This window comes from Hetaerina americana, unplaced genomic scaffold (genome assembly GCF_022747635.1).
Source record: "Hetaerina americana unplaced genomic scaffold, ioHetAmer1.1.p SCAF_69, whole genome shotgun sequence".
NCBI lineage: Eukaryota > Metazoa > Arthropoda > Insecta > Odonata > Calopterygidae > Hetaerina > Hetaerina americana.
This window is the reverse complement of record NW_027287305.1, coordinates 262,460-334,548: the sequence shown is the minus strand read 5'-3', so window position 1 is coordinate 334,548 and position 72,089 is coordinate 262,460. Positions and strand designations below refer to the sequence as shown.

Here is a 72,089-nt window from a genome sequence, read left to right as displayed (position 1 = left end):
TCGCTGGAAGCTCCAGCCTAGCAGAATGTACTCAAACAACGAGTATTAGTCCACTTATTACTACAGAATATGTTAAGCAGGCAGCACCCCAAGCCACGAATAACTACGAACACTTGACCCACGCCCTGGAGGTATGTCCCTTCCGAATTGAATCCGGCCGACCGTCCTTCTCGGACCGTCCTACCTCCCTATGCCCGCTCGGCCTCGGATTCGGGGTCCGGGTGGATATATAGGTGGGATGAAGCCTGAGTAGGACAGTTGATCGAGATTCATAAACCGGAAGGGAGGTGCCTCCGGATCTCTCGACCTAGATGACTGGTTGCTGTTGTTTGATGGGGAAACTGAACATTTGATACCAGAGGTAGTAAATTTCCTACGCGACACCCTGCAAATAACATTAAATTTAAAGAAAAGCCGTTTAATCCCAGCAACCAAGCTCAAGTATTTGGGAGTATATATTAACACCGTCGACATGACCCTTAAACTAACGCGGTATTCATTAAGACGGATTTGTTATATTAAAAACGTGATTAAACGCATCCGCGCGCGAGATATCCCTAAAGCAGCGGGATTTATTTCATGGTGTGTCTACGTACTTCGTCTACCGTTGTTCCTGATCACTCAGACAGCGCAACGCGATACAACATGGTTGTCCCGTCTATGGGAGGACGGAGTCTGGCACCAGCCTAGGGAATTCCTTAACTACAAGTACATTCTGGATGTTTATAGCGACGCAACGCCCTGGCAAGTGGCCTGGACAATTCCACTCCTGCAAACAACAGAGATATGGGCACTAGAGAATGAAACCCCCATTGTGATAGCAGAGGCCTTGGCGGCCATCATGGCCGCTCACCATGCGGTGAGCATAGTAGAGCCGGACACGGCAATAAACATTTATACTGATAACATGGCCGTTTTGTATAGTTTCTCCCGAGGTAGGGGGATGGTGTTCAATGATGATAATGTAATCAAATTGTATATGGCTTTAATAAAAGAATTGTCACGAAATGTGACCTGGAGGTATGTCCCTTCCGAATTGAATCCGGCCGACCGTCCTACCTCCCTATGCCCGCTCGGCCTCGGATTCGGGGTCCGGGTGGATATATAGGTGGGATGAAGTCTGAGTAGGACAGTTGATCGAGATTCATAAACCGGAAGGGAGGGATACCGGACATCAGTTGCCGCCATCGTCGTGGGAAGCCTGGGGAAGTGGGACTCGCAGAACGACGATGGCCTCACCTACGGCGACCTGAGGGCGGTCGATAGACATGCACTTATTCTTTCCACCATCTTTGACAGGTGCCTGAAGGAGGCCAGAACACCGGCCTCGTGGAAGACCTCTCGAACCGTCCTTCTGCACAAAGGGGGGGACCGCCGGGACATCGCCAACTGGAGGCCCATAGCGCTTGGCAATACCTTCGCGAAGCTATACGCCGGGGTGCTGGCTGACCGCATACTATCCTGAAGGGTCTGGAGGCCGCCAACCACCGGTGATCTCGCAGAGTACCTTAGTGGTAGTCTGCGGGATGACTTTGGAAGGGAAAGCGGCGACTTCAGTTCCCTCTTCACGCAGGTTCGTTCCGCGTAACTCCGCATCGAAGCGCGCATTGGGTTGAGTTGGAGATGGTCGGACGAGCTAAAGGAGATGCAGATTTCGTTTCGCGACATGAATGACGGTTCAGAAGATCGACCACCTTTTATCAGGGTTCCTACGAAGGCCGTGAGGACTCTGACGGGTGCCCTGAAGATCGCGGTGCGGCGCTACTACCTGAACAAGGTAAGCGCCAAGCCCGATCAAGGGAAAGTTATTCGTGCCTCGGCGAAATCTGAAGCCTCCAATCACTTCCTGGCAGGAGGGAGGTACACCAGTTTTTGTGATAGGAAGTTCATCTTTAGGGCTCGGCTCGATCTACTCCCGCTCAATGCCTGTCGCCGTTGGGAAACCAACGGGGACAAACGGTGTCGGCGATGTGGCCACGCGGAGGAGACCCTGCCTCATGTCGTAAATCACTGCACGATGCACTCGAGGACGTGGCAGCATAGACATAATTGGACGCCGGGGAAAAGGTGACGATGAAATCCGAGTCAACAGACAAGTACCTGGCACCGACTCGACTCAGACCAGACCTGGTTATAACTAACCAGGCCGACAAGACTGTGCCATTGACAGACGTAGCAGTTCCATTTGAAAACACGGACGACGCAATGCTGGCAGCCAGGACCGCAAAGGAGAAGTATGCCGCCCTGGCAGAGACCATCCGCCAGCAGGGAAGCCGAGCATCAGTCGCCGCCGTCGTCGTGGGAAGCCTGGGGACGTGGGACCCGAAGAACGATCCCGTCCTGAAGTCCCTGGGTCTACCTCGACGATATTGGACCACCATGCGGCGGCTAATGGTGAGCGACGTCATCCAATGGTCGCGTGACTGCTACGTCGAGCGCATCACGGGTCACCGACAATACGAGGACGGCTCCGGAGGCTGATATAAATACAAAAACGAAGTCGTGTTAAATCATTTCCCCTCTTCCCTTTTTCCATTCTTCTTCTCTGTAAAACCTTTTTCTGTCCCCTTTCTTATGAGCCATGGTGTATAAATGGACAAAAGCCGTAGTTTATAAACGGCCTCCCAAGTGTAAACCCCCCCGTGTGAAAACCCCCCCACTGTGAAAAACAATATAAACTTTACTTAAAGACAAATGTGCGAGAAGGATAAAATAAATATAAAAATTCCCCGAGAAAAGGGCAAAGACTTGTTTCCCGGCTCCCTCATTTGGAGGGAGCCGGACTTATATCAACCAACCACATGTAAATTTGAAAATGAATGCCTAAACTCTGTATTGCTAAGAATTTAAAGAAACAAATTTCATCTGTATCTGTTCTTATCAGCTTAATCCCCTTAATTTCTCCTTGTTTTCCGCCCGCCAAATTTAAATCGTAAATCAACAGATCTACCGCTTTTGGACCTCCATTCCCGTGACCCTAACGTGAGTGCTCTTCTGGGGCTGCCTGGCTGCGGAGGAAGCCGCCAACCACTGGTGATCTCGCAGAGTACCTGAGCGGCAGTCTGCGGAATGACTTTGGAAGGGAAAGCGGCGATTTCAGCTTCCTCATCACGCAGGTTCGCTCTGCGTCACACTGTTTCACCGCGCGCATCGGCTTGAGTTGGAGGTGGTCAGACTAAAAGAGATGCAGATTTCGTTCCGAGACACGAATGACGAGGCTGAAGACCATTCCCCCTTCATCACGGTTTCTCCGAAGGCCGAAAGGCAACTAACGGGTGCCCTGAAGATCGCGGTGCGGTGCTACTACCTGAATATGGTAAGCGCCAAGCCCGATCAAGGGAAAGTCATTCGTGCCTCGGCGAAATCTGAAGCCTCAAATCACTTCCTGGCAGGAGGGAGGTACACCAGGTTCTGTGATTTAGGTTCATCTTCAGGACTCGGCTCGATCTACTCCCGCTCATTGCGTCACCATTGGGAAACCAACGGGGACCAGCGCGGTCAACGATGTGTCTACGCGGAGGAGACCCTGCCTCACGTCGTAAATCACTGCACGATGCACTCAAGGACGTGGCAGCATAGACATAATGCTGCCCAAGACCGACTCAACAAAGCTCAGATTGGACGCCGGGGAAAAGGTGACGATAAAATCAGAGTTAACAAACAGGTACCCGGCTACGACTCGATTCTCCGATCAGACCTTGTTATCACTAACCAGGTTGACAAAACCGTGACTCTGCTCGACGTTGCTGTCCCGTTCGAGAACAGCGAGGGAGCACTGCTGGCAACCAGGACCGCGAAGAAGTACCCCGCCCTAGCGAGTCCATCCGCCAGCAAGGGTTCCGGACAGCAGTCGCCGCCATCGCCGTGGGAAGCCTGGGGACTTGGGACTCGCAGAAAGGCCCCGTCCTGAAGTCCCTGGGCTTACCTCGACGATTCTGCACCACCATGCGGCAGCTGATGGTGAGCGACGTCATCCGCTGGACCCGGGACTGCTATGTCGAACACAGCATGGGACATAGTATGAAGACGGCTCCGGAGGCTGAAGGAGAAAGAGAGTGAAGCCGTGTAAAAACATTTCCCTCCCCCTTTTCCGTATTTCTTTGTAAAATCTTTCTGTCCCCTCTTTTGTTTTTCTTGAGCCATAGTGTATGAATGGCATAGCCGTGGTGTATAAATGGCCCTCTCCAAACGTGTAAACCATCCCCGTGAAAAAATTGAAATAGAACAGTATATGACTTTGACAAGGACAAAATGTGCAGAAGCATACAAAATAAAAATTCCCCGAAAAGGGACAAATGATGTGCTCCGGATCCCTCACTTGAAGGGAGCCAGGTAATGTATCAAATATATAACTATGTATGCTAGTTTCAATTGCACTACACTGTACCTTTAAGAATATAAATAAAAAATTTTATATAAACACGAATAGTGCAGTAAACATAAGTATTTTAATTATAAGGTGACAAAAATGTACATCAAGAACTTTTAAATAAACGATTTATCTGTTCTCCGGGTGCCAAAACCTGCGCCCCCCCCATCCTCTCGCACTTTGCGAAGGAGGAAACCCGAGGCATCAGAGCCTGGCTCGCCCTCCACCCCCCCTACATCACCCGGCGGCGCGTCCGGATGCGATTCGTCGCAAAGGACACCGTCCTCGTCCATTTATACGCTATGGCTCTCCCGTTTCTTCTAAGGTATCTTTCTCCTTCACCTCGCGTCCAATAGATCCCCTAAGAGACCTTTTCTCCCTTTCGGGCGTCACCTATTCCCCCCCTCATTCCCGCTCTTCCTCTCCTCCCTACTTGACTTCATGACGCCGAAGCAAAATTATGCTGCCAATATCTTCAATTACCTGCTCGGTTCTCTTGCCGGCTCAAGACAGTATGCATATGGAAAAAAGTAGTTTTAGGGGTTTGTAGGGTGCGTCGACAGCTATGGTCATTTTGCACCACTGTCATTACGTAAAACTTATGTTCCTTTTAAACTAGGAATAAGTAAACAAATAAATACGAATAAATATATAAATAAATAAAATAAACAAAAAAAAACAGATAAAAAAGGAAAATGCTAAAATCAAAAGCATTAAAATTATGAGCTCCAAAGCTAAAGCTGCCCCATTAAACCGGTTGACCTTAAAAAACTTAAGACTCGGTTTATAGACCCAGAGTCATCCCCTAAAATATTTCTTAAGTCTCCCCTTATCTTCAACATGTCTCTGGCCCTTTGGTATGTTGTACATTCCGTCAGGATATGGTTTATCGTCAGGGGTTGGAGGCACTCATTGCAGCGGGGCTGTTCTTTTACCTCCGCAAAGAGGTACGAATGAGTGAGGGCAGAGTGTCCTATTCTCAGGCGCGTAATCATGACCTCTTCCTCCGAATGCTCCGGATGGAAGAGGACCATGGGGAAACGACCGGTTTTATTGCCCTGAGTTTATTATTTTGCAGAGACTGCCAAGTCTCCTTCCACTGATGCAGGACCGAGTTCCGCAAGGCGGCCTTTACGTCCTCCATTGGAACCAAGGTGGAGCCGGTCTCGGGTTGTCGAAGGGCATCCTTCGCTGCCTGGTCAGCTTTTTCGTTGCCTCTTATGCCGACGTGACCAGGAGTCCATATAAAGGAGACCCTGTTCCCCTTTCTCTGAAGGGACAACAGGGTATAATGGATCTCCTGGACTATCGGGTGCACAGGTGCAAAGACCGATAGAGATTTTAGGGCGCTCAACGAGTCGGTGCAGATGAGGAAAGAGCCATTACTTTCTTTTATTTCTCCTAGGGCCGTCCTTATGGCTGACAGCTCGGCTGTGAAAATGCTGCAAGAAGTGTGCAGTTTTTTTCCTCACGACTCCATGGTAGTGGGACACGACCGCATAGGCACATGCAGATTCTGACTTTGACCCGTCGGTGTAGACTGGGACGAAGTCAGAAAGTGAGCTGAGGACGGCACTAAAGAGCTGCTGGTATTCGGAATCGGTCGTTTTGGCTTTGCGGCGTGCACAGGCAATGAGTTTAATATCCGGCATTGGTGTTAACCAAGGCGGATACTTAGCATAGGAGACGGGGCATATTTGAGGAAATGTAAAATTTACCACATTAATAAAATCATTAAAACGAACGGCAAAGGGCCTAGTTGCCCTTCTCCGCCTGTTAAATAAGTCTAAAAACCGTTGGTTAAAAACTATGTTAAAACAAGGGTGGATTGTCTCTGACAAAATTTTACAGGCATAGTTGCCCATTAAAATCATCCTGCCGGTTTCCAACGGAGGCTCCCCTGCGTCTGCAAGTAAGCTTGGGACTGGGCTTGTTCTAAATGCCCCGGTGGCCAACCGTATCCCAGCATTGTGGACACATGTGAGTGGTCTCAAGTAAGACTCTCGTGCTGAGGAATACACTATGGAACCATAGTCCAGTTTGGATCGCACCAAGCCTCTGTACAATAAAAGCATGGTGGTGCGGTCTGCTCCCCAAGTGGAGTGAGTTAAAAACTTTAAAACGTTGAGGGTTTGGCGACACCTCTCGCGTAACACGCGGATATGCTCCCGCCAGTTCAGCTTTTGGTCCAGGATCATGCCGAGAAAGCGGACGGACTCCACAAATGGAAGAATCCTACCCAACAGGGTTAGGGTCGGGGTAACGTGGTAACCGCGAAGACGGTGAAAGTGCACGCATTTCGTTTTCTCCATGGAGAAACGAAATCCGTTCTTTCGCGACCACTCTCCCAGTTTGTTTAGAGTCACCTGGGCTTGCCTGGAAGCGTTTGGCAGTCGTGTCGACCGGCAAAATATGGCTAAGTCGTCCACATAGAGCGATGCCATCACCGGGGCATTGATGCATTCCACCACGTCGTTGATGGCGATGGCAAATAACGTCACGCTCAGTACTGAGCCCTGGGGTACCCCGTTCTCCTGTGTAAAAGATCGGGATAAGTGCTTCCCAGTCCTTACTTTAAAAAGGCGGTTAGTTAAAAAATTTCTGATAAATAGGGCCATGTTGCCTCTAAATCCCCACTTGTGGAGCGTGTTGAGGATTCTCCATCGCCACACACTATCATAGGCCTTCTCCAGGTCGAAAAAGACTGCTATGACGTGTTGACGGTGGAGAAAGGCTTCCTGGATTAAGTTCTCAGTGCGCACCAGATGGTCTGTCGTGGACCTGCCACGCCGAAAGCCGCACTGAGCGTCGGAGAGCAGGTGACGACTCTCCAAGCACCACATGAGACGTCGGTTTACCATCCGTTCCATCACCTTGCACAGGCAGCTGGTGAGAGATATGGGACGGTAGTTGTTCGGGTCATTTTTGTCCTTGCCCTGTTTTGGGATTGGTATCACGATGGACTCTCGCCAGGCATTTGGAAAACTGCCCTCGTTCCAAAGTTGGTTGAGGGTATTTAGGACCTCCCCAATCGCGGTTTCCGGAATGTTCCGGAGAAATGCGTTGTGGATTTCGTCCGCCCCTGGCGAGGTGTAATGGGAGTCTTCGATGGCGGATTTAAGCTCCCAGGACGTGAAAGGCTCATTGTAATATTCGCTTGTAGGACCTGCACCGAAATTGAGAGGGACACTCTCTCATCGCCTCTTCAGGTTCGCAAAGTCCGCGGCATAGCCCTCGTCACTGCTATTGGCCGCGAACTGACTGGCAAATATGTTGCTTATTTCGGCAGGTGAATTAACCACCCGGCCAGCAACAAGCAATGGCGAGATGACAAATGAGCCCTTGGACCCGGAGATTTTCTTCACTTTGTCCCATACCTGACCAAGCGGCGTGCGATGGTTGATGGTAGAGACGTATTCTATCCAGGAAGCCCTCTTGGCCTCCTTCACGGCCCTTCGAGCTCGCGCTCTCAGGCGGCGGTACGATGCCAGATTAGTTGCCGTGGGATATTTTCTAAAAATATTCAATGCTTTTTTCCTCGCCCGAATCGCCCGGTCGCATTCCCCGTTCCACCAAGGGACAGGAGCTCGATTAATATTCCCGGACGTACGAGGGATACTTTTGGTAGCTGCCGCCAACAGCGTTGAACTTAGTTTATCGACGTTGTGCAACGCGTCGAAACTTGCGTCGTGTTTATATGTAAACGTACGCTTGAAAAGTGGCCAGTCCGCACGGTTAATACGCCACTTTTCCGGAGGTTTTGAAATGGTGGGCGAAGAGTCTTCTTTAACGAGTAGAAGAGGAAAATGGTCACTCCCACAGAGATCGTTGTGGGTGGACATTTTCAGCTTTGGGGCTAGACTTCTCGAGCATAGACAAAGATCTATTGCTGAGAATTCCCCATTGAAGCTGTTAAACCGGGTTTTTTCGCCGCTATTTAATAAAAACAGGTTAAAATCCTCAATAAAGTTGGATAAAATTCGACCTCTCCTATTGCTTTGGGTTTCTGGCCCTCCCCAGAGAGGATCATGGGCATTAAAATCTCCCATCAAAATGAACGGCTGAGGAAGCTGGTGGACAAGGGCTTCAAGGTTCAGGCGGGTCACCGGTGCACCCTCTGGCAGATACACGTTGCATAACGTCATCCTCTCAGGGGTGTGCACCGTGACAGCGACGGCCTGGAATGGAGAGTTCAGTTGGACTCGCGAGGTGTAAAGGGCCTCACGGGCCGCAACTGCTACTCCCCCTTGGGCTCGTTGGCCACTTAGGTCATCCATTCTAAAAACAGTGAACCCCTTCAGAATACCCTTATCTTCAGCCTTAAAATGGGTCTCTTGGAGACAAATACAAGAGGGTGTAAAATCTTGGATTAAAATGGCCAGCTCCTCCTTGTGCCGATAAAAGCCATTGCAGTTCCACTGCAGAATGGAACACATTTAAAGTGTTAAATTAGAATAAATAAATAAATATATAAATAAAAGAGATGACTAAAAAGGGAGATGACCAACTCTATTGAGGTTATCGCTTGAAGCGATGTTTCCTCTTCCACTCGTTTGCGAAGACCTCAGTATCAGAGATACTCTGGTCCTCTTCAATTACCTCCGGCTTCTTTGGCTTGACTGGAGGCGGCGGGGAAGGTGTATTCTCACGCCCTTTTGGCGTGTTCCCCTTGGTGGTTTTTAGTGGGCTCTTCTTTGAAGGGCCCACAGGAGTAGGTGGCTCCTTGTCCACCTTACTCTTTCCATCCTTCACCCTTTTTGGTTTAGGCACTTGCGTGGTTTCTATTGGGGATTCCTTCGGGATCTCTGTCTGCGTGGCGATGGTACACTTTACACATTGCGTGGTTGCAACGGAAGCAAAGGACCGGGAGAAAGTTGGAGCGATTAGCGCCCTGTATTTTCTCCTCGCTTCCGCATATGGGATTTTTTCAAGGGTTTTTATCTCCATGACTTTCCTCTCTTCTTTCATCTTCGGGCAATCACGAGAGTACACTGGGTGTGTACCCTCGCAATTCACACAAAGAGGTTCCGAAGAGCACTCTTTATCCTCGTGCGCGTCTTTGCCACAGCGCGGGCAGGTGGCCTTGCCCTCGCAGCGCGACGCGACATGGCCGAACCGTTGGCATTTGAAACAACGCACGGGATTTGGGATGAATGGCCTCACTGGTACCGATTCATAGCCCACAAACACCTTGTCGGGTAGTCTATCACGCGCAAACGTCAAGATCACGGAGGTGCTGTTTACGTTTTCTCCGTTGCGCCTTGTGGTGAGTCGACGACAATCAGTCACTCCCTGAGAGAACATTTCTCTCTTGATTTCTTCGATGTCCACGTATAGAAGGTCGTAGTGACTGATAACTCCCCGACAGGTGTTAAGAGTGCGGTGCACCTCCACCTTAATCGGAATGTCATGGAGCGTTCCCATAGCAAGTAGTTTTTCGCTCTGTGTGTCGTTCAGGGTCTCTATAAGTAGTGTACCATCCCTGAGCTTCTTCACGTTCTTTGGGTCCCCAGGCACAATCTGTGATAACACTCTGCGAATTAAGAAGGGAGAAACCTTTTTCAAGGTCTCACCTTCCTTTGCACAAGACATAATTAAATAGCGCTTACATGCGCCGTTACACTTTTCTCCCCCGCCGGTGTCCGGACGGGATCTTTTTAGTGGTGGAAAGGGTTTTTCCTCCATAATAAGATATGATTCGTAGTAGTAGTAGTAGTAGTAGTTTTAGGGGTTTGTAGGGTGCGTCGACAGCTATGGTCATTTTGCACCACTGTCATAACGTAAAACTTATGTTCCTTTTAAACTAGGAATAAGTAAACAAATAAATACGAATAAATATATAAATAAATAAAATAAAAAAAAAAAAGGAAAATGCTAAAATCAAAAGCATTAAAATTATGAGCTCCAAAGCTAAAGCTGCCCCATTAAACCGGTTGACCTTAAAAAACTTAAGACTCGGTTAATAGACCCAGAGTCATCCCCTAAAATATTTTTTAAGTCTCCCCTTATCTTCAACATGTCTCTGGCCCTTTGGTATGTTGTGCATTCCGTCAGGATATGTTTTATCGTCAGGGGTTGGAAACACTCATTGCAACGGGGCTGTTCTTTTACCTCCGCAAAGAGGTACGAATGAGTGAGGGCAGAGTGTCCTATTCTCAGGCGCGTAATCATGACCTCTTCCCTCCGAATTTTCCGGATGGAAGAGGACCATGGTGAAACGACCGGTTTTATTGCCCTGAGTTTATTATTTTGCAGAGACTGCCAAGCCTCCTTCCACTGATGCAGGACCGAGTTCCGCAAGGCAGCCTTTACGTCCTCCATTGGAACCAAGGTGGAGTCGGTCTCGGGTTTTCGAAGGGCATCCTTCGCTGCCTGGTCAGCTTTTTCGTTACCTCTTATGCCGACGTGACCAGGAGTCCATATAAAGGAGACCCTGTTCCCCTTTCTCTGAAGGGACAACAGGGTATAATGGATCTCCTGGACTATCGGGTGCACAGGTGCAAAGACCGATATAGATTTTAGGGCGCTCAAAGAGTCTGTGCAGATGAGGAAAGAGCCATCGCTTTCTTTTATTTCTCCTAGGGCCGTCCTTATGGCTGACAGCTCGGCTGTGAAAATGCTGCAAGAAGTGTGCAGTTTTTTCCTCACGACTCCATGGTAGTGGGACACGACCGCATAGGCACATGCAGATTCTGACTTTGACCCGTCGGTGTAGACTGGGACAAAGTCAGAAAGTGAGCTGAGGACGGCACTGAAGAGCTGCTGGTATTCGGAATCGGTCGTTTTGGCTTTGCGGCGTGCACTGGCAATGAGTTTAATATCCGGCATTGGTGTTAACCAAGGCGGATACTTAGCATAGGAGACGGGGCATATTTGAGGAAATGTAAAATTTACCTCATTAATAAAATCATTAAAACGAACGGCAAAGGGCCTAGTTGCCCTTCTCCGCCTGTTAAATAAGTCTAAAAACCGTTGGTTAAAAACTATGTTAAAACAAGGGTGGATTGTCTCTGATAAAATTTTACAGGCATAGTTGCCCATTAAAATCATCCTGCGGGTTTCCAACGGAGGCTCCCCTGCGTCTGCAAGTAAGCTTGGGACTGGGCTTGTTCTAAATGCCCCGGTGGCCAACCGTATCCCAGCATTGTGGACACATGTGAGTGGTCTCAAGTAAGACTCTCGTCCTGAGGAATACACTATGGAACCATAGTCCAGTTTGGATCGCACCAAGCCTCTGTACAATAAAAGCATGGTGGAGCGGTCTGCTCCCCAAGTGGAGTGAGTTAAAAACTTTAAAACGTTGAGCGGCACTTAGCATAGGAGACGGGGCATATTTGAGGAAATGTAAAATTTACCGCGTTAATAAAATCATTAAAACCTCGGCCTCCCCACCCGCCACGGAGCCACACATTTGGGACGCCACTCCGCCAAACCGGAGCGGTCGCCAGGGCTAACTCGAGGGATATAGCGCTTCTGGAGTGGTTGTCTGTTTCGGGGTGGATCTTCGGTGCAAGGGCCCACCAAAACCCTTACATCTCCGACCTCCCTACGCAGACCCCCACAACCTTGGCACTCGCCACCGGAGCGAAAACGCGACGGAAGCCGATTGACCGGGAGTGGCTAGCTCCCGGCCTCCCGTTTACACGAAATCCGGGGCCGAAGAGGGGTATCACTCCCCGGTCCATACAGGGCATCCGACACCCTGCTGGGAACCAGAAAGCTCACCCTCCAGGATCCCCTTTTCTCCCTTACGGGTCTCCAGGCACGGCAAACACCTGGGCGGATCGCAGGCCAGATGGTATGGCCGCTCACAGACAGTGGATCCACAGCACTGTCCGGACGCATCCCTTGCTGGCTTGGGGTTTGTTTTCGGGGTTTTCTCCCCGCCCTTTTAGTCGCCTCTTACGACAAGCAGGGATACTGCGGGAGTATTCTCTAACCCCCTACCCGCAGGGGGGATGCATATGGAGTGGGTCTAGTACTGTCCACCCTGACCAGGAGTACTTTATTCTTGATAAATAAAACAGATTAATACGATCATTTAACCTTCGCACTCAGCTGTGCTGACACTTCGGTTCCCTCACAACTTAGCGTCAGTGGTATAAGCAATATTCCCAGGGGGAGAAAAAGTCTGCTCTGCGCACAAGGATCCCCTACGAGCGTTCCCTCCCCCTAAAACCCAATTCCCAAGGACACCGTCCAAACGGAGTTACATTCGGGAAGACTCCTAGTAGGTTTTAAGGGTTTTAGGGTGCATCGCCAGCTAAGGTCATTTTGCACCACTCATTAAAATTAAAACTAAAATTCCTTTCAAAATTAGGAATAAATAAATACGATTAATTATATAAATAAATAATTGTTAAAATCAAAAGGCATTAAAATTGAGATCCAAAACTATAGCTGCCTCATTAAACCCGTACCCTTAAAAATTTTAAGACACGATTTATGAACCCAGTCATCCCCTAAAATATAACTTAAGTCTCCCCTTATATTAAACATGTCTCTGGTCCTTTGGTATTTTCTACATTTGGTTAAGATATGCTTTATTCTCAGAGGTTGGAGGCACTCATTGCAGTGGGGCTGTTCATTTACCTCCGCAAAGAGGTACGAGTGAGGGCAGAGTGCCCTATTCTCAGGCGCGCAATCATGACCTCTCCCATCCGAATGTTCCGGATGGAAGAGGACCATGGTGAAACAAGCGTTTTTATTGCCCGGAGTTTATTAATTTCCAAAGACCGCCAAGCCTCCCTCCGCTGATGCAGAACCAAATTCCGCAAAGCAGCCTTTGCATCCTCCATAGGAACCAAGGTGGAGTCGGTGTCGGGTTTGCGCAGGGCTTCATTTGCTGCCTGGTCAGCTTTTTCATTACCTCTTATTCCACCGTGGCCAGGAGTCCATATAAAAGATACCATGTTCCCCTTTCTCTGAAGGGACAACAGGGTATAATGGATCTCCTGGACTATTGGGTGCACAGGTGCAAACCGATATAGATTTTAGGGTGCTCAACGAGTATGTATAGATGAAGAAAGAGGCATTGCTTTCTTTTATTTCTCCTAGGGCCGTCTGTAAGGCTGACAGCTCGGCTGTGAATATACGGCAAGATGTTTTTTACTCTGACCAAGTGTCGTGCGATGGGACGGCCCTTCGAGCTCATGCTCTCAGGCGGCGGTACGATGCCAGGTTAGATGCCGCGGGATATTTTTAAAAAGTGTTCACCGCTGTTTTCCCCGCCAAGATCGCCCTGTCGCATTCCTCGTTCCACCAAGGCACAGGAACTCGATTAAGATTCCCGGACGTACGAGGGATACTTTTGGTAGCTGCCGCCAAGAGCGTTGAACTTAGTTCCTCGACGTTGGGCAACGCGTCGGAACTTGTCATATTTATATATGAACGAACACTTGAAAAGGGGCCAGTCCGCACGGTTAATACGCCACTTTTCCGGAGGTTTTGAAATGTTGGGCGAAGTCTTCTTTACCGAGTAGAAGAGGAAAATGGTCACTCCCACAGCAATCGTTTATATGGACATGTTCACCTTTGGCGCAACTTCTCGAGCATAGCCAAAGATCTCTTGCTGAGAATTCCCCGTTGAAACTGTTAAACCGGGTTTTTTTCACCGCTATTTAACAAAAATAGGTTAAAATCCTCAATAAAGTGGGATGAGATTCGTCCTCTCCTATTACTTGTGGTTTCTGGCCCTCCCCAGGGGATCATGGGCAATAAAATCTCCCATCAAAATGAACGACTGGGGAAGCTGGCATACAAGGGCTTCAGGGTTCAGGCGAGTCACCGGTGCACCCTCTGCAAGATACACGTTACATAACGTCATCCTCTCAGAAGTGTGCACCTTGACAGCGACGGCCTAGAATGGAGAGTTCAGTTGGACTCGGGAGGTGTAAAGGGCCTCACGGGCCGAACTGCTACTCCCCCTTGGGCTCGTTGGCCACCTTGGTCATCCATTCTAAAGCAAGTGAACTCCTACAGAATACCCTCGTCTTCGGCATTAAAATGTCTCTTGCAGACAAATGCACCAGGGTTTAAAATCTTGGATTATAATGGCCAGCTAATTGTGCCGATAAAAACCATTGCAGTTCCAATGCAATATGAAACAGATTTAAAGTGTAAAATAAAAATGAATGAAAAAATAAGTTAATTAAAAGGGGAGATGACCAACTATTGAGGTTATCGCTTGAAGCGATGTTTCCTCTTCCAACTTGCTTGCGAAGACCTCAGTATCAGAGGTCAGACCTGTGTCTTCGCAAGAGACTGGTCCTCTTTCATGACCTACGGCTTGTTTGGCCTGGCTGGAGGCGGCGGGGAAGATGTACTCTCACGCCCTTTTGGCGTCTTCCCCTGGGTGGTTTTTTGTAGGCTCTTCTTTGAAGGGCCCACAGGAGTAGGTGGCTCCTTGTCCACCTTACTCTTCGTATCCTTCACCATTTTGGGTTTAGTCGCTTGCGTGTCAATTGGGGATTCTTTCGGGATCTGTCTGCGTGGCGATGGCACACTTTAAAGATGGCGTGGTCGCAACGGAAGCAAAAGACCGGGAGCAAATTGGGCGATTAGCGCCCTGTATTTTTTCCTAGGTTCAGCATATGGGATTATTTCTAACGTTTTAATCTCCGTGACCTTCCTTTCTTCTTTGGGCAATCACGAGAGTACAGTGGGTGTGTACCCTCGCAATTGACACAGAGGTTCCGAAAGGCACTTTATCCTCGTGCGTCTTTGCCAACGCGCGGGCAGGTGGCCTTGCCCTCGCAGCGCGATGCGACATGGCCGAACCGTTGACACATGAAACAACGCACGGGATTTGGAATGAATGGCCTCACTGGGACCGATTCATTGTCAACAAACACCTTGTTGGGTAGTCTATCACGCGCGAACGTCAAGATCACGGAGGTGCTGTTAACGTTTTCTCCGTTGCGCCTCGTGGTTAGTCGACGACAATCAGTCACTCCCTGAGAGAACATTTCTCTCTTGATTTCGTCGACGTCGACATAGGGGTCGTAATGACTGATTACTCTCCGACAAGTGTTGAGAATGCGGTGTACCTCCACTTTTACCGGAATGTCATGGCACATTCCAATAGCTAACAATTTTTCGCTGAGTATCGTTCAGGGTCTCTATAAGAAGTGCACCATCCCTGAGCTTCTTCACGCTCTTTGGGTCCCCAGGCACAATCTGTGACAACACTGCGAATTAAGAAATTTTCCAGGTTTCACCTTCCTTTATAAACGACATAATCAAAACGCTTACATGCGCCAATACACTTATCTCCCCCACCTGTGTCCGAAGAGATCTTTTCGGTGGTGGAAAAGATCTTTCCTACATAATAATACCTATGCCGTCCCTCAGCCTCCCTACCCAACACGGAGTCAAACGTTTGGGAAGCCGCCCCACAGAGCCAGGGCGGTCGCCAGGGCTAACTCGAGGGATATAGCACTTCAGAAGTGGTTGTTTCGGGGCGGATCTTCCATGCAAGGGCCCACCAAAACCCTTCTATCGTTGACCTGCATACACAGACCCCACAACCTTGGCACTCGCCACCCAAGTGAAAATGCGACAGATGCGAATTGGCCCGACATGGCTAGCTCCTGGCCTCCTTTTTACACGGAATCTGAGCCGAAGAGGGATATCGCTCCCCACTCCATTCAGGTCATCCGAAACCCTGCTGGGAACCAGAAAGATCACCCTCCAGTATCCCCTTCTCTCCCATACAGGTCCCTAGGCACTGCAAACACCTTGATGGACTGCAGGACATGGTATGGCCGCTCACAGACGATCCACAGCTCCATCCCAACGCATGACTTGCTGGCTGGTGGTTTTCTACTCGCCCTTTTAGTCACCTCTCACGAGCAGGGATACTGAGGAAGTACTGACGCAAACTATGAGAAAGCGAGCATACCAGATGCTCACTATCCCTCTTTAAGAACTATAAAATTTATAAATTTGTTAAATTTAGTCTACCCAATATTCTCTGAAATTTTGAATGCCTTCAATGCAGTCACGAGTATTAACACAAGCAGTCAAATTTAACTATGCACCAGCTGAAGACCAAACCCGAATGTAGACAAAAACAAAATATAAATAATTCAGCCAGGTAGATGAAAGATTGTGCCTCTCCAAAGATGTTTCAATTGAGACCACTTAAAATGGTAACACTATTCATGTCGTTCACAAATATAAAGTTTGATAATCTATCTGTGGTATAATAATGACCAGAAGCTACTTTGCCTTTCTTAATTGCTCTAGGTTGATTCATCCTGGAAGATATTATAAGGACCACACTATACGCAACACGTGAAAGCCCTTTTCTAGGCTAGTTACGTCAATCAACTGTATTCATCAATTCCTTAGATGGTCACCTTGTCTTGAATGAGCTTCTTGCAGAAATAGCAATGACTTACATCACAAATGAAAAGGTTTCCTGAATTGATTATCCACTAAGCTAATATTCATACTGCACAGCTCACTGTTACATGCCAGATCGGTCTGTCTGTACAGCTGAAGACAACTGCCTCCATAGTCAGCCAACTACAAGTCACCAGACATTTCTATTGTCCAATACTCATGGATCTCAAAATTGCACCTGGCACCTCCCATTTCCCCTTAAACACTACATTTTGATCTGGTTGCTCCAATTCGTCCAACAGGATCCCTCTAGCCTAGGGCCAATGAAAGACATTGGAAAATTATAGTGCTTCCAGCTACAACCAAACAAGTGGTTTTGCTTCCTGCAAGACAGCCAGAAATAACTACATCAAAAACAAGCGTCCTCATCTTTCCATTGCAGTGATGACCAGCATCAACGATGCACCAGACATTTGTAACCACAGATTTTGAAAGCAGCAGTTTTGAGCTCGACACCTGTTTAAGTGCTCCCAACACCTGGATATATCCAAGTACCTCCAAACACCATTAACATAGCATATCTAACTTGAGCAAATGCCAAACACCAAAGCCTCCCAGAACCTAGCATTAAGGAGCCAGTTACCTCTAAACCATACTACAACACCACCACCTATCATAGCCAGACCCCAAATTAAACATACGAGGTTATTACTTTACAGCCCTCATTAGAAAACCTGGTGGGGTTTCCATTTGATGAATTCCTTAGTTTAACTATCTATGAAAGCCCAGTCACATGGTAGGCTCAACTAGCATCCTAAATGGGTCATAAAATTTAAAGACTGTCCCAATTCAGGAAATTATCTACCTTCAAAACCATGCATGTTGCTGTTCGAGCAGTTCTTAACCCTAGATCAATAAGACATTGCAAAGTTCTAGCGCTTCCACAGCAGTTTACACAGGATGGCTGCATAACTTGTTACAGACATCAACATCCCATGCAATCTAAGCTTTTGTAAATACCATGTGTTTTGTAAGTACTTCAACTACTGTGGCAATTGGTTCAATCAAAAGGCAATTCTCTCCTTCAATAGAACATTTACAGAGCAGGGAAATCAGCTGATGGTCACATGCCGATGTTTAAGTAATTAAAATCACATTCAAGATCTGAATACCACCAAGGTATTTGAAAGGACCCATTTCACCGTGTTCATTAAAGAGCAAGTCTCAAATAGTGACAACTGCTGTCTGCAGACCTTTTTAATTGGTCTTAATAACTGAAATAAGCCATAAAAACCTGAAGCATAAAAAACAGCATATTTGTTATGAGGAATATCTGTTGCAGTAGTTATGATGAATGGATACTACATAAATTTGGTCCCTACATATCAACATTAAAATACTGACTCAAATGAATTTCCAGTAACATTTTAAAATCAGGTGAAAAGATGTTCAGCAGTTATTCCTGTCCCATTAGTCGCCTTTTACGACAAGCAGGGTTGCTGTGGGAGTATTCTCAATCCCCCTCCACACAGGGGTATCCTCAATCTCACTCCTCAAGGAATCTACCTAAAAATTAGATGAACTGTCGAGTTTTCATCCACCCCATCACTATCTTTAGAATCATCATGATTTCAACAGGAATATTTTCTATCCACCCAATTGATACACATTCCATTTAGAAACAGGGCATACTTCAATTCAGTACATGCATTGTGGCAAATAAAACTTCTTTAAATCTTAACTGAAGTTCTACCTTTTTAGACCTCTTGAACTAAGCTCTCAGGTCTCACTATCAATAACATAACTGCAATGACAATATTTATATAGGATAACAACAAGGCAATTACATATTGTACATCAAGAAATCAGAATTCTGATATTCACCAAATAACCAGTCATGTTCACAGTCACATCACATGTTTCTATGTTCACTATCACAAATAAGAAAATCACTCACATTATTATAAAAGTAATGTGATACAATAATAATGCCATATTACAGTATGTCATTAAACCATTGCATGTCGACAATTGAAAGTGGTCAATTTTATTCCTAATCTCAACAATGAACCATAAACTGCAAACATTGAACAAGGATAAACATGAAAGAGTACCTAATATGTATACAATTTAACTCATTTTTTGCATTTTTTTCTTTTCATTAACATAAGCATTATTTCAGATACAACAATAACAATTATTAGATACAAATGGGGCAGACACTTGAATTGGATATACCAATGCAATTATCATGACCAAGGATTTATTGAATGCATAGATCAAGCTGTTCTAATGACACCCATGTGATATGTTGAAGGAACTATATTATTAAGGTGCAGAGAAATGTATTTTACATTATGAGCTGCTCAAAATGATACTTGAACATGAAGCCCAGATTCCAAACAATCCATATCCAATTCTTCCCTTCTCTCACTCCTCGCAATGATGCACAGGGCGAGTCTGAAAGACTAACACTTTAATGGCTGGTACATCCCATGCTCTGTTCAATCTGAAATAAAAATTTAAGGCAATTTTAAACCACCATGAATTAACCATGACCTATTACTTCATCAGCAAAAATATAACATCAAAAATTGGACATGTTTCATTTAAAAACTTACATGAAACAAATCTTAAACATCCAATGCTAGCTCAATAAAATACTTGATCAAGCTCAAAAGCTAGCCAAATTCTTCCCAAACCATCCATAAGAGATGGCACGAAAATTGTTCTTTTCATGAATTCCCACCCTTTCTGTTTAGCACAAATTACAACTAAACTAGTAAATAGGTTGGTACAATAGCTCAGACCTCAACATTAGCAACACGAAGCTATTTATATTTCAGTCATTCATTGTTTCCTTAGAAAATTCAAGACAGCACTCATAGATTGTGAAATTTTCATTTAAGTAGGCCTCATTACCCCCTAAAGCACAGCTAAAGTTTTAGCTATACCCATCACATTGTTTCATTTTCAGCAGATTGAAGCAAGAAACATGTGTGTTAGTAAAACAATAAATAAATTACTTATGCACCGTGATTTAACTCCTCTATTTCAGGGCTTAAATCTAAACCAGTAAAGCTGACTATGATGAAGTTCAATGCACTTTTGCATTCATGTTCGTGACATTACAATTGGTGCAAGTTTAAAAGTGATCAAATGTCTAAAAATAATAAACATCATTCCAGACATTCAATGGAAGAGACTTTTTACAAAATGATTAAGAAAACCCACAATATCCTTCTGGGTAATCAATGAATAAGGGTTGGAAATTGGGTTAGGTCAGTCATATCACAAGACAGTCTTCAATTTGACCTGAATAAATGAATATGAAAAATCTTGGAAATATGGGTGCTGCATTTTCTCTCGGTGAAGAATAAATGTAATTGTGTGGTAAATGCAGAGGATACGTTTGCTGCTTTTCAATTGCAAAGCCTAATTAGTTTCTGTATGGATTTCACACCAGATGAAAGAAATAAGGATATGATCCAGAGACAATAGAAAGGCTGAAACAGTGAGTTACTAAAGCCAAACATGCCCAGAGGGGCAAAGATGGTGAAATCAGCTCCATGGAAATGGCTATGATTTGTTGGTTTGCAATTGGAATCACCTACATTCATTTATTGCTAAATAATTTATTCATAAATAGATGATATTATGCTTCATAATTACACCAGTTGAATAAAGTTGAACTGACAAATACATAAATTGGCAAAGAAAAAATTTCTTTTCCATCAAGACAATGCACAAGTACACACCTATAATGATAAAACTCATGGAATTTAACCTTTATTATTACAACACTCGCCATATTTGCAAGATTTATCTTCCCTCATTGACTATTTTATGCTGTTACTCTAACATCGCTGTAAAGAAAATAATATATCTCAACATTAGGGTCAACAACAACCCAAATACCCGGAGGGATATCCTAAATCCAATTTTTGAGACAATTAAAAAAATTACAAAAATGCGGAAAAGAGCATAAAGCTCAATGAAGATTGTTTTGAATAGTAAAAAACATTTTCAATTAATAATTATGTAGAGACCATCTACCGTAATTAAGTCCTGGCATATAGCTGACTTCCTGTTTTGGTAAGTGACCACTGATATGATGTAATCTACCAGCTTTTGCCCACCCTTTAAATGTTGAGTTGGTATATTAAATTTCACCCATTTTTACCAAACCCATAACTGTTCCTGAGATGAATGTAATGATCCCATACCACCTTGTTTGATTTCAATTCCCTTTTTCATTCTTTTCTATTTTGCCATAAATTATTTCATAACACATTTGCAGTCATAAGCATACTGGTGTTACATGTCGGCTAATCCTGTTGCTTTCTTAAAATGCCCGGCAGTAGGAAGTGAAGATTTAGTGAAAATGCTGACAAAGAAAATATCAGTCAATTGATATTCTTATATTAGGTGATGATTCATGTAAGAGCCATTGAGTGAAATATCAATTTCACTCATAAACCATTACAGACATCACTTAAATGCTGAATGATTGTTCATGAAATATATAGAACCAAGGCTCTGCAATTAGTTCAGTGAGTTCATAAAGGAAATATAGTAACCAATCAAATTCATGGTTCTAATAATTAAATGAGGCACCACAAAGCCAATGAATGGCACATTTATATTTAATTTTACTCATCCCTCCCACGGCTTACATTGATGGCTGTTAAGGCATAGGCTATAACTTTCAGCTGCTGGGAGAGGTACGTCCAACCATCTCTCTCTTCTGATCACTGCCACCCGAATTCCATTCCATCTCCCTCTCGCCTTGCTTCCCTTAACCTCCGCATCCATTATTCCTTCCAAATGCTTCAGGCCGACTACTAGCCATGTTTGAAATCTGTAATGAAGTGTTTGACATTGATAAACACTGACATCTTGTCTGTTTAAAACACCCTTAAACTATCAAAAGGACAAATAATTAATTTTTCATAATTGTCTACACCAGCAATATAACTCAAGAAAGAAAAATACATACTATGCATGCACCACTTCAAGTTTAGTTTTTTAAATACATAGGAACCTCAATCAACAAGCACATTCCATAGTTATCCTCATAACAAGCGCAACTATTTCATCCAAAAATTTACTCACAAGCGACTTCCTTTCCACATAATGAGATAAGGGTAATTCCCAGAATGACTGCGTGCCCACTACTTCATTGTGTTTAGCACCCTTTCCTCTATCTTTGTCTCTTAAGTGATCACATATTATTCCCAACTAGTGTTCAGAATAGCATTTGCGATTTTTTCTGCAAAGTTTAATAAAATTTTTACCTAGTTTTAAAAATGTGCCAAAGGAGAACGCACAAGAAGACAACCATAATCAAATAAAAATTACAGTAGGAAACATCATAGAAAAGCGAGAATGAGGCATGAATATGGCTGATATTGTACCTACATACAATTAGTCCACATCAACAACTCACATTTACTTCAAGAACAAGGACAAATTTTAAGAGGATAATTCAAAGGGATGAGAACAACATATACACAATGGCTGCATAGTCCTGATGATGTTGTAAGTTTCAAAAGCAACACAATCAATGAGCATATCAAGATGGCAAAAGTTAATTTCAAGGACCTGGTTAAGGAGATGCTAGGATCTTCACTGGCAGAAGAAGTCTTTAAGGGAAGCTCTACATGACTGGAATCAAAGGCCTGGTGTTTCTTGGTGAAGCTGCAAGCTCTGAATCAGTAGCAGCAGCATAGCTTGTACATAATTGTTTTCCTGGCATGGAATGCATTTTAGTATTTACATCAATTTATATGAAAAATTTGTTTCACTACTCAACTGTTTTGCTATGCAAGGAAGATCAAGGAATTACACCCGTTCAAGGTATCACTGTACATTCCTCTTTCATTCATGCATAATTTGAACTTCCCTGCACAAACTATACTGCTGATTTTTTCAATTGCTCTAAAGGCTACAGTAACAAGTCTTCCTCTATGAAGAGGATGCCATTATCTAATTTGAATTATAACTTTTATACAGGTAATAAAGGAGGATTAATATTTCCTACCATTGTAAGCGAATTAGATATTGTGAAAATTTAAAAGACAGGCTTTCCACTGGTGTTAATTGCATTAACAATTACATAAGGTAGAAATGAATGACACTGACAAGATTCAGCATAAATATTTGTAAAATGCTTGCCTGTGGATAACATCACTGCAATAAGTAGCTAGCTCTGGCGGGTCAGTTTGCATAATATTTACCATATGCATATCTTGTGGGCCAATAGTGATGCCATTGAACCACTTACACAAAAATTAAAATCACTTTTGACTAAATATGATTACCAGTTATCTCAAACCTATCATTCAAAAATAATTATAATCCATGACAAAAAGTTCTGTAGAAAGTTAGCATTAAAAGGGTCAAAATTTCACTTAGCGCCTATAGCACTTAGTGTTGTCAAGGCTGAAAATATAAATAGCAACCCTAGTATTATCTCCATTTTTAGAGCACAGGAATAAATTTTATTTCAATCGATCTTCATTACACTTTGGGACTGTAACATATAACATGGAGTCTCATTAAATGGCCCCAACACTGAAGTAGAGTAGTAGAAGGAAATGGTCCCTGGGTTTATATTATTCAAAATCCCTGATAATCTTAAATATGTTCACTCTGGACAACTCCTGGAGAAACTGGAGAAATTAGGACAAAGACTACGTAATTGATGCCAGGGACTTTGGGTAAAAATCCAATTAAAAAACTCATCAAAACTTTCATAGGTAGTGTCGTTTTCTACGCTATAGAAACACGGTCATTAAAGCACATGGATGATAGTCATACATTCAAGGTTTTTAAAATGTGGGTGTGGAGAAGAATAGAAAAGGTAAAATGGATAGACAGTGACCCCCTGTAAAGAAGCACTTCATCATTTATATAATTCCAGACATGTTTTTGTCTAAACCTGGGAATACCACATAGCCAATGAAGTTCATAAACAATTTGATGCAGGTCCAATCATCAATTATCTACCTCACAGTAAGAATATTTTCAATGGCACTTGTGGTATGGATCTAATTTATCTAATATTATTTTATGAAAGAAATCATTTGGGGTGAAATATTGCAAAATAACAATCATTAAGCCAAATATTTCCTCATGCTAGTAAACAAAATGCCAAATCACATAACCAATAAAAATGGTAAATATCCACTTCCTCATATTGACACACCCAAGCACTTCGTGTGGGTATAAAAAAATGAAAACTACAATCATTTGGTGTTACTGGCAATGAGATTGCAGGACGTGGTCAAAATTAATCTATTTTGATTTTTTTAATTCATGTCTTGTAAACAATAATAAGTCTCCTGTTAAGCACAAATGAAATAGTGAATGCAGTTGACAACACAATTAAGAATGCCGAAATTCCTTGACTATTTCATATTTCCATCCACAGGGGAATGAAAAACGTCCATAACTATATAAATGAATACCTAGAGCAGGTTTTCTTTCAAAGTTTCACTAAAGCATGAACCTTATTGATTTCCTTCAATTATGCAAGGGAACATAAGGATGGTAGTTGTTACGCTAAGGATTCAAGAATATTGTTGAATCTGTTTGTTGCACAAATCCAAGAAATAAAAGACTTAATCCTAGAAATTAAGACTTAAATCCAAGAAATAATAAGGTCTGTTCAAAAAGTACTGCGAATTTTGAATTTCCACAGTTTACCTATACTTGATTTCCGATTTTTTTATGGCATTATGTTGGTCTCTGAATTATGCCAAAGCATTTGGCCATTTTGAATGTCCAGTTAATGGTTGACAGCTGTTTTGCTTGCATGTTTTTGGCTCATCTTTGATTTTTGCCTGTTCCAAAAAACTGATCAAAGAATCAGTATCAAATTTTGTGTGAAAAACTTAAGTCCTCAGCCGCAATCTGAATGTTGACTGTGGCATATGGAGTATCTACCTTGGACCGAATGAAAGTCTCAGGCTCTCAGAGGGCCGAGAAGATGTGAATGACCAAGAGCATGCCGGATGCCCGAGCATGTCAACAACAGATGAAAACATTCAACTAAATAGAGAAAATAGTATTGGCCAGTCGTCGAATCACCCTTAGAGAAGCTGCTGAGGACCTAAACATAGCTATTGGCTCGTGCCCTTTGATTTTACCAATGAATCGGACAAGACGCAGGTCACCGTGAAATTGGTACTAAAATTGCTCACTTTTGACCAAAAAAAGCAACACATTAACATTTCTAATGAGGTGTTTGACTCTGCTGACAAATCATGGGTTTGTGGTTATGGCGTGGAGCTCAATCATCCCATTAGAAGCTGCAGCACAAGCGAAGACCAAAAAGAGTGCGCCAAGTTCGGTTGAACGAGAAAGTTTGCTTAGTTTTCTTCCATTGCAGGGGTGTGGTGCATCATGAGTTCTTGCCACAGGGTAGAACGGTAAATAAGGAATACAACCTGCAATGTATGCACAATTTGTGTAAGGCAATCCGCCACAAATGCCTAGATTCATGGAAGAACAAAATTGGCTTTCCCACCAAGACAGCACCCCTGCTCACAAACCTTTACTTGTGCATTAATTTTTGGCCAAAAACAATACACTAATGATGCCGCAGCCACTGTATTGCCCATATCTGGCCCCCAATGACTCTTTCTGGTTCCCGAAACTGAAGACGCCCACAAAAGAACTAGAATGAGAGACTGTCATTTTCAATCAGACAAGATCCACATCCCACACAGCCATTTGGTGCCAGGGAGTCGGAATCTATTTAAATAAAAATGCAGGTACAAACTCAAATGCCATGGTGGGAAAATTATCAAAATGTGATTGATACTGCTATTTTGGGCTGATCCAGCAAACCCTTAAGTTCTCTAAATGTGAGGCATAACTCTTCTGCTTGCAATTATAGCATAAATGAATGGACAACTTACCTATCCTGGCGAGTGCATCAACGCACATATGAGTGACTGAATAGGAACATTATTTTATTCTTCCTTTTAATAGGTTCCTGTTTTTGTTTTCTTTTTTTATAACATTAACCTTTTGCACTCAGATGTCGAGTGTGACTCGGCACGGTTAGAAACGGCAGTAGCTCGTATGTCAAACCACACTCGACATAGTTTCACCACGAGGGGAATTGGGATTTTTGTCTATTTTTCCAATAACTTTTCTTTTAATCATCTGCATGAAAGAAAAAAGGAAAGTTAAAGCTTAATTAATAGCATGGCTTGTTTTATAAATGAATAGTATCGACCCATTATGTTGTCGTCAACATAAATGCCATCTCCCATAGGATGCCACCACCTATGCAGATGTTTCTTTTTACCTATTTACTGTGTTGTAAGTTCTTTTTCATTTGCATTGTTTGCCCTTCACTACTTGGATGTCAGCTAAATGTAAAGCAATGTCTTTTAGAGGTCATTGGTACCTGAAAAAAGATTTCCAGAATGTAAAGTTACTTCAGTCAGCTGATCCTTAGTTCATTGCTTTCTAGTTTTGACTCTTTCATTTCCTTTTCTCCCTTGGGTCCACTGTCTCATCAAACATTCAGCCTGCTCTTTTCCTATCTATTGCATAGTCAGGAATCTTGAGTAGGAGGGTCCAAATATGATCTATTATATTCATAGTAAAACACGAACCTTAGGCCTTTTCCTGGAGTCATACTTTTTTGAGGTTGCATCATCATTGTTTGAGGAGTGTCCAAGACATGGGTCATTGATTCATAGTAACTCGAACCCTAGCACTTTTCCTTTGTCGTGGTTTTTTGAGGTTGCATCATCCTGCTGTGGTACGAGGGTCATCCGGAAAGTAGTACCCGTTCGTGAAATAAAGACACAAAAGTAAATATTAACAAATATAAAAAATTTTATTTGAAAGAGGATACTTTAAACTACTTCTCAACATAATCTCCAAGCAAATTAAGGCATTTGTCATAACGTGTGACAAGTTTCTGTATTCCTGCTGCATAGTCCTTCGCCGCCAGCTCATTGAGATACGCGAGGGACCCATCTTGCACAAATTTTTGCATAATGCAGATGGTGTTTAACAATTTCATGAACAATTGTTCGAGAAACATTGGGAAAATGCTCACAGATGTCATCAATTGTGACGCGCCGATCGTTCCTCACGAATTCGTCAACTGAGCTCACCAGTTGGTCTGTAATGACAGACGGTCTCCCCGAACGCTCATCGTCGTGTGTGTTCCCCCTCCCCATGTTGAAGTTGCGACACCACCGCCGAACAGACGACTCGTCCATTACATTGTCTCCATACACCTCCTTTAATTGGCGATGAATATCACATGGGCGAACGTTTCTTGCATTGAGGAATTTAATCACTGCCCTCACTTCACAACTGGCGGCGTTCTCAATTTTTTTAAACATTGTAAACAATCACAGAAACAACACAGGCAATGCTAGCGTCACGCAACTTGGCTCAGAGAAGGCAGACAAGCCACTGAAGCTATCTGACCTCGTCCAGCGGCTACTCGCGTCGTCAGCACTTCATGCGGCACGAACGGGTACTACTTTCCGGATGACCCTCGTATAAAAAAAAAAAAAAACCTTCCTTATCTTAGTCCCCGAGGTTCGATTACATTTCTAAAAGCATAACGCAGGTGTTTTCCTGACAGAGGGTTCTCTTACAACAGATGCTTTCCCTTTAGTTGGCCGAATGCTTAGCCAGCTAGTAGTTGCTCATTCTGAACGATTTTCACCTCCTTACGATAAATAAGTATTCCAAAGAATTAGAAAGCAGCTACGAAGAATTTTACATCGAAACTGATGAATTTATTAACAAATATAATAGTTACAAAGGTGAGTTATCTAAGAAGGCGTTTGGAGATGATGAACCAGTCACTGGTCCAGGTGGAACTATGGAAAGGAAAATGTCAAAAGATCAGGGTGAGTGTACTGACAGTGACAGTGATGTTGAATTCATAACAACAAAACGAAGACGCACAATTGTTTATTCAAGTTATAGTGATGGAATTATAGGTGATGGCATTGTGCATTCGGGCATAAGGCCCAGTGAAAGTAGTGTTTGTAGTGGAAAACTGGAAAAAGAAAAGTGGAATGCTGTATCTGTGAATGACCATGAGCTTAGCGGAATCCCCTTCTCCACTGGTCAGTTACGTGTTGGACCTCAAGTTCCATTTGGATGTGCCACACCACACTAGTTTTATCAGTTGTTTTTTACAGACACATTGATACAAAATATAACAGAAGAAACTAACGAGTATTTATTTATTTTTATTTACACAATTACGTTGCAATTAGGCAAATTTCCTGGTGGCAACGGTCAAGTTAGGTCAAAGATAACTCTTACGACGAAAATTACATACGAACACACAAAAACAGATAAGAGACAAAATATTTTTACATAATGACACTTCCACATCACATGCAAACAAAGTTCCGCATCACATACAAAATGCCGTCACACATCACATACAAACAATATTTTCATAACTACAATGTAATAATTATTACCCAGTGGCTGCTTTACATTTCAACTTAAAACTACTAAAATTGGATGGAAAGGACTCAAACAAGCCTCCAGGCAGCTGGTTCCAATCAATTATAGTTCTATTTAAAAAAGAGTATTTTTTCTTATTTGTTTTTTGAGTCATTTTTATTTTGAAGCTATGGTCGTTTTTTCCCTTAAAGTTAGGCTTTTCTATCACTTGCCATAAATCTTCCCAGGCTTCGTCCTTTTTAACAATTCAATACATCGCGCCTAACCTACTCCTTTTTCTTCTATTTTTCAAACTCTCCCATTTCAGTATATCTAACATTTCTGTGACACTATCTGTTCTTTTGTACCTTCCGAGTACATATCTTACTGCCTTTCTTTGAACTTTTTCTATCTTTTTAATATGTCCCACCTCATCCCATACTATGGAGGAGTATTCTAGGATAGGGATAACCAGTGCCTTATATGCTTTTTCTTTTGTGGCTACGCTACTTCCTTTTAAATTTCTCATCACCCAATGCAATACTTTAAATGCCTTCCGTGTCAAATTATCTACTTGGACTCCCCACCCAAGATCCCTAGTTGACATAAAATTAGCCAGAAAGAACTATCGCGGCGATCCACTTGGAATAATTGGAAAGATGTGACGATTGCGGAAATGAAGGCTTTTCTTGGCGTAATACTAAATATGGGTGTATTGAATCACCCTAGCTTACAGAGTTATTGGTCCACAGATTTTGAGTCTCATATACCATTTTTTCGACCTGTTTTCAAAAGAGAAAGGTTCTCGAAAATATTTTGGATGTTACGCTTGAAAAATGATCAAAAGTCAATTCAAATTTGAGGACAAGAACCGAGAAGGTAAACTGCTCCGTGTCATACATTGAAATGAAATTTAGGGAGAGATTCTGACCAGGAAGGAAGATTTCTGTTGATGAGGCTGTTGTTGGTTTCAAGGGAAAGATACACTTTATCAAGTACAAACCTAAAAAGCCAACAAAATGGGGTATTCGTCTATATGTCCTCTCAGATTCCAAAAGTGGTTACGTACATTCATTTGTCCCTTATTATGGTGGAATAACAACTGAAACATTGGTGAGACCTGATCTCCCTATTACTAGCAGAATAGTTTTAGAACTGCATGGAAAATTGAAGAACTCAGTATCTGGTTCCCAAGGCTATCATTTCTTCACTGACGGGTATTACACTAGTGTCACTCTTGCATGGGAATTGCTGAAGGAAAAATTGGCAGGGACAATAATGCCCAATAGGAAAGATAATCCACCTGTGATCAAACATCCAAAGCTACAGAAAGGGGAGACAGTGGCTTACAGGGATGAAAATGTAATGCTCCTTGCATGGAAAGACAAAAGGATAGTCACAATGCTCAGTACGTGGGACACTGCAGAGACTGAGCCCGGGGAAAGGAGAGTTTGTGGTGGTGGGAATGAAATAGTTTTCAAACCCAAGGTTGTGACAAACTATACCAAGTTTATGGGGGGAGTTGATTTTGCAGATCATTACACAGGCACGTACTGTTTCATGAGGAAAACTAAAATGGTGGCGTAAATTGTTTTTGCGGGGGCTTGAGGTCAGTGTTGTAAATTCATGTATATTGTATAAAGAATGCCAACAAAGAAAAAATTAAATACCGATCTCGCATGTGACATTTGTTAGGAAACTAGCACACGATCTCGTTGGAGAATTCTGAGATGGTACACAAACTTCCAGGGTTAGATTACCATCCACAAACATAGAGCAACGTTTAGATGGAAAACTCCATATAATAACACCTCATCCTAACAAAAAACATAAAGAGCAGTTTATAAAGTGCGGTTTGCTCTGACCAAATATCAAAGGAGGAAGAAGAAAGGCGATATATATCTGTGAGACGTGTGAATGTAAACCAGGTCTTCATGTTGGTGAATGCTTCCAAAAATATCATACCATGAAAAATTATAGTTTAAATTATGGTTTATCAATAAATTATATAGTATTAGTAATAACAAATTAATAAGTTTGTTTGAAAAGAAACTCCAGTTTTTCATTCTAGTGCCACGCGTAGTAAATTTGGGGTATTCAAAAAAATTGAATCCCGAGTAGACTAAGGAAATCTAGAAAAAAGCACCCGAGTGCAAAGGGTTAATACTTGTACAGCATAAAATATGAATAGATTGGACTGACAGGAGTCACAAGAAAGAGGGTGAGAAGACTAGTTCTAATAAATAAACGTGGTACTATATTTACCTTTACTCATGCCACCCATAGCTAACATTGATGGCTTTTAAGGGATATGCTACGGCTTTCAGCTGCAAGGCTAGGTACTCCCGACCATCATCTTCTGATCAATGCCACCTGAACTTCATTCAGAGACTCTTTCTCTCTCTCCATGCTCCTCTTAACATCCACATCCATTGTTCCTTCCAAATTTTTGTGACCAATTACCAGCCATGTTTGAAACAACCCTGCATTCAGTTGTGTATCATCTGCAAACTGAATAAAAACAACAATATACAAAACTTGGATTGTAACAAATACTTTTCTGCAACACCCAAGGGATATATTTTCCAGCTCTTGTACTTAATGAGGTTATTTTATTACTCCTGTCAGTTTTTCGTAATAGTGACTAGGTTTGCATTACAAATATGTGGTTCAAATAATTTCATTAATATATAGCAAATGCATAGATGACAATATGAAATAATAAGAACCATTAACCTATGAAACAAAGAATATGCTCCCCACCACAGATTCATACAATCTGGACAGTCAAGCCATGGCCTGAGGGTGGCTAATTAAGGGTTTGCCAGAGGCAGCCTTATTGTACTTAACCATACCATGACATAAAATATTCAAGTTTAAGCAAATGTGGTCAACAATAATTAATATCTCAATCAATATTTCAGCTGTTCATTAGAAAGTATGAACAAACTATTGCCGTTCATATGTTGATTAAAATGCCATATGTCATCACATGACATGCATTCAATTAGATATCTAATTCTTTCAAGTGACTTTGTTACTCCTCATCCACCTGGGCACTTAATTATTATGCGATCTCCTAACAGGAAAGCTTATCTGACATTTACATCAAAGAACTGAGGCAGTAAAAACCAATGTTGAGCATTAAGTAAAGAGAAGTTCCTTCATACCTTTCCGGAGTCGGTCTCCGTTGGGAGCAAAGTAGTGCTTTATGGACTATCCTATTTGAAAAAGCAGACTGAGACCAATTAGTTCTTCAGTTTGAATTTAATGTCCACTAAATGGATGCCTGATTTACAAAACTGTTACTGGGAGATGAACAATTAGAGGCCATTCAACCATATGTTACGTGCACAAACAATTATTTGGTTCAGAAATGCATGGCAATTACAATTAGCACATCATCTCCACTGAACTTATAAAAACATTAAATGCTTTTAAGACAATTAGCAGTTATCTTAAATCTATAATGCAGATAAAATGGTTATTTACTGAAGAGATGAACAGAAATACATTAAATGTAACAACTGAATTCATGGTTCTTGGAGATAAATTAGTTAAGACAGGGTGTGCTGATGTTATTCAACAAGTAAGCATACAATAAGGAGTGTTGCTACACAGCATAAGGGCATATTCAACCTCTTGAGGAGTATAATGAACAACCTTTCTCAATCTTTAAACAACTAGGTAAATGCATGGTGAATCTGAGTTATCTAAATGGACAGGTTCCACAGTACTTTCATTCCCCAAGGTAAAAATTCCAGAACCTTTCTCTAGGATCTTCCTACGGAAGAAATAAAAGTGTTCGTTTACAAGTGTTACAGAGAAGTAAAAATTCCAAATTATTCATTCACATTGAAATGAACCATTACAGAAATTGCACACCAAACGTTCCAGTAGCATTACTCATTTTTACCAACTGATCAACTCTATTTACTATATTCATTCATAAATGATTCACTTAATTTTATGCAATTCCAGGCCCACTAACCCAATATTCTAGCAACATCTAAAACTGTATGTATATGTCAATATTAATATAATTGATATTTTAGCAACATCAACAAAATATTCATGAAAAAATATTTTAAAGGAGTATGGTGGCGGCATTTAATATGATGGCCAAGCAGCAGCCATGCATTCCAAAATAATGGTAGCCCCATTTCTCTGAAGCTAAGCTTACTTTTAAGAAATTAAAATTGGATTATTTCATCATAGCAATAGACAAGAGATATATTAAGTAGAATGATACAATATAGTATCCATTACCATTGCCTTCTTAGAGGTTACTTACTTATCACTACCAACTTCATTTTTGTAGAATATCAGGGATTTACAGGGTACAGCAGCATAATTTGCCGATTAGATCGCAACAATTTGCCGCCGTATGTTTTCTCCATTAAATCCTATATTTGTACAACAAACCCTTGAAAAATAAATTGATTGATCCCCTTCATATCAGTAAATTATGCTGCCACACCATATACTTTATTTTTTTAAACCTTCATTACACTTTGGGGCTTTAATGCATATTACTGATGATGAAAACTGACAGCAATCAACAGTGAAGGAGAGTAGTGGAAGATTATGTCCATGGGGTTAGGTACACAAAAACCTTGGCTAATCTTGTTTTTGAGCTGTCCCGACAATTCCCTACTTCACATAATACAGATTGGTAAGGGTTTAACATTCTGCTGAGAGAAATAATGTTTATTCCAAACACCTCTCAATTAATTTCACTGCTTGAAGGAAGTCTATAAAATACTAGGTAGACCCAACAAAAGTTATCTCATCAGTTAATAAACAGAATAGGCAGACTTTCCAATTTCCTAATGCGTTCTCCTCAATGTCTGTTAATCATTCCATAGGGCAACTATTGCATCAAGCCCATATGGGTACATGAGAAACATCGATGTATTTGGCATAGCTATTTGGTTATATCTGGAAAGTCAGAGACATTAACCAAGGGTAATTTGAAAAGTTTGAGCAAAGATATAGAGGACACTTGTGTTTCTAAGAGACATGTGACTAACTGGAAGTCACTTTAATATCATCAGTAATCAGGTTTCAGCCAGTTTTGTGCATTACTACGTTGAGTATTCTTTTTATTCAAGCATGATTGAAAAAGTTCATTCATAACAAGCAAAGCTTAAAAAATATTAAACCTTGAGCTATAAAAGTCAAACCCTTCCAGCAAAGGAATGCCTTGTAGAGCACCTTACAACATTGCTTACTCTGTTCAGTTTTTTTTCAAGTGTCCCTTCCATGCCTTGTCTCTTCTGTTGAGAAGACCCTCACGCTACCTGCAGCATTGTGTAACCTTCCCTACCCATGTCCTTGGGGGCAGAGCACATTGTATGTTGCATGTCCATGCAGTAGTTGAATTTCCCCATCATAGTTTTCAAATTCTAGCTTGCACATTATTTTATAAATTTTTACTACATTCTAAGGTGCAAGAGTTTGTTAGTTTAAGGCATATGTATTCACATGCTTGTGAGTTGAAGGGTTTTGCATGACTTGATACACCACTGTAGAGGTAGGTTGGCATGTGGTTTTGTACGCATTAACGCTTGATGACGTAACACCCCTGACACACACCCTTGCAGTGGCTATCGGGATATTCTGAAGATGAAAGTAAGCTTAAATATAAATGAACTGCACATGACAGACAGCATATCTTAAAACAATAAAGGAAAAGGATAAGCAACCGAGAAACTACACTTGACCAAAAAGCTAAATAATAAAAAGTCTGATATCACTGATATAAAAACAATCTGAAATAATAAATTAAACAACATTCAAATGGATTACCTATTCTACATCTACTTAATGACCCACAAGCCACTGCAAGGGTGTGTGGCAGGGGGTGTTAGGACACCACCTATAATTAAGAAAATAACCACATGGAAAAGCCACAAACTTATACTATCCACAATCAAAACATGGTATACATTCATTCAAGAACACTTACACCCCACACACATACAAACACTCAAACTACCAACTAATATACACCTACAAATTTACCGTATTTTCCTATCAATAACTAGTGCATTAACTATACAAAAATGAGCAGATGATTGAGAAAAAGACAATGCATGTACTGTAATGAAAATTGAAAAAATCAAAATAGAGATGTATTTTTATACACATACATCCAATATAGAGGTATTTTTAAACACTATATATAATTTCTACGAGCATATATATATATATATATATATATATATGTAAATACAGATAAGCAGAACTTTACATGCTCAAGGTAACTATGAAGCCCTGGGCACGCTGTGTCTACACAAATTCATGATAACTAAAAAGTTCTGGGTGTGCGTTATACATAAGGTGAGCTTTGTTGATGGGAAAATAGCGGTACTTAATATCTTTGCAATTTTTAATTTTGTTCTGACTTTTAAATTCAATGTTTTCATATTTCTAAAGTGACCACTTTCTTACCAGTTGGGGAAAATATTTGAAATAGTTTTTTATCATTGTCTAGTATCATACCTTGAAACATATAACCTATTATCCACATCTCAACATGAATTCAGGAAAACAAGGTCCACTACAACAGCCACATATCACATGGTGAATCAAATACTTTTAGGATTGGATAATAGAACTGAAACTTAAGGATTATTTTTTGATTTCACTAAAGCTTCTGACTTCGTCAATCATTAGTTACTCCTGTATAAACTGAAATGCTATGGTATAAGAGGCACACCCTACAAATGGATTGAGTCTTATCTAAGTGAACGGCATCAGTATGTTGAGCTCTCAAGAAATGGCTCCAAATTTGTTTCTCCAGGTAGAGGAGTAACACTGGGTGTTCCCCAGGGTTCTGTGCTTGGTCCTATTTTATTTTTAATTTATATCAATGATCGCCCGAATAAGCTTAAGTTCATTAAGGGGATAGACCCAATACCGTATGCTGATGATACAAATATCATTGTGTCGGCCTCTTCAGTAGACAGTTTGACAGAAAGAGCAGCTGAAGTATCTCAGATTTTCAATGAAAGGTGTCTTCAGAACTTCCTAAAACCCAATATAAATAAGTCCAGCCTGATTTACTTTACTAATAAAAAGAAAGTTTCATCTGCAACCTCAGTAAATGTAGAAGGTGTGAGCATTCCCCAAAATTCCAGTACCCAATTCCTGGGAGTAATCCTGAAGAAAAACATGTCTTGGGAGGAACATATTTTCAAATTACACAGCAAGTTAAGCTCCCTATGCTTCCTTATTAGAAATATTAGGTATTCTGTAAATTTAGAGGTCCTTCTATCCATTTACTATGGTGAATTTTATTCTCGTGTTACTTTCATTATCCTCTTCTGGGGTTCCTCTCCCCATGTGAGCATAATCTTCAAAAACCAAAAGAGGATTATACGTATTATGAGCAATGCCCCTTGCGATGCACCACATAAACCTCTCTTCAAAAGACTCAGTTTATTACCACTACCTTGAATATATATTTAATGTCATCTTACATGCAAAGGGTAATATTTCCCAGTACAAGTCCAACCACAACTACCATAGTCACGATACAAGGACCTGCACCAACCATTTGTTCAAACACACAATACTGCTCACGGGCCCAAAGCAATAGGCTTAAGGTTATTCAAAAAACTTCCCCATGAAATCAAATACGAAACAAAAGTACCTGTTTTCAAGAAAAAGCTGTTTAACCTTTTAAAAAATAATATGTTCTATCCTGTTAATGAATACCTGGAATTGTCGCTACGCATCAATTCTGGGTTAACCAATTAATATGTAATTATGCTAGTGTATTGGTATGTATATATTTTTTCTATCTATTCGAAAATTGTGAAATTTATATCTGACGTGTTCTATATTTGTGTATGTATGAACATGCAATAAATCTCCAGACAAATAGATGTACCATTATGATTTCTGATTGTTTGGGGAAAGAATGAGCATTTGTATCTATCTGGACTGCACACAGTCCCACACAATAAATTGTTACATAAACTTAAATACTATGGGATCAATGAGAAAATAATTAATTGGATTAGAGACTTCTTGTCAAACCGCAAACAAATAGTAGTCATAGATGGGTTGTGCTCAACCAATAGAGATTTAACTTCGGGCGTCCCCCAGGGAAGTGTAATAGGGCCTCTTCCGTTCTTAATATACATAAATGACTTAAGCACACACGTTAGTAGCAATCTGAGGTTATTTGCTGACTACACAGTGGTATACAGGGATTTAAGGAGCCAACTAGATCGTGAGCTACTCTCTAGAGACTTAGACAATATCTCGGAATGGTGCAATAAATGGGGATTAACACTTAATATAGATAAATGCGCAGTTTTGAAATTTTGGAACAAAGGAAGTAAGGAACAGGATATAAACTACAAAATAGAGGGTTCAGTATTGACTACGGCAAATCAAGTTAAATATTTGGGGGTTGTTCTAACACCACGCCTTTCATGGGGAGCACATATCAGCACAATATGCGGATCAGCTTTAAAGAAACTTGGCTTCATAAAACGGGTGGTGGGGAAATGTAATGAAAAAGTTAAAGAGATGTGTTATTTTGCTCTAGTTAGACCTCATTTGGAATATGCCGCAAGTATTTGGGATCCTTGGGAGAAAATTTGGCAAAAAAATTTCAGAGTAAACCCGCTATATTCGTTAAAAATTGTTATGATAAGAACACAAGTGTGACAGACCTCTTAGGGGATTTAGGCTGGGAACCACTTGAGGTGCGGAGAGAGCAAGCGAGTCTTAGACTTTTAGAAAGGTTCAGAACAAATGAGTTTAACTATGACACTGAAGGAATTATAATGGCCCCACACTACTTGGGTAGATCAGACCACAAAGATAAACTAAGGGAGATAGATTCCAGGACAGATAGGTACAAATACTCATTCTTTCCCCGAACAATCAGAAATCATAATAGTAACAAACCGAAGTCACTTTAGAAATATTAAAAACATAGAACTAACAAGTCGGAGCAAAGTTAAACACTGCAAAGCTGTTGGGTATAATTTCAGATACATGCATATGTAAGATTGGCATTAGCGACCGCTCGAGAGGATTAGTGACCGCTAGAAGGCATACTCCCTTGGGCAAAATGAGAAAGGGCATGGCGGTGGATGTAGAGTGTATTATTTGCCGTAGAAAATTGAGAAATGGAGTCCAGTGTAGTGGGTGCTGCTCTTGGTACCACTTTAATTGCTCTAAGAGTAAACTGGAGGATTGCGTGAGTGATAATTGGCAGTGCAGTAAGTGTGAAAGTCAGAAGAATTGAAGAGGTTTAGAAGAAAAAGAGGAGGTAATTGAAAAGCTGCAAGCAGATTTAAACATCGCTCGTAAGACAATTTTCAGTCTTTCCGCTGAAAATGAGGAACTGAAAGCATCTTTAACAGAGATGAGGCGGCGGGTGAAACAGCAAATCGAAGATGATCTCCACTTTGTCCGAAGGTGTGATAAGAGGAAACCGGAAGATTTAAGGCCGACCAGAAGTAGAACAAGCTCATGTGATGCAGATGCCGATCAGGCTGGAGGAATACGGGAAAGCATCCTACGGAGAGAGCAGCCAAAGAAGCGAGGAGATGGAAGGAAGGATAGGATAAATGTGAGACCGAAGAGGGAAGTGCTTCCGATGAGGGAGGTCATAGTGTCAAGGGAGGGGACATCTCTTGGTGATCCAGGGCCACCCAAAGTGAAAATATTTGGTGATTCCATAATACGTTTCGTCGGAGATTGTGGCGAAAGTATCAATGAAGGGGTTCAGTGTTTTCCGGGGATAAGAGTAGAACAATTGGACAATAAAATAGCTAATATGGCTAGTGATGATGATGAAAGTGTTGTCATTATTCACGTAGGGACAAATGACGTAAAAAGTGCTAAGTCAGAAGACCATCTAATCGGTTTTATTTGGGATTTGGCGACCTCGGCCAAAAATAAGTTCAAAAGTGCTCAAATTGTTATTAGTGGAATTCTTCGTAGAAGGGACATAAATTGGAAGAGAATTGACGCCATAAACGAAGGAATAGAGTGGGTTTGCGTGCAACAAAGTCTGACATTTGTGGACCCGAATTGTTGGGTCGGTGATAGGCACTTGGGCCGCAATGGAGTGCATTTAAACAGGAAGGGATCCCTGGTTTTGTCAAATCTGTTTAAAAATGTCGCAATAAAGCTCAGTGAGCAGGGAAACCTGTAATGGGCACAAGAGGTGGACCTCGCAATACCGAAGGAAAGGAAGGTAAGGGCTTAATAGTTTTGCAGGTAACCTGCCAAAGTATTCTAAATAAAGTATGCCATTTTGAGACGTTAGTTGATGCATGTAATCCGGATATTGTGATAGGTACGGAGTCGTGGCTAAGTGATCATATTATGTCAAACGAGATTTTTCCCCAAAATTTGGCAGTTTACAGAAGGGATAGGGATGGTCGTGGAGGGGGGATATTCATATGTGATGATAAAAACCTAATAAGTACATTGGAATGGGTAAGAAATGATTGTGAGATGATGTGTTCATGTTAAAGGTAGGAATGGAGGGAAAATTTTAAAAATAGTTGCTATGTACAGAAGCCCCAACGAAGGGATGTACGCAGTCGAGGTATTAGCAGACATATGCTCGGCTAACCCTGAGGATCACACCCTCATAGCGGGGGACTTGAACCTGCCAGGTATTCAATGGTCGGCAGACGAGGTCACGGTGGTGGGTGGGAAGGCCCAAGAAATCGTTAGTCGTCTTATAAACGAGGAGGGTTTTGTACAGATGGTGGAAAAACCCACGCGCGGGGGAAACATCCTCGACGTCATACTTGTGAGACCGAAAAAGTGGGTAGGGGAAGTCGATGTCCTTCCGGGAATAAGTGACCATTCAGCTGTGCGTATGTATCTAAACTGGGAGAGGGCTCAGTATAAGGGGGTAGTAAACAAAAAGATAGTTTGGCAATATAAACGTGGTGATAGGGAAGGGTTCCAGACCTTTTTAAGGGAAAAGTATTCGCAATGGGTAAGTGGTGGGCAGAATGTAGAAGAAATCTGGAAAACATTTAAGGGGATAATGGAGGAGGGATTAAATAAATTTGTCCCAAAAAAAATTCTTAAAGAAAATACTGATCCAGAGTTCTACAACCGCAAAATTGGATCCTTGAAGAAAAAACAGAGTGATTCACAAAAAACGGAACGAGAGCTCGGAATGGCTCATACGGCTCTGACGGATAATGGAAATAAATTTTACAAGTACCTAGTAGTAGTAGTTTTGAGGGGAGGCGACCGACAGCTGAGGTCATTTGCGCCATAGGGGATGGACAGGAAAGGATGAAGGGTGGAGAGAAACCCGGCATCGGCATTAGCCTACTCTTTACGAAAGGCGCCAAGGGGTCCCCAGTTTAACGTCCCATCCGACGGACGGCGTACTCACTCAAAGTGCCCTCCACAAAGCACCTCAAGTAGGGATCGAGATACCTCTGAAAAATATTCAACACTGCCGGGATTTGAACCCGTGCCCTCAGGGTGGGAAGCCAGTACGTTAGCCCCCGCACCATCTCGATCCCCTACAAGTACCTCCAGAGGAAGAAAGACAACAGGGAAAACATAACAGCTTTAAAAAAAAAAAGAGGATGGGACACTAATCGTTGATGATAAGGAAAAGGCTAATACGTTTAATAATTGGTATGCAAGTGTATTTAAGGTTATGGTAAATAAAAAGGATCCTGTAGATTCATCTCTGAGTCAACAAGGAGGCGAAAAAAAAATATTGAATACCAAAAGTATTAAAACAACGAGCACAGAAATTTATAAAAAAATTGTGAAAATGAGGGCAAATAAATCAAAAGGGCCAGATGGTATCTCAATTGACTTGCTTAAATTGGGTGGTAGTGTAGTTTCAAATTATATAAATCATTTATTCAATGTTACCTTAAACAATAATGCCCTGCCAAATGCTTGGAAGGAGGCATATGTTACGCCAATTTTCAAAGGAGGAGATAAGGCACTAGTTGATAATTATAGACCGGTAAGCTTGACATCAGTTGTATGCAAGCTATTAGAAAAGATAATGGCTGATTATCTCTGGGACTTGTGGGAGAGTGAGAATTGGTTGTATAGTCTCCAATACGGTTTTAGAAAAGGGCACCCTTGCTAAACTCAGCTATTAGGGTTCTGCCAAGAAATGTTCGACTCTATGGATGCGGGAATAGAGGTGGATGCTATAATAGTCGACCTGTCAAAAGCCTTTGATTAAGTTGACCACGATCGCTTAATGCTTAAGATGGGCCAATTGCCACTACACACAGATAGAAGAGTAATCTCTTGGGTCAGAAATTTCATGGAAGGTCGAACACAAAGGGTAAAATTAAGAGAAGTGTATTCTGAAAAAGCAGGGGTAACATCGGGAGTCCCACAAGGAAGCGTACTTGGCCCGCTATTGTTTTTAATATATATAAATGATCTCCCAATAAATATTAATTCTCAGATTAGACTTTTTGCAGACGACTGTATTATCTACAGGAAAGTCGAAAATGACAGAGACCGTGACAAACTTCAAAGGGACATTAATAAAATGGCAGATTGGGTGACAAAAAATGGGATGGATATTAATGTTAGCAAATGCAAATCCATCACTTTTAGCAATAAGGTAAATGGAAACAATAGGGAATATAAATTCTCAGAAAATGTCATTCCTAGAAGTGATACTGTCAAATACTTAGGTGTATATTTAACTAAGGACTTAGGGTGGGGGCTAAATGTGGAGTACATTTATAAGAAAGCTTTCAAAACTCTTCATTGGGTAATGAGAAACATCAAAGGGAGCGTTAGAGCAACCAAGGAGAAGGCTTATCAGACCCTAGTAAGACCAATTTTAGAGTACGCTTCTCTTGTATGGGACCCTCATGAAGAAGGTCACATTAAAAAACTGGAAAAGGTGCAAAGAAAGGCTGCCCGATATGTTCTGGGGAAGCATAGGAGGATGGAGAGTGTGTCTGACATGCTAGAAACGCTGGGCTGGGAACCTCTAGAAACTAGAAGGAAAGTAAGCAGACTTCGTGGAATGTTCCGAATTCTGAAGGGGGAGAAAGCTTGGGCAGATCTTAGGAAAGAGGCGGGGAACCCAAATTTTATAGGCAGAAATGATCACAAATTTAAGGTAAAATGCCGGGCACAGAGAACAAATAAAAAAAAATTTTCTTTTCTAAATAGAACAATTGTTGAGTGGAACACCTTACCTGCAAAAATATTCGAGCCCTTTCTTAACAGAGTGCATACTTTTAAGAATAGATGTAAGGCATATATGTAATAATTTGATTGATCCGTGATGTAATGTATTATATGTAATAGCTTAATTTTATTTTTAATTTATCTTTATTTTCTTGCTGATTAATGGCTGTAAATGGATGGGGATTCACTTGTTTTGTTAAAGAGATGTGTTTTGAAGTCTGGTTTTATGTACTATCTTTTGCAATTATTTGGGACTTGTATGCCACCTGACAATGTCTATTAGCACATGTGTATTTATAATAATAGATGTAGTTTGAGTGTTTGCATGTGCGTGGGGTGTAAGTATTCATGCATGAATGTATGCCATGTTTTTTTTTGTGGATGTATGATTTTGTGGTTATTGCATGCGGTTTTTTTTTCTTTTCTAAATTACGGGTGGTGTCCTAACACCCCTCGCCACACGCCCTTGCGGCGGCTTGCAGGGTATTAAGTAGATGTAGATGAATCTATCTCCCTTATTTTATCTTTGTGGTCTGATCTACCTAAGTAGTTTGGGGCCATTATAATTCCTTCAATGTCATAGTTAAACTCGTTTGTTCTGAACCTTTCTATAAGTCTAAGCCTCGCTTGTCCTCTTCGTATTTCAAGTGGCTCCACGCCTAAATACTCGAGACCTGTAACACTTGAGTTCTTATCATAACAATTTTTAACTAATCTGGCGGGTTTCTCTGGACTTCATCTAATTCTTTTTGTCAAATTTTCTCCCAAGGGTCCCAAATAATACTTGCGCCATATTCAAAATGAGGTCTAACTAAAACAAAATAGCACCTCTTTCACTTTTTCTTCGCATTTCCCCACCAACCATTCAATGAAGCCGAGTTTCTTTAAAGCAGATCCGCTTATTTTCCTGATTTATACTCCCCCTGAAAGGCATGGTGTTAGAACTACCCCCAAATATTTAACTTGATTGGCTGTTGTTAGCAATGATACCTCTATTTCGTTGCTTATGTCCCATTCACCACTACTTTTGTCCAAAATTTCAAAACTGCACATTTGTCTATATTAAGCAATAACCCCAATTCCCTGCACCAATCTGAGATTTGACCCTAGGTCTCTAAGTAGCTCGCCATCTAGTTGGCTCCTTATTTCCCCTTATACCACGGTAGTAAATGACCTAAGATTGCTACTAACGTCATTTATGTATATTAAGAACAGAAGAGGCCCTAATACACTTCCCTGGGGATGCTCGAAGTTACATCTCTATCCCTTGGGCAACACCCATAAATGACTACTATTTGCTGGCAATTTGACAAGAAGTCTCTCATCCAATAAATAATTTTCTCATTGTTTTTAAGTTTAGGTAAGTTTATTGTGTGGGACTTTATCGATGGTTTTTTGGAATCGAGGAATACTGCATCGACTTGTGTGTTATTTTCTCCCAATCGAAGTATATCGTGAATGAAAACACCTAATTGTGTGTTCGCAAGATCTACTCCTAAATCTGTGCTGGTTGTGGCTTAGTATTTTCCTGCTATCAAGAAATCCCATGATGCAAGGGATAATGTCTTCTGATATATTACAAGAGATCGATGTTTGGGTATTGGGTCGGTAATTGTTTGGTTTATCCCTACCGCAACCTTTATAGATGGTAGTGCGTAAAATACTTTTCGTCTTACAGCGACACTCTTTTATAGAAAATAAATACGCAACTAATCCAAAAATAGCTTCAGTTAATAATTTAACAGAAAAATTTAAAATCACAAGGAAAACCTGGTGAATTAATTCTAGGCGTATTCAGTTTTCGAATTAAACATTACGCAAACACAAAAACATTTGGCACAACCTACCTCATATCAAAATATTTCCAACGTGCACCATGTAAATTCCTTATCCCAGGTAGTTCAACTGAATTAGCTGTCCAAACTTGTGACTTTTCATTGTGCACCTAAAATCCCTCACAATTTGGACGCTTCTTCTGAAACCATAGCAATTGGTGATCCAATCATTACAAACGAATCTTTCATGAAGTACTCGCTACCAAAATCCTTCCGGTAGTTGCCTCAAATTCGGGTCCAACTGTATCCAAAAATTAAAATAACCACAGAATTAAATTACTACTTAAATCCGCAGATGATCTAACCTCATCGAAATGAAATCCCCAACACGAAAACCAATTACTTGCAAGCAGCCCATGAACCAGTTTTAAAACATGGCGATTGACGATATACAAACTGCTAAGTGTACATTAGCAATATTAAAATTAAAAAGTTATCGTTAATACATCAACATGATTACGTTGCACAATTACCTTCAACATTATTTCTGAATCACTCGGATTCAGTTTTCCGAAATCACGGTTACCGATTCATTCAATGATATCTCAATCTTACACAAATTACAACAATTATTGGATAATCCCTTATTCAACACCTGCTACATTCATCCAGGTCTATTAAAAAACATTTTCACATCTCATACCAACAGATACATTGACAAAAACTGATTACCAATTCCATTCTCTTTAGCGTTGGAAGAAAATTAATACTGCTCAAAAATACACCTACCTGCTACTTTCCTTATTGCGTCGCGGATTCTTTAAAGCGTGCCTACAAAAACCGGAATGATAGTTCAACTAACTTGCAGACACAATTACCATACATTACTACGTGGTTCTTAACCAAATGTTATCGACCACGAGCCCGCTTCACACATTTTCACAAAACATGGCGGGATTCCAAGTGTTGGCGCTGAAGTTAACGGTCACCTTAGTCAACATCTCAAAAATCTTTTATCAATTTTTAACCAAGAAAATTATGGCGCCCATTATAAAAATTGCAAGTAATCCAAACATGAGAAGAAAAACATGTACATAAAACTTCTTGTCCCAAACAATGAGGCGTGAATGTAATTGAAACTGCGATGTTGTAAATATTTCAATAAATAGGTGCGCTTACTTCATAGCAATAATTCTTAGGAGGAAAAAAAGTAAAAATTAACACCAAATTATCTTTTCGTGACCTGTCCGGCCATTACTTTTAATATAATAAAATATTAAATTACCGTTACCAGCGCATTTCCAGAAAATTCATTTTCAAATTGATAGGTTTTTCACGGGTGCCCTCACAACCCTACCGGATTCCGCCTACCATGAATCCTAGAGTCGTGAAACGGCCGCTGGCAAAAGCGAGTGCACGCTCTAGGGATGTACTTGAAAGAATTTTGAGTAATTGTAGCATTGTCTGAAATAAATCTCTTTTTCCGGAACTTTTCCCAATACTTTTTTACAAATCATGTATTCAGGGAACCGGTGACGAGATGACGATCCAAGTTTTGGTGCTATTTAGAGTTAGACGCCTTTTTGTGCCTCCGCTTAGTTTTTTACCAAAACGGAGGATGAGTTGTGCCAGACAAATGATGGATGGTAATGTGAATCATAATTTAGTTGGTGGAGTTCATATGAATTTTATTTGTATTCAGCATCAATCAATTAGGCATTATAGATTACAGCATTGTAGAAAGTATGGTTCATGGAAACCATTAGTTGTTGTTAATGGTTAAAATTGAGAATCTTTTAAAGTAAGGTCTAAAACTACAAGCCCTTGGACCATCACTTAGGATTCTCACTGCCTCTCTTTGCACTCTTGCAATCACTCTTTTCAAGAGGCACACAGAATGATATGAGTGATATGGCAATAGATATGATGAGAAATGGCAATTACATAGTTCAGTTGACTATGAATGAATTCATGATGAACTTAGGAGCCATGACATCACTAACCAAGGTCACACTTTTTCTTAATAGGTGACAACTTTTAGCAACTTTAGAGTAAAATTTATCAACATGAGTTTCCCAGGATCTAGTTCCATGAATATGCATCCCTATGAATTTTGCCACAGTAAAATGCTCAAAAATGGACCCATTTACCTGGGCTACCACGACCCAAGCTTGAACAGTATATGATGATTTTTTAACAATGATTAACATAAGTAGAAACAATGACCGCACCCAAAAAAATACATTGATTACTAAATAATTGTTTATCATTATACATTTCAGGCTTTTTTACTGGAAAAACTTTTTATAATATTATACATTTAATTATCTAATAATTCATTTCATCCCATGGACTACAGCCTTGATGTGATGCAATTCATTGCACATTCCAATTACCCCTACAGTTGTGCTGGCGGGAGCTATGATAATTGCTCCTGGCTTAGAATGATTTCAACAGTGCTTGGGGAAGCAATGTTGAAATCCAACAGTGCTTCCCCAAGAGACTTGTGAATCATTCATATAGTTTCAAAAAGTCCCTGAAATGGTTCACTCCCGAGCTTTCTGAATTACGATTGCATGTAATCCAGCAGCGTCAAAAGTACACTCGCACTGGCAATGATGAGGATAAAAGGACATGGCGACAACTTAAATCCTTTTATAACAATCAAATAATACATTCTAAACGTACCTTCAACTCCGATCATATAGGTAATGCTACTAACCATTTAAAAGCAGCCTGGCAGGTCATAAATAAGGAGATTGGTCATTCGAGGGGTGACCTGGACCTTCCATTTAAGTCTGATGACCTGAATAAGTTTTTCATAGAATCAATTGCTGACCTTGTGTCAAATTTTGATTCAACTCCAAGCACTGCCTTGCCTCTTCTTAATAATTCACCAGCAACATTATCTCCCTTCAAATGGAAATGGATTACGGAAGAGGAAATCCGTCAAATTATCAACACCTTAAAATACTCTAGATGTACCGATGTCTATGGGCTATCGGTCAACTTAATTAAAGATCTTGTGGGTTTCATAGATGTACCCCTGGCGCTAATTCTATATTCTTGCTTTCAATCGGGTATCTTTCCTGATGCTTTGAAAATATCAAAAACGATACCTATTCATAAAAAAGGAGACAAAACGTTACCATCCAACTATAGGCCTATTTCTTCAATACCTGCATTTGGAAAAATTTTTGAAAAGGCTATTAAGGTTCAGGTTTATGAGCACTTTCAAGTTAACAATTTATTCTCTCCTTCGCAATTTGGCTTTCGTAAAGGCTACTCCACTACTTCAGCTGTCGAGTCCGCAATTAATCAAATTCTAAATGCTTTTCTAAGTAAATCCTCTATTGTTATAACTGCATGTGATCTTTCTAAAGCATTTGACTGTGTTGCTCATCCAATTCTTCTGGAAAAACTTCATTATTATGGTTTCAATGATCTTGAATTACAACTTTTTGAGTCTTATCTCACTGATCGATCCCAATGTGTTTGCAGTAATAACAATCTTTCCTCACCCCTGAAATTAGTCTATGGAGTTCCTCAAGGTTCAGTCCTTGGCCCTCTTTTATTCCCTATTTTAATTAATGACCTACCGTCAAGTAGTTTTGAGAGTTTTAGGGTGCGTCGACAGCTAAGGTCATTTTGCACCACTCATTAAATATAAAACTAAAATTCCTTTTTACTTAGGAATAAATAAATAAATAAATACGATTAAATATAAATAAATAAATAAATAATTGTTAAAATCAAAGGCCATTAAAATTATGAGATCAAAAACTATATCTGCCTCATTAAACCAGTTGCCCTTGAAAAATTTAAGACTCGATTTATGGACTCAGAGTCATCCCCTAAAATATTTTTTAAGTCTCCCCTTATCTTCAACATGTCTCTGGTCCCTTGGTATCTTCTACATTCTGTCAGGATATGTTTTATTGTCAGGGGTTGGAGGCACTCATTGCAGCGGGCCTGTTCTTTTACCTCCGCAAAGAGGTACGAATGAGTGAGGGCAGAGTGTCCTATTCTCAGGCGCGTAATCATGACCTCTTCCCTCCGAATTTTCCGGATGGAAGAGGACAATGGTGAAACGACCGGTTTTATTGCCCTGAGTTTATTATTTTGCAGAGACTGCCAAGCCTCCTTCCACTGATGCAGGACCGAGTTCCGCAAGGCAGCCTTTACGTCCTCCATTGGAACCAAGGTGGAGTCGGTCTCGGGTTTTCGAAGGGCATCCTTCGCTGCCTGGTCAGCTTTTTCGTTACCTCTTATGCCGACGTGACCAGGAGTCCATATAAAGGAGACCCTGTTACCCTTTCTCTGAAGGGACAACAGGGTATAATGGATCTCCTGGACTATCGGGTGCACAGGTGCAAAGACCGATAAAGATTTTAGGGCGCTCAACGAGTCGGTGCAGATGAGGAAAGAGCCATTGCTTTCTTTTATTTCTCCTAGGGCCGTCCTTATGGCTGACAGCTCGGCTGTGAAAATGCTGCATGAAGTGTGCAGTTTTTTCCTCACGACTCCATGGTAGTGGGACACGACCGCATAGGCACTTGACAACTCTGACTTTGACCCGTCGGTGTAGACGGGGACAAAGTCAGAAAGTGAGCTGAGGACGGCACTGAAGAGCTGCTGGTATTCGGAATCGGTCGTCTTGGCTTTGCGGCGTGCACTGGCAATTAGTTTAATATCCGGCATTGGCGTTAACCAAGGCGGATACTTAGCATAGGAGACGGGGCATATTTGAGGAAATGTAAAGTTCACCTCATTAATAAAATCATTAAAACGAACGGCAAAAGGCCTAGTTGCCCTTCTCCGCCTGTTAAATAAGTCTGAAAACCGTTGGTTAAAAACTATGTTAAAACAAGGGTGGTTTGTCTCTGATAAAAGTTTACAGGCATAATTGCCCATTAAAATCATCCTGCGGGTTTCCAACGGAGGCTCCCCTGCGTCTGCAAGTAAGCTTGGGACTGGGCTTGTTCTAAATGCCCCGGTGGCCAACCGTATCCCGGCATTGTGGACACATTTAAGTGGTCTCAAGTAAGACTCTCGTCCTGAGGAATACACTATGGAACCATAGTCCAGTTTGGATCGCACCAAGCCTATGTACAATAAAAGCATGGTGGTGCGGTCTGCTCCCCAAGTGGAGTGAGTTAAAAACTTTAAAACGTTGAGGGTTTGGCGACACCTCTCACGTAACACGCGGATATGCTCCCGCCAGTTCAGCTTTTGGTCCAGGATCATGCCGAGAAAGCGGACGGACACCACAAATGGAAGGATCCTACCCAACAGGGTTAGGGTCGGGGTAACGTGGTAACCGCGAACACGGTGAAAGTGCACGCATTTCGTTTTCTCCACGGAGAACCGAAATCCGTTCTTTCGCGACCACTCTCCAAGTTTGTTTAGAGTCACCTGGGCTTGCCTGGAAGCGTTTGGCAGTCGTGTCGACCGGCAAAATATGGCTAAGTCGTCCACATAGAGCGATGCCATCACCAGGGCATTGATGCATTCCACCACGTTGTTGATGGCGATGGCAAATAACGTCACGCTCAGTACTGAACCCTGGGGTACCCCGTTCTCCTGTGTAAGAGATCGGGAAAAGTGCTTCGCAGTCCTTACTTTAAAAAGGCGGTTTGTTAAAAAATTTCTGATAAATAGGGCCATGTTGCCTCTAAATCCCCACTTGTGGAGCGTGTTGAGGATTCTCCATCGCCACACACTATCATAGGCCTTCTCCAGTAGTAGTTTTAGGGGTTTGTAGGGTGCGTCGACAGCTATGGTCATTTTGCACCACTGTCATTACGTAAAACTTATGTTCCTTTTAAACTAGGAATAGGTAAACAGATAAATACGAATAAATATATAAATAAAAAAAATAGACAAAAAAACAAGGAAAATGCTAAAATCAAAAGCATTAAAATTATGCGCTCCGAAGCTAAAGCTGCCCCATTAAACCGGTTGCCCTTAAAAAAGTTAAGACTCGATTTATAGACCCAGAGTCATCCCCTAAAATATTTTTTAAGTCTCCCCTTATCTTCAACATGTCTCTGGCCCTTTGGTATGTTGTACATTCCGTCAGGATATGTTTTATCGTCAGGGGTTGGAAACAGTCATTGCAGCGGGGCTGTTCTTTTACCTCCGCAAAGAGGTACGAATGAGTGAGGGCAGAGTGTCCTATTCTCAGGCGCGTAATCATGACCTCTTCCCTCCGAATGTTCCGGATGGAAGAGGACCATGGTGAAACGACCGGTTTTATTGCCCTGAGTTTATTATTTTGAAGAGACTGCCAAGTCTCCTTCCACTGATGCAGGACCGAGTTCCGCAAGGCGGCCTTCACGTCCTCCATTGGAACCAAGGTGGAGTCGGTCTCGGGTTGTCGAAGGGCATCCTTCGCTGCCTGGTCAGCTTTTTCGTTGCCTCTTATGCCGACGTGACCAGGAGTCCATATAAAGGAGACCCTGTTCCCCTTTCTCTGAAGGGACAACAGGGTATAATGGATCTCCTGGACTATCGGGTGCACAGGTGCAAAGGCGGATAAAGATTTTAGGGCGCTCAACGAGTCGGTGCAGATGAGGAAAGAGCCATTGCTTTCTTTTATTTCTCCTAGGGCCGTCCTTATGGCTGACAGCTCGGCTGTGAAAATGCTGCAAGAAGTGTGCAGTTTTTTCCTCACGACTCCATGGTAGTGGGACACGACCGCATAGGCACATGCAGATTCTGACTTTGACCCGTCGGTGTAGACTGGGACAAAGTCAGAAAGTGAGCTGAGGACGGCACTGAAGAGCTGCTGGTATTCGGAATCGGTCGTTTTGGCTTTGCGGCGTGCACTGGCAATGAGTTTAATATCCGGCATTGGTGTTAACCAAGGCGGATACTTAGCATAGGAGACGGGGCATATTTGAGGAAATGTAAAATTTACCTCATTAATAAAATCATTAAAACGAACGGCAAAGGGCCTAGTTGCCCTTCTCCGCCTGTTAAATAAGTCTAAAAACCGTTGGTTAAAAACTATGTTAAAACAAGGGTGGATTGTCTCTGATAAAATTTTACAGGCATAGTTGCCCATTAAAATCATCCTGCGGGTTTCCAACGGAGGCTCCCCTGCGTCTGCAAGTAAGCTTGGGACTGGGCTTGTTCTAAATGCCCCGGTGGCCAACCGTATCCCAGCATTGTGGACACATGTGAGTGGTCTCAAGTAAGACTCTCGTCCTGAGGAATACACTATGGAACCATAGTCCAGTTTGGATCGCACCAAGCCTCTGTACAATAAAAGCATGGTGGAGCGGTCTGCTCCCCAAGTGGAGTGAGTTAAAAACTTTAAAACGTTGAGGGTTTGGCGACACCTCTCGCGTAACACGCGGATATGCTCCCGCCAGTTCAGCTTTTGGTCCAGGATCATGCCGAGAAAGCGGACGGACTCCACAAATGGAAGAATCCTACCCAACAGGGTTAGGGTCGGGGTAACGTGGTAACCGCGAAGACAGTGAAAGTGCACGCATTTCGTTTTCTCCATGGAGAAACGAAATCCGTTCTTTCGCGACCACTCTCCCAGTTTGTTTAGAGTCACCTGGGCTTGCCTGGAAGCGTTTGGCAGTCGTGTCGACCGGCAAAATATGGCTAAGTCGTCCACATAGAGCGATGCCATCACCGGGGCATTGATGCATTCCACCACGTCGTTGATGGCGATGGCAAATAACGTCACGCTCAGTACTGAACCCTGGGGTACCCCGTTCTCCTGTGTAAAAGATCGGGATAAGTGCTTCCCAGTCCTTACTTTAAAAAGGCGGTTAGTTAAAAAATTTCTGATAAATAGGGCCATGTTGCCTCTAAATCCCCACTTGTGGAGCGTGTTGAGGATTCTCCATCGCCACACACTATAATAGGCCTTCTCCAGGTCGAAAAAGACTGCTATGACGTGTTGACGGTGGAGAAAGGCTTCCTGGATGAAGTTCTCAGTGCGCACCAGATGGTCTGTCGTGGACCTGCCACGCCGAAAGCCGCACTGAGCGTCGGAGAGCAGGTGTCGACTCTCCAAGCACCACATGAGACGTCGGTTTACCATCCGTTCCATCACCTTGCACAGGCAGCTGGTGAGAGATATGGGACGGTAGTTGTTCGGGTCATTTTTGTCCTTGCCCTGTTTTGGGATTGGTATCACGATGGACTCTCGCCAGGCATTTGGAAAACTGCCCTCGTTCCAAAGTTGGTTGAGGGTATTTAGGACCTCCCCAATCGCAGTTTCCGGAATGTTCCGGAGAAATGCGTTGTGGATTTCGTCCGCCCCTGGCGAGGTGTAATGGGAGTCTTCGATGGCGGATTTAAGCTCCCAGGACGTGAAAGGCTCATTGTAATATTCGCTTGTAGGACCTGCACCAAAATTGAGAGGGACTCTCTCGCATCGCCTCTTCAGGTTCGCAAAGTCCGCGGCATAGCCCTCGTCACTGCTATTGGCCGCGAACTGACTGGCAAATATGTTGCTTATTTCGGCAGGTGAATTAACCACCCGGCCAGCAACAAGCAATGGCGAGATGACAAATGAGCCCTTGGACCCGGAGATTTTCTTGACTTTGTCCCATACCTGACCAAGCGGCGTGCGATGGTTGATGGTAGAGACGTATTCTATCCAGGAAGCCCTCTTGGCCTCCTTCACGGCCCTTCGAGCTCGCGCTCTCAGGCGGCGGTACGATGCCAGATTAGTTGCCGTGGGATATTTTCTAAAAATATTTAATGCTTTTTTCCTCGCCCGAATCGCCCGGTCGCATTCCCCGTTCCACCAAGGGACAGGAGCTCGATTAATGTTCCCGGACGTACGAGGGATACTTTTGGTAGCTGCCGCCAACAGCGTTGAACTTAGTTTATCGACGTTGTGCAACGCGTCGAAACTTGCGTCGTGTTTATATGTAAACGTACGCTTGAAAAGTGGCCAGTCCGCACGGTTAATACGCCACTTTTCCGGAGGTTTTGAAATGGTGGGCGAAGAGACTTCCTTAACGAGTAGAAGAGGAAAATGGTCACTCCCACAGAGATCGTTGTGGGTGGACATTTTCAGCTTTGGGGCTAGACTTCTCGAGCATAGACAAAGATCTATTGCTGAGAATTCCCCATTGAAGCTGTTAAACCGGGTTTTTTCGCCGCTATTTAATAAAAACAGGTTAAAATCCTCAATAAAGTTGGATAAAATTCGACCTCTCCTATTGCTTTGGGTTTCTGACCCTCCCCAGAGAGGATCATGGGCATTAAAATCTCCCATCAAAATGAACGGCTGAGGAAGCTGGTGGACAAGGGCTTCAAGGTTCAGGCGGGTCACCGGTGCACCCTCTGGCAGATACACGTTGCATAACGTCATCCTCTCAGGGGTGTGCACCGTGACAGCGACGGCCTGGAATGGAGAGTTCAGTTGGACTCGCGAGGTGTAAAGGGCCTCACGGGCCGCAACTGCTACTCCCCCTTGGGCTCGTTGGCCACTTAGGTCATCCGTTCTAAAAACAGTGAATCCCTTCAGAATACCCTTATCTTCAGCCTTAAAATGGGTCTCTTGGAGACAAATACAAGAGGGTTTAAAATCTTGGATTAAAATGGCCAGCTCCTCCTTGTGCCGATAAAAGCCATTGCAGTTCCACTGCAGAATGGAACACATTTAAAGTGTTAAATTAAAATAAATAAATAAATATATAAATAAATAAGATGACTAAAAAGGGAGATGACCAACTCTATTGAGGTTATCGCTTGAAGCGATGTTTCCTCTTCCACTCGTTTGCGAAGACCTCAGTATCAGAGATACTCTGGTCCTCTTCAATTACCTCCGGCTTCTTTGGCTTCACTGGAGGCGGCGGGGAAGGTGTATTCTCACGCCCTTTTGGCGTGTTCCCCTTGGTGGTTTTTAGTGGGCTCTTCTTTGAAGGGCCCACAGGAGTAGGTGGCTCCTTGTCCACCTTACTCTTTCCATCCTTCACCCTTTTTGGTTTAGGCACTTGCGTGGTTTCTATTGGGGATTCTTTCGGGATCTCTGTCTGCGTGGCGATGGTACACTTTACACATTGCGTGGTTGCAACGGAAGCAAAGGACCGGGAGAAAGTTGGAGCGATTAGCGCCCTGTATTTTCTCCTCGCTTCCGCATATGGGATTTTTTCCAGTGTTTTTATCTCCATGACTTTCCTCTCTTCTTTCATCTTCGGGCAATCACGAGAGTACACTGGGTGTGTACCCTTGCAATTCATACAAAGCGTTTCCGAAGAGCACTCTTTATCCTCGTGCGCATCTTTGCCACAGCGCGGGCAGGTGGCCTTGCCCTCGCAGCGCGACGCGACATGGCCGAACCGTTGGCATTTGAAACAACGCACGGGATTCGGGATGAATGGCCTCACTGGTACCGATTCATAGCCCACAAACACCTTGTCGGGTAGTCTATCACGCGCAAACGTCAAGATCACGGAGGTGCTGTTTACGTTTTCTCCGTTGCGCCTTGTGGTGAGTCGACGACAATCAGTCACTCCCTGAGAGAACATTTCTCTCTTGATTTCTTCGATGTCCACGTATAGAAGGTCGTAGTGACTGATGACTCCCCGACAGGTGTTAAGAGTGCGGTGCACCTCCACCTTAATCGGAATGTCATGGAGCGTTCCCATAGCAAGTAGTTTTTCGCTCTGTGTGTCGTTCAGGGTCTCTATAAGTAGTGTACCATCCCTGAGCTTCTTCACGTTCTTTGGGTCCCCAGGCACAATCTGTGACAACACTCTGCGAATTAAGAAGGGAGAAACCTTTTTCAAGGTCTCACCTTCCTTTGCACAAGACATAATTAAATAGCGCTTACATGCGCCGATACACTTTTCTCCCCCGCCGGTGTCCGGACGGGATCTTTTTAGTGGTGGAAAGGGTTTTTCCTCCATAATAAGAAATGGTTCGTCCCTCGGCCTCCCCACCCACCACGGAGCCACACATTTGGGACGCCACTCCGCCAAACCGGAGCGGTCGCCAGGGCTAACTCGAGGGATATAGCGCTTCTGGAGTGGTTGTCTGTTTCGGGGTGGATCTTCGGTGCAAGGGCCCACCAAAACCCTTACATCTCCGACCTCCCTACGCAGACCCCCACAACCTTGGCACTTGCCACCGGAGCGAAAACGCGACGGAAGCCGATTGACCGGGAGTGGCTAGCTCCCGGCCTCCCGTTTACACGAAATCCGGGGCCGAAGAGGGGTATCACTCCCCGGTCCATACAGGGCATCCGACACCCTGCTGGGAACCAGAAAGCTCACCCTCCAGGATCCCCTTCTCTCCCTTACGGGTCTCGAGGCACGGCAAACACCTGGGCGGATCGCAGGCCAGATGGTATGGCCTCTCACAGACAGTGGATCCACAGCACTGTCCGGACGCATCCCTTGCTGGCTTGGGGTTTGTTTTCGGGGTTTTCTCCTCGCCCTTTTAGTCGCCTCTTACGACAAGCAGGGATACTGCGGGAGTATTCTCTAACCCCCTACCCGCAGGGGGGGCCTTCTCCAGGTCGAAGAAGACTGCTATGACGTGTTGACGTTGGAGAAAGGCTTCCTGGATGAAGTTCTCAGTGCGAACCAGATGGTCTGTCGTGGACCTGCCACGCCGAAAGCCGCACTGAGCGTCGGAGAGCAGGTGTCGACTCTCCAAGCACCACATGAGACGTCGGTTTACCATCCGTTCCATCACCTTGCACAGGCAGCTGGTGAGAGATATGGGACGGTAGTTGTTCGGGTCATTTTTTGTCCTTGCCCTGTTTTGGGATTGGTATCACGATGGACTCTCGCCAGGCATTTGGAAAACTGCCCTCGTTCCAAAGCTGGTTGAGGGTATTTAGGACCTCCCCAATCGCAGTTTCCGGAATGTTCCGGAGAAATGCGTTGTGGATTTCGTCCGCCCCTGGCGAGGTGTAATGGGAGTCTTCGATGGCGGATTTAAGCTCCCAGGGCGTGAAAGGCTCATTGTAATATTCCCGTGTAGGACCTGCACCAAATTTGAGATGGACTCTCTCGCATCGCCTCTTCCTGTTCACAAAGTCCGCGGTATAGCCCTCGTCACTGCTATTGGCCGCGAACTGACTGGCAAATATGTTGCTTATTTTGGCAGGTGAATTAACCACCCGGCCAGCAGCAAGCAATGGCGAGATGACAAATGAGCCCTTGGACCCGGAGATTTTCTTGACTTTGTCCCATACCTGACCAAGTGGCGTGCGATGGTTGATGGTAGAGACGTATTCTATCCAGGAAGCCCTCTTGGCCTCCTTCACGGCCCTTCGAGCTCGCGCTCTCAGGCGGCGGTACGATGCCAGATTAGTTGCCGTGGGATATTTTTTAAAAATATTCAATGCTTTTTTCCTCGCCCGAATTGCCCGGTTGCATTCCCCGTTCCACCAAGGGACAGGAGCTCGATTAATATTCCCGGACGTACGAGGGATACTTTTGGTAGCTGCCGCCAACAGCGTTGAACTTAGTTTATCGACGTTGTGCAACGCGTCGAAACTTGCGTCGTGTTTATATGTAAACGTACGCTTGAAAAGTGGCCAGTCCGCACGGTTAATACGCCACTTTTCCGGAGGTTTTGAAATGGTGGGCGAAGAGTCTTCTTTAACGAGTAGAAGAGGAAAATGGTCACTCCCACAGAGATCGTTGTGGGTGGACATTTTCAGCTTTGGGGCTAGACTTCTCGAGCATAGACAAAGATCTATTGCTGAGAATTCCCCATTGAAGCTGTTAAAGCGGGTTTTTCCGCCGCTATTTAATAAAAACAGGCTAAAATCCTCAATAAAGTTGGATAAGATTCATCCTCCCCTATTACTTTGGGTTTCTGACCCTCCCCAAAGAGGATTATGGGCATTAAAATTTCCCATTGGAATGAGGAAGCTGGCGGACAAGGTCTTCAAGGTTCAGGCGGGTCACCGGTGCACCCTCTGGCAGATACACGTTGCATAACGTCATCCTCTCAGGGGTGTGCACCGTGACAGCGACGGCCTGGAATGGAGAGTTCAGTTGGACTCGCGAGGTGTAAAGGGCCTCACGGGCCGCAACTGCTACTCCCCCTTGGGCTCGTTGGCCACTTAGGTCATCCATTCTAAAAACAGTGAACCCCTTCAGAATGCCCTTATCTTCAGCCTTAAAATGGGTCTCCTGGAGACAAATAAAAGAGGGTTTAAAATCTTGGATTAAAATGGCCAGCTCCTCCTTGTGCCGATAAAAGCCATTGCAGTTCCACTGCAGAATGGAACACATTTAAAGTGTTAAATTAAAATAAATAAATAAATATATAAATAAATAAGATGACTAAAAAGGGAGATGACCAACTCTATTGAGGTTATCGCTTGAAGCGATGTTTCCTCTTCCACTCGTTTGCGAAGACCTCAGTATCAGAGATACTCTGGTCCTCTTCAATTACCTCCGGCTTCTTTGGCTTCACTGGAGGCGGCGGGGAAGGTGTATTCTCAAGCCCTTTTGGCGTGTTCCCCTTGGTGGTTTTTTGTGGGCTCTTCTTTGAAGGGCCCACAGGAGTAGGTGGCTCCTTGTCCACCTTACTCTTTCCATCCTTCACCCTTTTGGGTTTAGGCACTAGCGTGTTTTCAATTGGGGATTCTTTCGGTATCTCCGTCTGCGTGGCGATGGTACACTTTACACATGGCGTGGTTGCAACGGAAGCAAAGGACCGGGAGAAAGTTGGGGCGATTAGCGCCCTGTATTTCCTCCTCGCTTCCGCATATGGGATTTTTTCCAGTGTTTTAATCTCCATGACTTTCCTTTCTTCTTTCATCTTCGGGCAATCACGACAGTACACTGGGTGTGTACCCTCGATATTGACACAAAGAGGTTCCGAAGAGCACTCTTTATCCTCGTGCGCGTCTTTGCCACAGCGCGGGCAGGTGGCCTTGCCCTCGCAGCGCGACGCGACATGGCCGAACCGTTGGCATTTGAAACAACGCACGGGATTCGGGATGAATGGCCTCACTGGTACCGATTCATAGCCCACAAACACCTTGTAGGGTAGTCTATCACGCGCAAACGTCAAGATCACGGAGGTGCTGTTCACGTTTTCTCCGTTGCGCCTCGTGGTGAGTCGACGACAATCAGTCACTCCCTGAGAGAACATTTCTCTCTTGATTTCTTCCATGTCCACGTATAGGAGGTCGTAGTGACTGATGACTCCCCGACAGGTGTTAAGAGTGCGGTGCACCTCCACCTTAATCGGAATGTCATGGAGCATTCCCATAGCTAGCAGTTTTTCGCTCTGTGTGTCGTTCAGGGTCTCTATAAGTAGTGTACCATCCCTGAGCTTCTTCACGCTCTTTGGGTCCCCAGGCACAATCTGTGACAACACTCTGCGAATTAAGAAGGGAGAAACCTTTTTCAAGGTCTCACCTTCCTTTGCACAAGACATAATTAAATAGCGCTTACATGCGCCGATACACTTTTCTCCCCCGCCGGTGTCCGGACGGGATCTTTTTAGTGGTGGAAAGGGTTTTTCCTCCATAATAAGAAATGGTTCGTCCCTCGGCCTCCCCACCCACCACGGAGCCACACATTTGGGACGCCACTCCGCCAAACCGGAGCGGTCGCCAGGGCTAACTCGAGGGATATAGCGCTTCTGGAGTGGTTGTCTGTTTCGGGGTGGATCTTCGGTGCAAGGGCCCACCAAAACCCTTACATCTCCGACCTCCCTACGCAGACCCCCACAACCTTGGCACTCGCCACCGGAGCGAAAACGCGACGGAAGCCGATTGACCGGGAGTGGCTAGCTCCCGGCCTCCCGTTTACGCGAAATCCGGGGCCAAAGAGGGATATCGCTCTCCGGTCCATACAGGGCATCCGAAACCCTGCTGGGAACCAGAAAGATCACCCTCCAGGATCCCCTTTTCTCCCTTACGGGTCTCCAGGCACGGCAAACACCTGGGCGGATCGCAGGCCAGATGGTATGGCCGCTCACAGACAGTGGATCCACAGCACTGTCCGGACGCATCCCTTGCTGGCTTGGGGTTTGTTTTCGGGGTTTTCTCCCCGCCCTTTTAGTCACCTCTTACGACAAGCAGGGATACTGCGGGAGTATTCTCTAACCCCCTACCCGCAGGGGGGACCTACCGTCAAATGTCTCCTGCAAGTCCATACTCTATGCTGATGATACCACTTTTGTTCACGAGACTAAGAATGTTAATTCTAGTACTACAACTAATTTGTGTTTATCAGAAGCATCAAACTGGTTTTTCTGGAAACGGTCTGGTTCTAAATAATGATAAAACTCAGTCCCTGGTCTTCTCACTAAGTACCATTTCTAATCCCCCGAGTACCATTAAATTACTTGGTTTTGAACTCAACCAAAAATTGACTTGGTAGCCTCACATACTGGGCACACTTGGAAAATTGTCAAAGGCTGAGTATATGTTACATAAACTCAAATATATTATTCCAAAAGAGTTCCTTATTCAGGTATACTATGCTTTATTTCATTGCCACATTGACTATGGTATTGTACTTTGGGGCCACTCACCTTCCACAAATATGTTATTTAAGATGCAAAAAAAGGCAGTCAGAATTATTTCCTTTTCACCCCCAAGAGAACATTGTAAACCTCTGTTCTGTAATACGGGCATTATGACTCTGCATAGTCTGTATATCTATAAATGCCTATGTAATGTTAAGGAAAACCTTAGCTCTTTCGAGAAAAGGTCTAACTTCCATTCTCATAATACAAGGAACAGTGATACACTAGACATTCCCTATTGCAGATTAGCCAAGAACAGCAATTCTTTCAATATTCTAAAAATTCGTTTGATTAATACATTGCCCTCTGAGCTAAAGTTGTGAGTGTGCCCAAATTTAAGAAAGTTATCCGGAACTGGCTGACTAAAAAAGCATTCTACTCAGTAAATGAGTTTTTTGATTCAAAAATTGTGTGGTCCATGATAGACATACAATCATTTGTCTCACCAAATGTATTTTGAGAATTTTGATATTTACCTGTTGTATCTAAATATGTGTTTATGTAACCATAATCTCTAAACTATGTATCTCTATGACGAAGACTATTGCAAAACTATTTTTTTTAATATCCAATAAAATTATTATTATTATTAATTAGTTACATTTCGAAATATATTTCATTAGAATTCTCTCCAAAGTCTTAAAAGTCTTGGTTAGCTATGAATGACTAGATCCTTTCGATATGAATTTATCTAATCCAAAATGATAACAGTATCGTTGTTAAAAAAGGTCAACATCATGTGGCACAGTCAATGTACCAAAAAATCTACATACATAAGAAAAAGTCGTGAATTTTGTTAGTTACACAATTTATAACTCAAGGACGGCCGAACCGATTTCAATGTTCAACCAATAAAGTACTGCTGATCACTTCAAGAGGGATTTCTTCTTCCGACTGCACATCACGTGAAACTGAACCGAGAGCTTCTGGGACAAGGAAGAGGTCCGCGACAAAAAGGAAGGTATCTATTTACTCCGACAGTCACGGTCGAGGTATAGCAGGTATGCTAAATGACATTAATGGAGACCAAAATTTGTGTTTTGATGGTTCGGTGAAACCAGGAGCTGAATTTAAAATTGTGGTTAATGGGTGTGAGAATATTAGTGAAAAATTTACTGGAAGTGATTTGATGGTTTTACCAGGGGGAACAATTGATATCTATCATAATAAAATCCAACTGTGTAATTGAAACCTTGAAGCAATTGCTTCCTAAGTGGTCACACACGAATGTAATTGTCTGCCACTTACCATATCGGTACGACTTACTGACAACTTCTTGTGTAAATATAGAAATAGAAAAGGTAAATGCATTGATCTCTAAAATTTGCCAAAGTTTTAAAAATGTATGGATCATTAACATTGGTAAACTTGATTGCAGGCTCCATACAACTCATGCTTTACACTTAAACAAGCAGGGAAAACGTTTTGTTTCCAATGAAATAATTAAGGTTTTGACAAAAGTAATACCTATTGCAAGCTCCTACTCTGCATGTGTTGGCGCTAGACCTGAATCAAACTCTGCGTCTATTTGACTAAACAAGAAGCTCAATGTACTCCATCAAAGTATTCAATGTGTTAGAAATAAGGTGTTTGAATTGCAAGCAATCTTATCCACATTAAAAACCAATATTGATGTGCTATGGTTATCTGAACATTGGTTAACTAAGACAGAAAGTGAGCATTTTTATCTAGCCAATTATAATCTAGTTAGTCTTTATTGCAGAACACATTGCAAAAATGGAGGTGCAGCTACTCTTGTCAGAAATAATATTAAAGACAAAACACAATCATTTACTTCATTTCTAAATGAGGAAAAAACTTTGAGCATCCTGTAGTTGAAATCTATCTTCCCAATGGTAGTATTTTTATAGTTTGTTTCTATAGATCTCCAAACGGCCTTGAATATGTATTCTTAAATAAATTAGATACTCTTATTGGGTTACTTAAAAACAAAAAGAAACCAGTTTTAATGTGTGGTGATTTTAATATAGATTTCTTGAAAAATTCCAACATTAAACGTGATTTACTTGCTATTCTGTGCTCTCATGATATGACAGAAACGATTGAAGACCCAACAAGAATCAACTCATGTCTTGATCAATTTATTACTGGGAATGACTTTTATGAAAAGACCTCTGAAGTTATTTGTACAGGACTTTCTGATCACAAAGCAATTCTCTTATCCCTATCATATGACCATGGACACCATAAAAAGTTAAACGCAGAAATTATTTATAAAAGAACATATGATCCTTATAGTCTTCAATATTTTAATACGTTATTGTCAAAAGAAACATGGGAGGATATTAATTAACCTACTGATCTTGACACTAAAACTGACAGCTTTATCAATATTACCATGATTTAGCAATTCCCCTTAAAAAAATTGTCTAGCATAATAAAAGCAAACCTGAAAATAGTCCTTGGTTAACAAGAGGAATAATTATTTCTTGTGATAGAAATAGAGCATTGTATAAGCAATGCATTGATTCTAATGATCCAGAGTTAATAAAATACTACAAAAGTTATTGTAAAATTTTGAGAACTACTATTACTCTAGCAAAAAAGCTGCATACCAGCTCATTGATAACAACATCATCTAATAAATCTAAGACTATCTGGAAAGTAGTGAAACAGGGAACAGGGAAAAATAATAGCAATACAATATCTAAAATATGTTATAATGGCACAACAATAACAAGTGTCCAAAAAATTTTAGACATTTTCAATGATTACTTTGCCCAAGTAGGTGTCAATCAAACTCCCAAACAGTCACCCACTAACACAGGTACTTCTAAAATGGTCATCAATTCCTCCTCTATATATCTAGAACCTGTTACTAAAAATGAAATATTGAGGATAATCAATCAGTTAAATAATAAATATTCATGTGGCCCTGATGGTATACCTGATGCTGTTATAAAAAGTTGTGCCACCTTTATTGCTGAACCACTGATTGAAATTGTAATCTTTCCCTAAAAGCTGGACAATTCCCCTCCAAATTTAAAGTTGCAAAAATTAAAGCTCTGTTTAGAAATGGAGAGAAGGAAAACACTGAGAATTATAGACCAATTTCCTTACTTTCAGGTTTCTCCAAAATTTTGGAGGTCATGTATCTGAGATTGATTTCCTTTTCCAATAAATCCTCTGTCGTTAACAATCATCTATTTGGCTTCAGAAGGAATAAGTCTATTAATGATGCCCTTTTCTAATTTACAAGGAATACATGGAATGCCTTAGATAGTAATATTCATGTTGCAGGGCTTCTTATTGATTTAAAAAAAGCTTTTGATACAGTTAACCATGGAATTCTTTTTAAAAAATTAGAGGCATATGGTATAAGAGGTAATGCAAAGGACTGGTTTAAATCATATTTAACTGATAGGTCACAATATATTGAAATGAATTCATCTGTATCAAGTACAACTTCTGTTTTTTTTTTTCAATATGGCCGAACCCAGACAAGTTCGTTGTGCTTTGTGCTCCGATACTTTCGATGAAAATAGCGTAATTATTACGTGTACATTTGATTGCCTGGCTAAATTTCACTTTCAGTGCACCTCTTTAAATAAGGCCAGCTTAAATGCTCTAAACTCCAGCCGAGAATTGATATATCAGTGTAATAGCTGTCAAGTTCTGTCTACGCGCCAAATTCACAAGGTAACGAGCACATTGTCTCAGTTAATGACGGGACAGCAAGACCTAAGGTTGCTCGTTGAGGGCTTAGTTTCTAAAGTTTCCCAGTGCTGTGATACTATTTTAGAACAAGATAATCAAATACGGCGACTCAATAGTGAGATTCGAGTGCTAAAAAACGATAGTGGTAACCAAGCAGGCATCAACCAAAAGACTGTGAAATCCATATCTTTTGACGTATGCAGATCCTCAAATGTGACATCTGAAAATTATGACGCCAAGAAATCTTTCTCTTCTATGCTGAGAGTTGATTATCACGAGAAAGACACCCATAAGAAGACGTCCAACCCAATTACGCCCGAGGAAAAAGCTGAATCTAAGGTGCCTCTTACAACTTCGCAAAAGATTCCGATGCAGTCAGCTGATGAGCCAAATAAGGCCACTTTAGAAAAATCGCGGGAACCATCTCCATCCCCTAATGGAACCTTTGTAAGGAACAATTTGAAACAGGATGAAAACAATGACGCGGGATACACCGTTTACGAGAGCAAGAGAAATCGGCGGAGGTCAAGAAAGTTCGGAACTGGAGACGCCAGTTTGGGCTGTCCTTTCAAGGCGATACAGAGGAAAGCACATATCCATGTTTGGAGGCTCGAACCGCAAACTAAAGATAAGGAGATTAAAGATTATCTTGAACAAAAATTGAATTCTCCCGTGATTGTTGAGACTTTAAACGCCCGGGGTCCATATGCCTCATTTAAAATTACCGTTGATTTTCCTATGTTAAGCCATGTCCTTGACTTGTCTGTGGCCAGAAAATGCAGAAATTGATAGGTTTAGATTCAACAAAAACCATACGAAAAGTAAACTAAATGGTCCTGCAGCTGGTGTACCTTCTAATCAAAGTGCATCGCTCTGACTAGAGCAGCCCCTAAAAGTATTAACCTTAAATATTCAATGCATTAGAAACAAAATAGATTGCTTAGAGTTATTGATAAATCAGAATAATGCTGATGTGGTTTGTATCACCGAACATTGGCTCAGGCCAGCTGAACTAGTTACTGTGAATATTGATGGTTTTTACATTGCCACAATGTTCTGTAGGCAGAACTTCAAATGCGGTGGAGTCCTTATTTTTGTTCGAAATGGTTTATGTTCCAATGAATGTAAAATATCGGATGATTTGTGTGTGGAGAAGGACTTTGAATGCTGTGTGGTTGACCTCCTCATCGAAAAGCAGCACATTTACGTAATGAGTCTATATAGATCACCAATAGGTAATCAACAGTTATTTTTAACTAATCTAGTTAAAGTTGTAGAGAAATCCTTTTGTGCAACCAAATTCCTGATAATATGTGGAGATTTTAATATCGATCTAAGTCAAAATGATAATGAGAAGGGCAAACTAGTGGATTTATTCTCATCATTTGATCTAAAGCAAACCATTTTCCTACCTACCAGAGAATCGATGAATAGTGCAACTATAATTGATAACATATTCACAAACTTAACTTTCACTTGTGGTACTGTGATAGAATCCCATCTCTCTGATCACAAGGCCTTAATTACATCAGTTAATGTACCAGTTGTTTCAAAAGCTCTAAACAACAGTGTTATTCGCCCTAAAAAAAGATTCTTCACAGAAGAGGCAATGGAAGAATTCTGTAATATTTTACAAAAAACAGATTGGGAATTAGTGTATGGCACAAATTCTGTTAATGAAAAGTTTGACATTTTCCTCAACATCTTCATCTCCACTTTCAATGGTTGCTTTCCTTTGTAACCAACCAAATCAAGAAAGCCACATTACAAATCTTGGGTAACCCCAGAAATTTCTTGTATCTCAAGGGAATTAAAGTCCCTTTGGTCAAGATATAGAGAGACTAATGATATCAAGGTAAAACAACAGTATTCAGATTATAAGAAGTACTATTCCAAATTAATAATTGATACAAAAAGAAATTTCAATGTAAACTACATCTATTCTTCTGAAAATAAAACCAAAGCAGCATGGAAAATCATCAATAATAACTCTGTTAAATCACAGAGAAAATTTTCTATTCACTCTGTCTTCTGTGAAAAAGAACTGGTTTCTGAACCCAATGACATTGCCAACCATTTCAATCACCATTTTCTTAACTTCCTTGAAAAGTCATTGCCTCTAAATCTTGCTCCCCAACTATATAGAGGACAAAACTCCGTCATCTCAGTTTCAAGTAATATTTATTTTCGCCCAACATGTGAACAAGAAGTGAAACTGTTGTATATGTGTAATCAAGTTGCTGTTGTTTTGTACAAGGTTGGTAACATTGTCTCTTTTGGGCTGGCTTGAGCGATGTTTGTATGTGTTTGCTTTTGTTTTTGTAGAATAAAAGTAGGAAGTCGTTTTTTTTAAACGTCACTTCCGGCCCCACGTTAAGTTGAACATGTCGTCTCAATAATTGCTAAAGATCCTAATCCTGTTTCGTCACCACGCTGCAAGAAGATCACAACAGGTTATGGGCCCAGAATGTGGAAATAGGAGTGTGAGATCAGTTTGCATGAGATAATTAGGTTCAATTAAACTGATTCCGGCCTTGTAGTCAACCGAGCTGTACTCGTAAATTGTTGCCTCGTGTTTGGATGACAAGTACAATGGAATCAAATGTCATCAACAACATCACGTACGGAGGTTCATTGCCTCAAATTGATAAATTGCGAGGATCGGTGAATTACGAGCAGTGGAAAATGGACGTGGAAATGTACTTGCTTCACGAAGACCTTTGGGACTACGTGGAGAGTGAAGTAGCAATGGACGCGTCAGCTCATGAACGAAAGCAGTCACAGCGAGCAAGGGCGAAAATATATTTGCTACTAGAACAAGGACCGAAAATGGAAGTCATGGAGTGCAAGACGGCCAAAGGTATGTGGGACAAGCTGCAGCACACCTATGAAGATAAGGGTGTGAACAGGCATGTCGCCCTTATAGACCAGCTGTTCGACATCAATTTGGGAACGTGCACAAATATGGAGGACTATGTTCAACGTTTCACAACAGTCGATGCGAAACTAAAAAGCATTGGCAAGAAGATTGACGACGAGCTGCTCGCGGTTTTGATGCTGCGGGGCCTGACGGTTGAGTACAGACCGTTTCGAATGGCTCTAGAGAATACAGTCACAGGGGTCATCAAGTCTGACCTAGTGAAGCAGAGGCTACTGCAGGAAGGGTACAAACGGGCCACAGATTCCAAGGAGCAGCAGGTTGTATTCTATGCCAAGCGGAACCAGAGGCATCAGGGAGAGTGCTCATCGTCCTCGGAGCAGAGTTCGAGTACGTCCGGGGCCAGAGGTAAGCAGAACAAGAAGTCCACCTTCGATCCGAGAAAGGCCAGGTGCTTTAAGTGCGGAGTGATCGGGCACATCAAGAGCGATTGTCCCGAGGAAGGGGCAAAGGTGTCGTGCGGGAACAGCAAATCAAGTGGGGGTGCCAAGAAAGGGAATCCAGTTGCCTGGTTGACAGCCCTTCGTTGTGAAGTGGGGAGTCATAAATGGTACATTGATTCTGGGGCGAATTCCCATATGGCAAGAACTACGGAGTACTTTTCAGATTTTCGACCAGATGCAAGTGACGAAGTAACAGTTGCTAACCATGACAAAATCAAAGTGTCAGGTATTGGTAGTGCATCAATGGATTTGATTCAGGGAAGTACTGCCACCATATCAAATGTTAATTATGTGCCAGATCTTTCAACTAATTTGTTGTCTGTAAATAGGTTAGTGCAAAAGGGTACTGCTGTTTTATTTGATTCATCTGGGTGCAAACTATTTGATGCTGAAACTTTACATGTAAAGGGAGTCATTCAAGCCTCGGGAACAGAGGAGAATGGGTTGTACAGTCTAGATTTAAAACAGTGTACCTCAGGTGACAATGTTGTCAGGGAGGGTGCTGTGGGATTAGCTGCAACTACTGAAGGGAATCATTCTCAGCTATTATGGCACAGAAGGTTAGCGCACTTGGGGCATAAAAATATGCAGACATTAAGGGGGCGTGCCAGTGGTCTGGATTATCCATGTAATAAGCCTCTTCAACCGTGTGTGGCATGTGTAGAAGGAAAGCTTGTTAAAAAACCTTTCACTGTGGGACCGAGAACGGAAAGGGTGAGTGAAAAGCTGAGTTTGGTGCACTCAGACCTGTGTGGTCCAATGGACCCTCCTGGCAATAGGGGAGAACTGTACATGCTCACATTTATTGATGATTGCACTAGAAAAATTTTTGCCTTCTTCATTAAAGGCAAGGAAACACATGTTATCCTAGAATGTTTCGTAACCTTTAAGGCTAGGGTAGAAAATGAAACGGGGAACAGGATTAAGTGTTTGCGGACGGATAATGGTAGTGAGTACATGGGGCGGGCTCTGCAAGAAGAGCTTAGAGCAAAGGGAATAAAACATGAGACAACGATACCATATAATCCTGAGCAGAATGGGCTAGCTGAAAGGGCAAATCGCGTCATTATAGAGAGGGCTAGATGCATGTTATCCGAGTGCAAGTTACCTAAGAGCTATTGGGTTGAAGCATGTAAAACAGCTGTGTATTTAAAGAATAGAGTACCAGCTAAGGGAATTGGGAATGAATTACCTGAGGAGAGATGGACAGGTCATAAGGTTGACCTTAGTCATTTGAGGGTGTTTGGTTGTATTGCCTATGCTCATGTGGCCAAGGCCATGAGAAAAAAGCTAGATGCCACATCCAAACGGTATTACTTTGTCGGATATTGTGAGGAATCCAAAGGTTATCTCCTGGCGAATCCTGAAAACATTGGACGAGTAACAAAAGCGAGGGATGTAGTGTTTTTTGAGGACAGTTTCAGGGAAGAGCATTTAACTGGGAAAACATTGAGGAATACAATTATTCTGCCTGAACTTTTAGGGGGGGGCGTGTGTTTCACCTCCCAGCCCCAGACAGAGGTCAGCATAAATGATCAGGCTGAAACTAATGAAAACACTAGCACAAGTAGTGAGGGTAATAATGATACCTCAAACATTGAGACTGAAGGAAGTGGTCGTGTCTATTGTGGGCAAAATTCAAGCTCAGGTGATGATAGCCAGAGGGAGGAGAGTATTGATCCGGGAGAAAGTAGGTATCCTGTTAGGAATAGAATACCAAAGGAATTTCCAGATCATGTTTTATTTTTGGCATCAATTAATTCAGCCTGTAATCAACCAATGTCTTTGTACTGTGATCCTCAGACTGTTCAAGAAGCTTTGTCTTCAAATGGGGATGAATGGAGGAAGGCCATGCAGGAAGAATGGGAAGCTTTAGCAAGGAAGGGCGTCCTTTCTTTAGCTGATTTGCCTGAAAACAAAAAAAAAGTTGTAAAATGTAAATGGGTTTTCAAGCGAAAGGTGAATGCAGCTGGGGAAATAGAGCGTTTCAAGGCAAGGCTGGTAGCAAAGGGTTATTCCCAGGAGTATGGTATTGATTACCATGAAACATTCTCTCCTGTAGTAAGTTATTCTGCCTTGAGATTGTTGATTGCATTGTCTGTGGAGCTAGATTTAAATATCACTCATCTAGATGTGACTGCAGCCTTCTTGAATGGTGATCTTAAAGAGTCAATTTACATTGAGCAGCCTGAAGGTTTTGTAATTGAAGGGGCGGAGAGTAAGGTGTATTTGCTGCATAAGGCAATATATGGTTTAAAACAAGCATCCAAGGCATGGTATGACAAATGTCGGAGTATTTTTAAAGGTCTTGGTTTCAAGAATTTGACAACAGAATCATATATTTATGTTAAGGGTATTGGACTTGATATTTGTGTAATAGCTGTATATGTGGATGATTTTTTGGTGTTTTGTAAGAATGGTGACACTGTGAACAAGTTAGTTTCATCATTAAAAAAACATTTTGAGCTGAAAAATCTTGGAGAGGCCAAAAGTATTCTAGGGATGAGGTTAACTAGAACCAGTGAGGGAATTGAACTGGATCAGGAAGAGTACATCAAAAGCATGCTGGTTAAGTTTAACATGTCTGATGCTTGTGCAGCCTCTACACCCATGGAAGTTGGGTTGGATGTAGCTCCTGGAGATCCAGATAAATGTCCTGATGTACCTTATCAAGGATTAATTGGTTGTTTAATGTACGCAATGACCTGTACTAGGCCTGACATTGCTTTTGCTGTTTCAAAATTAAGTAAGTTTAATAATAGCTTTAATATGGAACATTGGAAGTTGGCAAAAAGGGTTTTGAGATATTTAAAGGGCACATCAACGTATCGCCTTGCCTACTCAAAATCTGGTGGGTTCCTTGAGGGCTATGCTGATGCAGATTTTGCCAGTGATAAGATTGATAGACTATCTCGTACAGGGTATGTTTTTAAATTTGCTAAAGGGGCTGTAGCATGGGAAAGTAAAAAACAATCCTGTGTGGCTTTATCCACAACGGAAGCAGAGTATGTCAGCCTAACTGCTTGTACCAAGAAAGCTATTATATTGTGTCGAATCCTGAGGGAAATTTTGAAACAGGACTGCAGAAAAATATTTGGCACAGAATCTGTGTGCATGTATAATGACAATCAGTCAGCAGTTAAGAATGCCAATTGTGTTGATGTAAAGGAAAGATCTAAGCATATAGATGTAAGGTTCCATTTTGTAAAAACAGCTATGACAGATGGTAAAGTGTTTGTGAAATTTAAGTCAACACATGAGATGCCTGCAGATATGCTAACTAAAAGTTTATCTAAGAAAAAACATTTTAACTGCATGAAGGATGTGAATGTCTGGGGCAACTAGATTAAGTGAGGGTGTTGTATATGTGTAATCAAGTTGCTGTTGTTTTGTACAAGGTTGGTAACATTGTCTCTTTTGGGCTGGCTTGAGCGATGTTTGTATGTGTTTGCTTTTGTTTTTATAGAATAAAAGTAGGAAGTCGTTTTTTTTAAACGTCACTTCCGGCCCCACGTTAAGTTGAACATGTCGTCTCAATAATTGCTAAAGATCCTAATCCTGTTTCGTCACCACGCTGCAAGAAGATCACAACAGAAACTAATCATAAAAAAAATTAGCAAAAAAGACTCAGCTGGATGGGATGAGGTTCCCTGCTCACTCCTTAAGGGGAAATGTAGCAATTATCTTTTAGCTCCCATTACTCACTTAGTAAATGCTTCTCTATCATCAGGTGTATTTCCTGACAAACTGAAATTCTCAGTAGTCATTCCGCTATACAAAAGTGGGAAGCAGGAGGTAATGGACAATTACCGCCCGATAACAAAAGTTTCTGTGTTCTCAAAAATACTTGAATCTGTCATTGCAAACAGAATAATGGAATTCCTAATAAAAAACAGTATTTTATCAAAGTCCCAATTTGGCTTTATTAAAGGACTTTCTGCTGAGCTCGCTTTATACAAGTTTATTGACTCTGTTCTTGATGGCATAGATAATAACACCAAGACACTTTGTATATTTTATGATCTTAGAAAGGCTTTTGACTCTGTTGACCATGTAATTCTTCTGCATAAACTCCATTGCTATGGACTAAGAGATATTGCAACCAAATTAATAAGGTCCTTCTTGACAAAGAGAATGCAATGTGTAACTATTTCCAGTGCAAATATGAAAAAATGGTCATCCTCCTACCAGGAGGTTATTAGAGGGGTTCCCCAAGGATCCATTCTGGGCCCACTGCTATTTCTGTTATACATTAATGATCTGCCAAACTCATTAAATGGTGAGGTATTCATGTATGCAGACGATACCAATCATCTGTTAAAGCAGGCAGGAAATGTGGTTCTACCAGCTCAGGAAGCTGTCACAAACATGGAGAGTTGGTGTTCTAATAATAAGGTTCTAATAAATAAGAGTAAATCATCCTATATGCTGTTTCATACTCCACAGAAGAAAATTGACTGTAGTCCATACATTAAGTTTACCGACAACAGTCTAGGACGTACAACAGGTATTAAATTCCTTGGTTTGTTCTTAAATGAATGTCTTAGTTGGGATAGTCACATTGATAATCTTGCATCTCAAATTGCCTCTGGTTGTTATTTAATCAGAAGGATGAAAACACTTACGAATACTGACACAGCCATAAGTCTATATTATGCACATGTAGATTGCAGATTGAAATATGGCATAGTGGCATGGGGAAATTCCCCTCCATCTGAAAGAATTTTTAAACTCCAAAAGTGGGCAATAAGAACAATTTGTAATGCTAGTCAAAAAGAGAGCTGTAGAGGCCTATTTAAAAACCTGAGGATTATGTCTCTATCCTGCATTTATATGTATGAATCCATATTATTTGTAAAAACTTTTGAAGGTAAACTTAACTTAAAAACAAATAAAAATGTGCATAACTATGATACCAGAAAAAAATCCAATTATGTAACAAGTTCTCATGAACTTTCTATGTTCAGCAATGGGCCTACGTATATGGGTTGTAAATTATTTAACAATTTGCCAATAGAAATAAAAAATGAGCAAAGACTGGTGTATTTTAAAATTAAATTTAAAAAATATTTACTTGACAATTGTTTTTACAATGTAAAAGAATTCTTGTTTAAATGACTGTTAATATTGCTGTATGATGTTTAAATCTTGTAATATGTACTACTATTTTAATGTATATTTGACAAGGCCTATATATGTACTAACATATCAACAGGACCAATAAATTTATTATTATTATTATTATTATTGATGCATTCCACCACTTAGTTGATGGCGATGGCAAATAACGTCACACTCAGTACCGAACCCTGGGGTACCCCGTTCTCCTGCGTAAAAGATCGGGATAAGAGCTTCCCAGTCTTTACTTTAAAAAGGCGGATGGTTAAAAAATTTCTGACAAATAGGGCCATGTATCCTCTAAATCCTTACTTGTGCCATGTGTTAAGGATTCTTCATCACCACACACTATCATAGGCCTTCTCCAGCTTGAAGAAGACTGCTATGACGTGTTGACGTTGGAGAAAGGCTTCCTGGATGAAGTTCTCAGTGCGCACAAAATGCTTTTTACCATGCCCCGATCGCCCTGTCGCATTCTCCGTTCCACCAAGGGACAGGGGTTCCATGAAGATTCCCGGTTGTACATGGTATACTTTTGGTAGCTGCCGCCATGACCGTTGAACTTAGTTTCTCAACGTTGTGCAATGCGTCAAAACTTGCATTGTGTTTATATGTAAACGTACGCTTGAAAAGGGGCCAGTCCGCATGGTTAATGCGCCACTTTTCCGGAGGTTTATAAATGGTGGGCGAAAAGTCTTCTTTTACGAGATGAAGAGGAAAATGGTCACTCCCACAGAGATCATTGTGGGTGGACATTTCCAGCTTTCGGGCTAGACTTCTCGAGCATCAACAAAGATCTACTGCTGAGAATTCCCCATTGAAGCTGTTAAAGTGAGTTTTTTCGCCGCTATTTAATAAAAACAGGCTAAAATCCTCAATAAAGTTGGATAAGATTCATCCTCCCCTATTACTTTGGGTTTCTGACCCTCCCCAAAGAGGATTATGGGCATTAAAATTTCCCATTGGAATGAGGAAGCTGGCGGACATGGTCTTCAAGGTTCAGGCGAGTCACCGGTGCACCCTCTGGCACATACACATTACATAACATCATCCTCTCAGGGGTGTGCACTGTGACAGCGACGGCTTGGAATGGAGAGTTCAGTTTGACTCAGGAGGTGTAAAGGGCCTCACGAGTTGCAACAGCTACTCCACCTTGGGCTCGTAGGCCACTTAGGTCATCCATTCTAAAAACAGTGAACCCCTTTAGAATATTCTTGCCTTTGGCGTTAAAATGTGTCTCTTGCAGAAAAAATACAAGAGGGTTTTAAATCTTGGATTGAAAT

At 42.0% G+C, this 72,089-nt stretch overlaps 1 long non-coding RNA gene across 1 annotated transcript; it reads right to left on the bottom strand.

Annotated features, from left to right (window-relative positions):
- Window positions 1–18,468: 18,468 nt before the first annotated feature.
- On the bottom strand, window positions 18,469–44,088 carry LOC139696126 (uncharacterized). The gene is made up of 5 exons (XR_011702588.1): window positions 43,930–44,088; window positions 43,213–43,441; window positions 30,434–30,679; window positions 21,394–21,578; window positions 18,469–19,226 (listed from the first exon to the last, which is right to left on the bottom strand). It is a non-coding gene; the product is annotated as an uncharacterized lncRNA (long non-coding RNA).
- Window positions 44,089–72,089: the final 28,001 nt, after the last annotated feature.